The sequence below is a fragment of the Protomyctophum parallelum genome (genome assembly GCF_964188405.1).
Source record: "Protomyctophum parallelum genome assembly, chromosome: 9".
Classification (NCBI taxonomy): domain Eukaryota; kingdom Metazoa; phylum Chordata; class Actinopteri; order Myctophiformes; family Myctophidae; genus Protomyctophum; species Protomyctophum parallelum.
The window spans coordinates 5,764,606-5,836,694 of NC_139706.1; the positions used below are offsets into that span (position 1 = coordinate 5,764,606).

The following is a 72,089-nucleotide window of genomic DNA, read 5'->3' on the forward strand; positions in this document are numbered from 1 at the left end:
TCTAGATCCGTTTGGTACCAGCTGGCCATTGGCTGGCTCCGTTTTGGACCAGCTGGCCATTGGCTGCCCAGACAACGAGGCGGGACTTCCCCCCTTCTTCTCCGTTGGTTTTTATTTTGACTCGAATGGGAGGGGAATCCCGATCATAGACTGTAACGGTAGCCACGCCCCTCAGAACATACGCGATGGTTTTTTTTCTTTATGGTCATTCTTTTAATTAATGGGACCATAATTTTCCAAAAAGAATATTATGACATTAGAAATGAGACTTTAAACTAGTGACTGGAAGAAGAAAGTATTCATGACCATGTTTATTAAGGTAATACAGTCTAGGTGAAGTTGGGCCAAAATACATGGGCCTCTATGGAGCTATGGGGCTTTTTGGGTCCAGCCCAGCGCCACAACAGGCCATTATATGAACTACCGATTTCAAATGAGGCTTCACGAAATATCTGGCTGACTGCCCCCCTGGTTCAATCATACTTGCAAGATATGGGGGAGCCATACCTTTGGTTGCCTTGAATGCCAGCATCAGAGTTTTGTATTCTGTGCGGGCAGCCGCGACCGGGAGCCAGTGGAAGGAGCGGAGCAGGGGGGAGACATGTGAGAAGTAGGCCTTTATATCCATCATCAGCTGATCAAACTCAGGTGAGTGCAGGTGTTGGCCTACTGTTAGCTTAGCTCAGTGCTTTTCAACCCCTTTCACATTATTTATTTATTGGTCATTTGAGTCACGGAGCACCATTTGATGACATTTAGCCTCTCATTTAGCCTCTCAGACCCATTTGAGCCACCACCATTTGATGACATTTAGCCTCTCGACTCAAAACTAGAGAATGTTGTTGTTGTTGGATAAGAGTTTGTTTGTCCACACTTACTTCCATGCTGTATTGATTTTGGTACCATTAGGAGAGATAACAGGCACACGTTGATCAAAATGACAATTATTTTACATCTAATTGTACAAGATTTATAGTAAATTAATTAGCCTAATGCAGGTATTTAACTTTTTTACTCTTGACGGGTCCATTTGTGCAAGTGCTGTTATTAAAATTCTTACTTTAAAAATACTAAAATAGCTCAAATACAACAATTCATGGTCATGAGTTCATAAAACATAATTCGCAATAATTTCATGATAAAATAATTAATGTGGTTAATAATTGATTTCATATGAGGTTAAAAAATTTAAAAACATGATGTGATAACTTTCTGAGGCAGAACCATAGACTGTAAAAAATATGGACAAAGCGTTCTCCGGGTCTAACATGAACGTAAAATGAAGCCTGTCAGTCCTTGACATTGGCTGGCCCAGACAACGAGGCGGGACTTCCCCCCCTTCTTCTCCGTTGGTTTTTATTTTGACTCGAGTGGGAGGGGAATCCCGATGGTAACAAGAAGACTCACCCCGGTGCGTGCCCGTTTTTCCTCCCGGAATTTTCCCCAGTGAGAGGGATAACTTTGTAATATGCTATTGGCTGTTTGTATTCTTTTTGGAAAAATATAAAAAGATACTCCTGTGGAAAGGCTATATTATATTACTTATATTGACCCTATATAAACAATTTAGTATTATTTAGTATATAAGGTTTTGCCCCCTCAAATGGTACCTCGTCAGATAATCCCCACATATCCTACAACAACTTCTGTGAACAGACTTCACTGTAGTAGCTTTTCATAAATTATATTTGTACTTAGGCTGTTTGTCTGCTGTCATGAAAGTTTATAGTTAGAGAAATTCAAAATCCAGCCGTCTGCTGTCCAGCCTCTCCCACCCCTCACTGGGGAAAATTCTGGGAGGAAAACAGAAACGGGGTGAGTCTTCTTGTATTCATCCCGATCATAGACTGTAACGGTAGCCACGCCCCTCAGAACATACGTGACTTTATGGTAATTTTTTTAATAAAGAAAGTATTCATGATGTTTATTAAGGTAATACAGTCTAGGTGAAGTTGGGCCCAAATACATGGACCTCTATGGGGCTATGGGTTTTTCTGGGTCCAATGACAGCGCCACAACAGGCCATTATATGAACTAAAATAGCAGACCTACAAGTTCATAGCGCGGCACTCTGTGCCGCACTATGAGCTTGTAGATCAGCTATTTTTCAATAGCTAAAGTATAACATAATGCTTAAAACACAAAGGGGTTCCCACCCAAAATGTAACTGGCCGTGGTGCTGCCTCCTGCATTATACAAATTCAAAACGGGTGGTACGCAGGGCCGTTCAGTGACTTAAATGAGCACTTCCAACACACAAAAAATAATCACCTGCACATAATTTCTTGACAGAAAGTAGCTCATAATAAATAACATGTCTACGGTGTTTTAATCAAGTACATTTTGAAATCTGGACATATTGGAAGCATTGATACTTTTGCTTGAACGGATAGTTCACAATTTGTATGAAATACTTGCCATTAATATAGTGGTTGCAACTGTATTAATTGATTGCCTGAGTCCTGTGGTGGGAGTTCTGCTCTGGTTTTGATGAATATTAATTCTCAGGGCTTCTGGGTAATCCAGTCCCAATGCAATGCCTATATTATATGGAGTGTCATGGCAGCCTCCGTGTCGCTCTGTCCTCACTTCTTGTCACGAGGTGTGACGGACTGATGCCCGTATATGGTGACAGAGCCACAGGTTTTGCAGGTTTTCATAGTATTCTGCAATCTACGGTCGCAATTATTATGCAGAATATCTCATTTCACTAGTTATCAAATGTATAAATTGTATACAAATATTTTTGAAAATGGCAGATCTATACAAACTCACAATGTGTCGCATCGCATGCTTGTAGATCAGCAATTTTCAAATGGCCGAAGTGTATATAGGGCTTAATGTGGTTGATGTGTGTTTTGTAGTAATGATCTAAAACTGTGGGTCTCAACCAGTGGTCTGGGGACCACCAGTGGTCCTTGAGGGGGTTCCAGGTGGTCCCCAGCTAAATGATGGAGAGTTGGTAACCGAATGGACCCTTATTAGATCTTTAACTCTTGAGAGCGTAAATGCCCAATAAATCAATAATGTGACTTGATATGAAGAGGGTTGAAAACCACCACTAAATGTACTGGAAATTGAAATGCATGTTTTCTTTTTTTACTGTTGTACTTATGTTTTTCCTTACATAACAACGTCCAACCGTTTGTGCAACTATCGTGCCAGAATGGTATACTCCTGCTTTAAAGGAGTCAATTCAAACACTTCAAAAGAAAATGTCATATGTAGACGAGCAAATCCGCTAACCATGCAGTCAGATGTCAGTGGGAACACTAGGGACCACCATTCTTGATGATGATGAGCGCCCCTCACTTCACACGGTGTGATTTTTGAGTTGTGGAACCACTCCTATAGACGGCTATGTGTGTGGCTGGGCCCCTGTGTCCGAGCACGAAAATAGCGTTATAGCGTTTGTTCACTACCAAGTATCACTGTTGCACAGCCAGACACACACACACACACACACAGGCCAGTGGGGAGGGCTTGTACGGTACAGTACAGTACAGTACAGTACAGTACAGTACAGTACAGTACAGTACAGTACAGTACAGTACAGTACAGTACAGTACAGTACAGTACAGTACAGTACAGTACAGTACAGTACAGCACCACTCACTTCAGATGGGTCTGATTTTTTTTTTTTAATATACTTTTTTTGTTTGTTTTTAAAGGAGAATGATGTCTGGTGCTCTTGTCTGGAACCCTCCTCAGAACAGGGGGGGGGAGAGGTACAGATTTGGCTCCCTGCCTCTTCCCGGCCTGTGGACCCGGCAGACCGGTGAGTGTTGTTCAATCATGTTATTACAGTGTTACAATGTCATTAGCGTTATAATGTTATTGCAAGGTTACTACAATGTTGTTACAATGTTAAAAACAGTTTTCGAGGGTATTTGAGTACTTCCGGTCATTCCTTAAAATGTTGAGGTATTTGCACTTTTTCCCCAATATTTTTTACTTAAACATTAGTTACTGGTTACTTTGTAGATTGATTACAAAACATACATTAACCACTTAGACCTGAGGACTATTCTACAAATGCCTTCTACATCCTGACAGTTTTCTGAAAAGCCCATGTTTCTATGTCAGTCGTTCTCAAACATTTTCATATCAAGGACCCCCAAAAAATATATGTAATTGGCCCCCGACCCCCATCTGAAAAGCTCGTAGCGCTATATATATATATATATATAATTACACACAGACCTGGGATGACGTCACCTAGCGTCGACGTCCATATATATACGGACTTGGGGGGAAAAAAGAGTTGTCATAACATTTTGTAAAAAAACTAAAAATGTATTTAGCCCCATGTTCGAATGCCCCTGCCCCCTGTCAAAAAAATCGCTAAAACGAAAGAAAGCAGCAAATTAAAATAAACATTATTTTACTTTCTCTAATAACAACCTAAAACATGAACCTTGGTTGAAAAAAACTAAAGTTGTCCTTCAAGTCAGAAATGAGAGATTGTTTTTTTTTTGTAGCTATAGCATTGCAGTGGCAATACCTTGCACTGTGAGCTTGTAGATTCGCTATTTTCAAAAACTTTGCCTTTCTGATGTAATTAACAATTTGGCTAATGTTTGATCATTTTTTGTATAGTTGGTTGCTTTAGACGCAGCAATGGTCTTATTAGTTTATTTGTATTTGTCATTTCAGAGATTTAGAAAAATAATAAATGTAGTGGAGAAGCAATTATTTTTCCACTGCCAGTGGACCTAATGAGCCCAAGTCTCACCTGTGCAATTTCCAGTCTCTGCCTCAGCCAATTGATTTCCATGGCAACCCCACACCTGCCAATTGATTACTTTCACAGTCAGTTTGCACTCTTCAGGCACAGACAGACAGATAGAGATCTCCATATAAAGTATGGGCACAAAAGGGACACAGACGGATAGTTAAAACGGGTGCTATGACACGTTGACAACGGTTATTATTAGGTTCCCAAGTTGCATCGTTCTCAAGTAGGCCGGTGGCCAACGGGCACGTACAGGTGTAGACATTTCTAACACTTTTACATATTATTATCTTTTCTTTTTTTTGGTTTTATTTATTTTTAAAGGAAAATGATGCCTGCTGCCCTTGATGTCTGGAATCCTCCTTGGGAATGCCGGGGGTAGGGTCGAGGGTCTCCCCGCCAGGACAGTGATCTTTGAACGTCGGGGGTAGGGTCGAGGGTCTCCCCGCCAGGACAGTGATCTTTGAACGTCGGGGGTAGGGTCGAGGGTCTCCCCGCCAGGACAGTGATCTTTGAACGTCGGGGGTAGGGTCGAGGGTCTCCCCGCCAGGACAGTGATCTTTGAACATCGGGGGTAGGGTCGAGGGTCTCCCCGCCAGGACAGTGATCTTTGAACGTCGGGGGTAGGGTCGAGGGTCTCCCCGCCAGGACAGTGATCTTTGAACGTCGGGGGTAGGGTCGAGGGTCTCCCCGCCAGGACAGTGATCTTTGAACATCGGGGGTAGGGTCGAGGGTCTCCCCGCCAGGACAGTGATCTTTGAACGTCGGGGGTAGGGTCGAGGGTCTCCCCGCCAGGACAGTGATCTTTGAACATCGGGGGTAGGGTCGAGACTCAAGGAAGCCTGGGTACATTGAGGTACATTAGGCCCGTCACAAGTATTCATAAATTATTTAAATTACAATACAAATACATGAGTAGTGAAAGTATCAGATCTACGAGATCAAAACGGTTTTGAGCTCCTAGATCTGCCACTTCCACTACTTTACAACATGGGAACGAGTATTATTATTATTATTATCCCAAAAGTATTGCGATTATCACAAATACTTATTATGTAGTAATTGTGATGGGCCTAAGGGTGGGTGTGTGTGTGTGTGGGGGGGGGGGGGGAGTGATGGTGTGTTTTTGTGTGTGTTGAATCTGTTTTTGATTGGCCCAACGTGTAAATTGAAATTTGGGCCCGACGAGCTCTCTACGAGCTGGACGACGCTGGATCTATGGTCAGCTATAGTGTAGTGCTCCCCGGGGTATGGGTTGAATCTGGAATAATCGGGCATAATGGGCAGGCGGGTCGTGCAGAAACTGGGTTGTGCAGGAACCGGGTCGTACCCAGCACTCCCTCGTGTGACCCCCGCCCAGTGTACTCGGCTACCCGGCCTCCCGTACCTCGGTTTTCAGTCTAGTTTTCTCTCTTCTCTAGTTTTCGGTTTCAGCTGTTCGACGTCGCATCTCTTCAAAGTACCAACTGTTGAATATCTTGTGTTTCCTTCCCAAGGTTGTGTTTCCTTCCCGCCAGGTTGGCCAAATGTTTTCCCTATCTTGTACTTTCCTTCCCGCCAGGTTGGCCAAATGTTGTAGTTTCTGTTTGATTAACCCCCTTTTGTAGTACTTTCCAGGTGGCAGACGTTGAATTTGTGTCACTCTTCTAGTGACATAAATTAACAGATATGAATTAGTGCAGCTCCGTACAGTATTACCCTACATAGCTATTAGGACGTTGTGGTGGTGTGGATGTTAATGCACGCGTGCGTGTATGCGTGACTGTGTGCGTGTGTTTCATTCAATGAAACAATTGGCGAATTTAAAAATTTCAAGACAATCTACGAATTTCATTTAATTTCCCATCATTCATTGGACTCCCATCATGGCAAGGTAACTATTACCTTTACTATATGGATTAAGGGAATCTGCTAAATGCCTAAATTGTACATTGTTGATTAAATAATATTAAATATATACACACAGCAAAGTGTGTGTATATATTTATATTTGATCAACAATTTGCAATTTAGGCATTTAACAGATGCCCGTAATCCAGAACAATTTACAGTAAGCAAGAACAACAACCTGCTAATAATGAGCATTTTTCTTTTCTTTTGTTCTTTCTTTCGCTCAAGGTTACAGAGCCTATAGGTTTATTTTATATATTTTTATGAAGGGATAGAAAGTAGGCTGACAGGAAATGGGGATAGTTTTCTCTGTTAACCCATTTAGACCTGATTCTACAAATGTCTTCTAAATCCTGATAGTTTTCTGAAAAACCTCATGTTTCTATGTCAGTCGTTCTCAAACATTTTCAAGTCAAGGACCCCCAAGATTATATGTAATTGGCCGCCGACCCCCATCTGAAAATATGTTGTTCCAGGGACACCCCCCCCCCCCCCCCAGAAGCAAAGATTTGAGTTGAAAACGTTCGCTCTGAAAGAATATATATTCAAAGTATTTAAGTATTTTCAATCTGGAAATCGTAGGAGTTGAGGCATTCAATTTTATTTGACTGTCACACAGATACATTTTGTAAATAGCCCTCGAGGCTTTCTTGTGTGGTCTTGTAGATTTCCACACTTTTTGCATAATTTCTTTTATAATATTTTACAATTTGACCAATGTTTGATTTTTCTTAAACAGTATTGTTGATTACTTTAGATGCAGTAATTGTTTTATAAGTCCTTACATTGTAACTTTAGTGTCTTCCAATGTAAAACGTGACTGACTTCCCTTAAAGGTATATTCAGGCATTTCACTCATTTTTGAGTGGTGCAACCACTCCTATAGACAGTTTTGTGTGTGCCTGAGTCTGTCTGTCCAAGCTTGTACAGTACAGTACAGTACAGTACAGTACAGTACAGTACAGTACAGTACAGTACAGTACAGTACAGTACAGTACAGTACAGTACAGTACAGTACCACTCACTTCAGACGGGTCTGATTTTGTGTCTTTTTTTGCTGTGATAATTCTCCCTACTATAGAGTGTGCTGACCATATAAGGAGTTCTTCCCTGTCCACAGTTAACCCCTGGGGTAAAAACAACCTTAGGTTTTGTTTTTGGATAGGTGGCCCAGCCTTCATCTAGGCCTTGGTGTGTGTGCTGTTGGTCTGTTGCGTGTCCCTCCACTGTAATTTGTGCATGTGCACATCTCGTTACCGGGGCGGACCGGGGGTTTATCCAAATCACCCAAATCACTGAATGCTCCTTTAATTAAAATTCGAGTCAACTAGGACCCAGGCCAGATTGAGTAGGGAACAGATGTAGCAAATCATGACAACAAACACAATATAAAATAATTTACTATAACTATAACACTATCAAATAACTTTAGTTTTCTTCTTATGAATTATTTGATCGGCCCAAAACATTGTAATTATTGTCATGATTTGTCCGGACCCCCTTGAATACGAGATGGTTCATCTCAAGGGATTGTTCCTAATACAGAATTCCAGACATCCGAGTTGTCTTTGTCCGCGGCGTAAACGTCTTTATATAAATACTTTTTGAAAAGCCTGTGGAGAAAATTAACGGAATCATTTCCTGGCCGGGCCACTCGTCGTTCTGAAATTTATAAACGAGGACCACTTTTACCAACGGACCGGATGTTGTGTTTTAAGATTTTCATTGTCGTCTGCTAAACGGGAGGGAGATTTTCGATGACGTGTCACTCTTGCACAACATCGAGGATTGCACAACAGGCGCTCCTATAGGCTGTGGAGCGATGCGATCCGTTTTCATATCAATAAACTTTGTCTTTTGGACAAAACTTCGTCTTGGGCATCGGGCGTTACTATAAAAGGACTTCGTCCTGGGCGATGGGGGTGTTAAGGACTTTTTTCTCTTTTTTTAATCATCAAATTATCTTGCCGTGGGAGGTCTGCAAGACACACAGGCAACTGTGATTTGGACCTGTAAATTCTAAAACAAAAACTAAGGCACTGGTTGTGGTACTTCTGGTTTACCAGAACGGGGTTCAACTCTCTGCGGTGCCCTGCTCAATTTGTTGTTACATGGCTATGAACTTGTAGGTCTGCTATTTTTGAAAAATCTTGAAAATGTGCCTCAAATCTTTGAATATATATTATTACAGAGTGAACATTTGAACTTAAATCTTTTGCTTCTGGGGAGGTCCCTGGAACAACATATTTTCAGATGGGGGGGGGCGGAGGCATATTACATATAATTGTTGGGGTCCTTGACATGAAATATTGAGCACCAATGATGCAGAGAAAAATAGGGTTTTTCAGGAAAATGTTAACATTTTAAATTCAGGTATAAATGTTTGCTGCATGCCTCATGCCAATCTGGTTGCCTCAAAATAGTTTTATTTTGTAATATCAAAAGGGGGGCTCAGGGTGCCAAAAAAAGAATAAGATTTGTAAAACAAAAATTACATGCTAGTTAAAACAGTTTGACTGTTTTAAACGTGTAACCCGCATTTTAATCAAATACCCTACGCTGCCGAGATTGTTGTATTACCTTTATAGCATACGCATATTTGGGCTTTTGATCCGTGAAAATCCGGCGAAAAAAAGGTCCCTCGGTTTGTTATGAACCGATCGCACCACCCGCCATCTTGGCGGGTGACGCGCTCGCAGCACAAGAGCCTCCTCCATGAAGAGTTGTCCATTCATTTGCATTGGCCTCAATTTCCCAGAAGCCCTAGCAGCCCACAGCATTGTGTTGATTTCCGGTTTCGTAATCAAAACGAAACCATCTAGTCTCTATCTCCGCGGCAAAGGCAGAGTTTCTTTTTATTTATTACAATACGGCGGATTAAACACATAAAACAAAAGGCGGGAATGTCTTGTATACGTAGCAGCGCCAGTAACCTGGATTAAACTATTCCTGGCAGCTAAACTAAATAGTTATTGTACCACCTTTATTTCAGTGTGTACCGTATAGCAAACCTGTAAGTCTGGATGCATCTATTCGGTTGAGGCTTTGGATTGATTCATTGAGTTATTTATTTACAAATCGCATGTGCAATTGATTTATAAAAGCACACAGCAGTCAAAAGGATAAACAAAGCTCAAGAGCTTATTTCGGTTGTAGTCCTTTGAATTTTAGTGTCACTGAAGTGGTGTGTTTTGATCAGCTTTCAGGAAGGAAGTATTTTAACCCATTCTGACCTGAGATCAGATTCATACAAGGTTTCCGCCGGACACACACTGGTCTGACGAAGCCATTCTGACCTGAGATCAGATTCTAGAAATGTCAGTCGCTCTTCGATTTTTCAAAAATAGCAGACCTACAAGCTCGTATCGCGCCACTCGGTGGCGCGATATGAGCTTGTAGATCTGCTATTTTTCACTAGCTAAAGCATAACATGATGCTGACACCAAAATGGGTGCCCGTTCAGAATGGGCTAGTAACCACACCACACCTGGGGGCCTATTAGAGTAATGTCAACTCCGTAGACGGCGCGTACAAAACAGAAAATGTACAAAAATCATGGCGCTCCATCTTGAATGTGTCAGTGTGTACTGTGTACCACTTGGAGCCAACTGAGGCAAACACAGAAGTGACATGGATGAATTGTATGAAGCACTGAAACTTACTCATCTTGAGTGTGGGTGTGTGGGTGAGTGACAGGTGAAGCTCACTCACCTGAGTGTGGGTGTGTGGGTGAGTCTGACTGCTGTCTGGTCTGCATGGGGCCTTGAGGCTACCAAGCAAAAGGATCTAATTTCCCTTGGGTTGGTGCACACTCAGTGACTCCATCAACTTTGGCAAGTCTGGAGAAACCTGAGCCAGCTTCTGTAAAGAGAAGAGCATAAGTAGGTCCTGAGAGGCTTATTGTCGGTATCAGCCGCTAACACCTGGGAGTCTGTCCCTGTTAAGCCCTGCACACACCGTCTGCGAACGCCGCGCGTCAAAACAGCCGCCTCCGTTATTTTCAATGAATCCGACGCTCGCTGACGCGCCGATACACCACTGTTCTATTTTCCGCGTCTCTGCGCACCCGGTGTGTGCAGGGCTTCATTTTGTATTACTGAAGAGTTTGCATTCTTGGACTTCATGCTTCTGAAAGGTTTTGCTTTTTGGACTTCTGGTTTATTGCTTTGCTACTGCTACTTGTAAGCTTGACTTTCTGTTTAATAAACCAGTTATTTTACCAGTTATTTTCCTCTGCATTTGGGTTCAGTCATTCTGCCACCATGACAGTTAAAGCCCATGTCTGATTTAGGCTCATATTACAGAATAACAATGTGCCAACGTAACAAAAGTGGTAATATAATTGTGAAAAATACAAAAACAAAACAAAATTATTGAAACAAAGAACTAGTGAATTGTTTGCTAGCGTGCTGCTTGTTTATGTTATGGATATACACTGTAGCCCTACAACTTTTATCATGAGTAATTCAACAAAACAACTTATAACACGCACAAATAAATTGCATTAAACAGTGTTGCCGGGCGGGTCTTTCATGCGCAACAGCTCCGTCATTTAGATATATGCTCATTTAAAGCTTCCATCTGTCATGTTCACTTGAAATCTCTCCATCCATTACAAAGTGTCTGAGCTCGTACACACACACACACACACACACACACACACACACACACACACACACACACACACACACACACACACACACACACACACACACACACACACACATTATGCATATATTCATCATCCTTTTCATATCAAAGTCTACATTTTCCTTCATTCATTCCCTCTTTCTTTGGCATTTTCTTCTCTCCCCATGCTCAATGCTCCCACTCACTCATACAACCTCAGTTCACAGGGGTCTCTAATTTACATGCAAGTGAACGTGTGGAAATTACATTAGTCAGGATAACAGCTATAAGAAGAAGATAAAGGAGTGGGAAGAGACGGATAGCCAGGCAGAAGAAGCTTGAAGGCATGTCTCTGGTTACCGTACGCTGTTGCTTATCCCTTGGAGATCTGAGAGTTCCTCCTCTCACTTTGGCCCACTTTGGGAGAGGAGAGGAGAGGAGAGAAGAAACTATGGGAATTAACAATATGGCACGGAGGATTACTGTTGAATTTAAAGCTCTATCTGTGTCGTTCGTATCAAAGGGAGCCTTTATTTTGATTAATGCGAAAAAGAAAAAAAAAACACTTATCTTGTGTGGGTTTTCTCCCAATTCAGGGTGAAATCAATAGTGAATGATTGAGTGAGCATGTCATGAGTGGGCCAAAAGTACATTTTTGAGTTGTTGCATTATACTGTACTGCAATTAATTATGCAAAAGAATGTCATTACAAAGACTATTTTCCTCATCTTTGTGGTTCAGTGAAGAAGCAGATTGCATTTCACCAGTTCATTAATAAATGAGTATGTGAACAATGGTATTAAGATTCTGCATTGTCTTGAAGCCACAGTGTGTGTGTGTGTGTGTGTGTGTGTGTGTGTGTGTGTGTGTGTGTGTGTGTGTGTGTGTGTCCAACATAATTAAAAACGAATTAACATTAAATTAACAATGAAAGAGGAAGACTGTTGTGGGCCTGAACAAAGCGGAACAAAGGCCATCATGAGATGGATTGAATTTAATTACAGAGGGAGAAAGGCCAAACGAGCAGGTGTCATTTGTGTACTTTATTTGTAATTGTAATACAAATAAATTCAGTCTTTTACTTTGTGTTGTCAGACAATGGCTTTGTAACTCAATATCCTGAAGGGACAGACCTATCTGAGAAGAGGACATCGATAATTCAAAGTAGCCGTCATATAAGAAATCAAAATGGTATGTCATCCAATAGTTCATTCTGTAATTAAAGGAGCTGTGGATAGATTTGTATATGTTTATACATGAGAACGCCACAGGGCTTATTGATTGGGCTCTTATTCACTTCTCAATTCATGGAAATTAAATGACAGTATAGGCAATAAATCAAATATACATGTACATGTGACATGATGGGACAGCCAGAACTATGCTTGGTTGCTTCATTTTGTTTTAAAATACTGTGGCCTTGTGTGTCGAATTTGAAGTCGGTGGGACAAACCGTTCTCGAGACACATGCATTACACACACACGCAGACAGAGATGTGGCGCATTCATTCATAGTAGGATGTTGGTTATGGAGAAACTAGTTAACAACCTGCATGAACAGGCATGTCTGTCTCACATCAGTGCGAATGATTAGAGAACCTCCTACTAAGCCATGATGACAGCTCTGAACTTCACGCTAACCCAAGTGGCGATCAGTCAAACAGGAATGTCACCAGGACACATCCGAGCCATTGAACCAATATATAGAGGACAAGAAACATCACTCATTGGGAGTAAGCTAAGCGCGCGTGCGTGTGTGCGTGATGTCGCTGTATGGGAATGTGTGTGTGTCTGTGTTTGTGTGTATAGTATGTCTAATGCATAATCCAGGGAACAATAAACCTGTCGCTGGTATTGATTGAGCAGCATATTATGTTGGACACTGCTGGGACATTAGGGCTCCATCTCCCGCCTGGTGCAACCCAGCTCAAACGCTGGGTTGTCGTCTTCCGACCAACACAGGTGCCCTTCTTACTTCACACCAGACAGTGGCCTTGTGGTTAGAGCGTCTTTCCTGAAACTGGGAGGTCGGGGTTCGATCCCCGGCCAGGTCATACCAAAGACTGTAAATCGATCGGAGGGGGGAGGTCAGCTATTCAATTGTAGTTATTGTAGGTCAGCTATTCAATTGTATTTTGCAAGATCAAATAGTAGGATGACAGGGACTATGAATAATTGGCATGAAGACAAAATTGGGAGAAAATGTAATGAAAAAAGAAAAACATTCCAGCCCCCCACCCGCCCAAACACACAGCCCAGCCCCTGTCACCTCAGCAGTATGAGCGCTGTCAGTTAAGCATTAGCTGAGCTGGAGGTGATTAAAAGTCAAAAGACTTCATTAATGAGGCGGAACCACACAGCTCTATATACTCTGCCCTGTCACTCTGCACTCTAATTAACGATTAGCTGCCTGTCCCTGGCCTGAACTTGTCTGTTTGGCTTCACCATAGCCTGTGCATGTGTGTGTGCGGTTTTGATGGAGCTAGTAATGCTGTAGGTGTTGCAAGGGGGTGGGGAGGCATACAGAGCAGTGAATAGAAGGGTTGAGAGGAAACGAGAAAGGAAAGAGGAGATCCGCACACCGTTTTAAAAGCTCCCAAAACTATTTATTGACAACGGAGCGGAAAACAATACGTTTTGGCCTCATGAGCCTTCGTCAGGTATGAGTGTACCCGACGAAGGCTCCTCTTTCCTTTCTTAGTTATTCTTTAGGATTCTGCACCCGTTGACATTTGTGGATGTGCGTGCACCTCTTGACCATTACATGAGAGGAAACGAGGACAGTAAAAGAATCAGTCAAATCCTCTAGTGTTCATTTAAATTCAGAGTAAAGGACCATTTTCAACTGTTTGCACAAAGTGACAGACAAGGCAGGAGAAACAATACTTCAGTGGGAGACTTCAGAGTTCACAGCTACGACATCAAATTTAATCTAATCTAATACAAAAAAAACAATGCACCTCACTACCATCAACTGTGTGCGTGTGCGTGCGTGCATGTGCATGTGTGTGTCAGTCCTTCCAGAGCCAGAGGAAGGTGTGGGGTGACCATTACACGCACACGCACACACACACACACACACACACACACACACACACACACACACACACACACACACACACACACACACACACACACACACACACACACACACACACACACACACACACACACACACACACACACAGTTTCCATCCATCCAGACAGTCATTTTCAGCCCTGCTCAAGGGCTTTGTTGAGTGGGCTCCAGAGCCAAACGGCAGCACCCTGCTGGAGCCTCAGCCAAATTAGAGAGTAGACTGGCAGGAGAAGACGCCAGGCCTGCCAGCAGCCTCCAGCTAACGCTGTCCCCAAAGAACCGCCAGCTCCACAGGGGAAGATGGAATGGTCACAAAGAGGAAAAATCTAATCCAGTGTGACTGGTCTTTGTGATGTCCTCAGCCTCCGCGGGGCGTATTTGGGACAGCTTTACACTGTTGGATCTGCTATTGGATTAAATGGTTGACGTAGAAAACGAGTGTATACACAGTTTGCCACTGCTCACTAAAGGCTTCAGAAAACAGCAATAAGTAAGAAATTAACATTGGATGACATCAGGCTCTTAAGCACACAGAGTCACACCATAAGACAGCTTTTGAAAGTCATTCCCTCAAGTCTATCCTGAGGCTGTTTTATATCTCCATTTCCTCACTTAGTCTTGTTTTTTGCTCCACACTTGTGACAAAAGCATTAGGAATGCGCCATACCTGCATAGGGGACTCTTCGGGCATCTTTGGGCCACAATTGGATCCAGGAGGTTCTCTGTGATCACCCCATGGCCCAAAGGAGAAGCAGGGAGACGTGTGTCAGTGAAATGGTTGTGCTGTGTGGTACAGTTTCAGTTCATTTTCAAGGAACAGCAATGTCCCTACGTCCCAACCTATGTGACTATGTCACGATGTTTAGAGTAGCAGTAGGGGCAAAAGGGCGCTGTTGTGCTAGAAACAGAGAGAGAGATAGTGTTGCACTGTTACCTGCTAATTACAGATAGAGAGAGAGAGAGAGAGAGAGAGGGAGGCAGGCAGGGGGAGAGGGGGAGAGAGAGGGGGAGGGAGAGAGAGAGAGAGAGAGAGAGAGAGGTGTCTGCTAAATGCTAATTTCCCCACACAGTAACTCTGTCATTTCTCGACCGTTTCGGACACGGGGCACCCTGGGCGCGTTCCTGTGGGTCTGGAAGTTCCGGGGACTCACCGGGGGCCCCCACATGGAGTTGCAACACTCAGTTCACACAGGTTTGGGCATGCACGCACGCCCAAATGTATGCACTTGCACTGACGCAGACACATGAGTGCCTGCTGCGTGCACACACAGTTTAATTTTCGCGTTGGCAGTGGTCCTGCATTCTCTTTTTCGGCGATACCCACTCATTTTGCTAATCTCCTCTCTACCCCTCTCTCTCTCTCTCTCCTTTTCAACTCAAATGTTCCCTGCAGGTTTCAAAGCACTGTGCCAGGCTTGATCAATGACCACCATTGAGCAGCCATCAGAGGCCTGTTTTGTTGAGTTGAGCCAAAACAAAGTCCATGAGCTGTGGGCCTGATTAAAGGGCATAATTGAGTAAAAGCCCCTTGGGCTGCACTGTTGGTCCACCGTGTTTCAATCAAAAGCGGTATTAACAGTAGCCCCTTTCTCTTCAAATCCAACACTTAAGAGGTTTTGCTGACTCGGTCAGAGGCTAAACTCATTAGTGTGTGTGGTGTATGTACAATTGCTCCAAAAAGATAATAGTGGTCTTATGGGGAATGAGGTTCATGGGTAATAATTAATTTCACCTACTGACAGCAAACTAAGAATAAGGAACACAGGCTCTTTTTGTGCCAGGCTGTCTGAATGATTCCCTATCGAAGCAATCACAGCCAAAGATGACATCCTTTTACTTACTCTTACTCATCCCATGGCCTAGGGGGGCATAGGGGTGTCATGGTGGATGCTTGGGCAGTCCGGGATCTCCAGCGCTCTCGGTCTTCAGCTGTGCGCAGCAGGGTCTGTAAGCTGCAGCCAGTCCATTCCATGATGTTGTCCATCCCAGGACTTTCTCTGCCTGTCTCTTCTCCGCTTCCCCTCCACTGTCCCCTGTAGGATGGTCTTTGACAGCGAGGTATGCCTTGTGACATGACCATACCAGACCGCTTTACGGTTGAGAGTAGGGGCTCCTGTTCTCCAGCATGGGTGGTGATTATCTGTCTAACATAGCCGTTTGTCCGGTGTTCTTTATATGATATGTGTAGCATCCTTCTGTAGCACTTGTTCTCGAAGGACTGTATTCTGCGCTCAGTGTCTGCTGTGAGTGTCCAGCTCTCGCAACCATAGAGTAGGGTGGAGAGTAAGATGACATCCATTAGTCAGTAAATAGTGAGCCCTTGACAAATATAAAGAAGCTACAAATTCAACTGACAAGAACTGGTTACTGAGCATTCTGCTCCATAATGTCACCACAAGGGCTACATTTACTAAGCCTTTTGCACCTTATTTCAGATGCATTCTGTAGAAACATGCATGCAATCTAATAGGCACACCAGCCAAGAATGTGTTAGCTTATCAGTAGGTATCACAAAGTGCACTTTGCACTTCAGTATGCATAGAAGAGATCGAGGACCATGCAAATATTGGAAGGGGATTGGAAGTGTGGATTATACATTCGATTTGATTTAGGTAGTAACACTTCATTTTGCAAGAGTCAGTTGTGCATGGTTGGTATTTCTCCACATACAAGGCTATATTAACACACCATTGCCACTAATTAATACATTTCACACAAGTCATAATGCTATACTCACATTAGCATTGGGTTGCTAGCTGATATTGTCAACAACACTGGAGCACGCCATCTTGAATTACGCAAGCATACATGACATGCCCACTCTGTTTCTTTCATTCGCCTTTATCTCCAATTCCTTGTCCCAGATGGCATTTCTTGTCAAAACAAGCATATAGCCGACGCTGTGATGGTCGTGATGAGGCTTTCTCGCCGCCGATCGCGGGACCGTGAGTGGATGTGACAACACACACAGTAATAGTAACATTTTAAACATCCGGTCGCGGGTTTTGGCTCTTCAAAATAAGAGTTGAACAGGGGAAATCCTGGCGTGAAGTACATTGATTTGTTCATTAATCCTGGCGGCCAAAGGGTTAACCCATTCTGAGACCTGAGATCAGATTCTAAAAAATGTCAGTCGTTCTTAGATTTTTCAAAAAATAGCAGACCTACAAGCTCGTATCGCGCCACTCGGTGGCGCGATATGAGCTTGTAGATCTGCTATTTTTAAATAGCTAAAGCATAACATGATGCTGACACCAAAATGGGTGCCCGGTCAGTATGGGTTAAGACTAATATGAGGTTTTGGGACTTACGGGCTGGTTAAGACTGAAGTTTAGTAGGTTAGTATAGCCTCGGTACCAGGCTTTCATTTTTGTCGGTGCAAAAATTGAAAGCCTGGAGGAACGCATTGGCCGCTCTGGTCTAAAAGTGGGAGTCGACCCTTCCGGGTGGGCGTTGCTCCAAATGATGTGACGTAGCGCTGCACTAGGGGGGGAGAGGAGGGGCCGGGGGTGACGGACAGATCGATGAGATCCAATCAGGGCGTGCGCAAATCTCAGCCGCGACCCGCCCCTCTAGACCGGAAACCTAACACGTTAGCTCAGGCTAGGGTTAGTAATAGTCGGACAACGCGACCGACCAACGCTGCGGCGGACGCCTCCGCCTTTCCTAATCAAAGTCAGTCAGCTCCAGGTGAGGCTACTGGCTCGATTTTCAGACGAAACCGCTAGGTGTGCACCCATGCAGACACTGATAATACACTAACATGCTTGCATTCGCATGCACATACAATGCGTATATAGGCTACACACACAGACACACACACACACACACAGAGGAGAGACAAAGTCACAGGGCAAGCAATTCCCCAGACAGATGTCTTTCCCTGAGGTAAGAAATGCTCTTTTTTGTGACTGAAGGACAAAGACAACAAAGTCAAGCTTTTCAGTCTCCACAAATCACAGATGACCACGCACGCACGCACGTACACACACACGTGCAAACACACACACACACACACACACACACACACACACACACACACACACACACACACACACACACACACACAGATACCGGACATGATCATATCTGTTGTCCTCTACTTACCCCACTCTCCTTCCTGTATCTGAAGATCTCATTTTACTGACCCTCATTAGCATTCACAGTTTCACACCTCGACGTCTTTATCTTGTAACGTTCTTTCATATTTCTTTCTTCTGATAAGTATAAGCGATGATTGATGTAGAAGCAGAGGTATAAGAAGTATTATATATATAACACTTATTTATTTATTTTCCTGAGAGGCCTCTTAACTCAAGAGCACCTGGGGGAGAGAGGTTATAGGTCTGCAGAGAGAGAGAGAGAGACAGAGACAGCACGTGCGTGCGTGTGTGTGTGTTTGTGTGCGTGTGCGCGCATGCACGCGTGTGTGTATTTATTTAAAGCCACTATAATATGTATTTTAAAACTGTTTGTAATATTTAATATCATATTGTCCCACAAACGTATTTCTAATGGTTTGAGCTTCAATCACCATTCTGATACAACCAGTCCATGTTGTTTCTTTTTTGCTTCTGAAGATGTTTTAGCTGCAGTAACACAGTGTCCTGAGGTGGTGGGGGTGCTGATATGCAACGTATTTAATATTTGAGTCATTATAAACTAATGCTAGATAAACCCAGGCTTGTTTCCATTACATGCCAGCTTGGAAACAATCAACAATGTGTAATTGCAAATTTGGAACTGAAGAGAGGGAGGAATTATACAAAGTAGGGTGATACTGGTGATGACATCACGCATATGACCAAATCAGTTGAGTTGCTCCTGAGAGCAATTTCCATAAAAGCCCTAAATGATGAGAAAGCCTGATTGTTCAAACTTGCGTATTTGTGGGGATAGAAAACACATATTCGAGCCCCAAAAACACCCAACATTTTGAAAAAGTTGAATGTTATGTTATAGGTCCTTAAACACCTGTAAGCCTCAGACAAAGCCAACTCGGATCGTGACAAATCATGACAACAAACAATTCTTTGGGCCGAACAAATAATTAGAAAGAAGAAAAGATTGGCAGGGTACAACACCTTTTTTCTTTTTTTATATTATAAATATTCCCTATTAGTGTCTGATTCCCAATCAGACACTATGTCCTTTTTTGGGAAACACTGTCAAACACAACAACATAGAAACATGTGCTTCTCTGAGGAAGAGAAGCACATGTCTGGCAAGCAACCCAGCAAAACCTAATAGTAGCCTTCTTTTCTTCTTACTTTGGTGTGGTAAAGTGCGACATCTTGTGGCTAAATGTTATCTTTACCTCCCCTAGTGCCCCATTCCACTGTACTTCATCTCTACTTTGCGTGCGTGCGTGCGTGCGTGCGTGCGTGCGTGCGTGCGTGCGTGCATGTGCATGCGTGTGTGTATGTGTCAATGGCTGGCTGACCCCTATGTCTCTGAACTGGCCCTTGGTCCCTCCCGGCCCCTGCAGGATGGATGGATGTTGAGGAGAGGGTTAACCATGTGGAGGAGGCCTTGCCACTGGGGTTCACCCCATTCTGTCAGGCTGAAGGAGTGACTGGAGGGCAGAAGGGGAGGACAGGGGTTTGGCTTTGAGAAGGAAGCGACGGAGAGATTATAGAACCGTATGTACACACACACAGCTGCTACTTGTGGGCTGCACTGCACACACATGGTGATTGTTCACACACCACGCTAGCGCACGCACGCAGGCACGCAGGCAGGCACACACACACACACACACACACACACACACACACACACACACACACACACACACACACACACACACACACACCTAGATTACATTCCCCCCCCCCCAAGCCTGAGATTTGAGCCCTCTCGTCCTGTCGAGATTGGAGCTTTCCTCTGTAGGGCCACTCTCGTCTGTCAAGGTGACATTCGTAAACAACGATTGCAGAGAGACGCCTGGGGGGAGGCGGTGAGAAACGGAGAGATAGAGAAAGTGAAAGCATTTTAGAAGTACCTTGAAAAAGGAAGTTTGAAATTACATTATAATTAAATTGCTATGCTAGCACAGCGAGTGCTCTCGTTGCATCTATTCTCCAACAACTACACGCTGACGGTTATGAGGGATGGAACGTCATTCTTTCTTTCTTAATCTTTGTTTTTTTTTCCCCATCTGAATTTGCTGTACTTTTCGCACTATAGATTTGTTTTCTGTCTGCAGCACAGTACCATAACTGCAGCTAAGTGTTCTCGTGTCCTCCAAAGAAGGAAAATAAATAATAAATATAAATGGACAAACAATTTCTCATCTAATGCACAAAGAGCACCAACATTACCAAGATGAAAGTATCAAAATGAGCAATGTGGGAGAAGAGAAAAACCTATTTGGTAGAGGGGAAAAGTCAAAATGTGATAATGCATCATTGTCCCGAAGCAGCCATCGTCCTCTCTCCTAAGGCCTTTGACTCCGTGCCCTCTGGTATACCTTTAAATCTTTTAGAAATGTCCATTGTTTCCCTTCGTCTAGAACTTCATCTACATGTTCAGTGTGTTTGTCTGCATGGCAAATCCATGCAGGCATAACAGTTTTATGGTTTCACACACGATACATATATAGTGATCTAGTAGTATTACTGCTCAATTCAAACATAACATGACGTTCACTTATGGTAAGTGGTGAAATTGTTTCAGATAAACACTCCTAATTTCCCTTATAGCTCTGCGTGCAAGACAATATTCGATATGGAGTCTCTTTAAAATAATGAAACCCCCCATCTTATCTGTCATCAACCTTAATTTAACAGCTCCCATTTATTCATTCTAACAGTCATTCTCATGCAAAATAGGTGTTTCGACATGCATGTACACAGTAGTTGCTTTTTCATACAAAACATTGTTTCCATGGTATTGAGTGACTCTCAGTAATGATGTTTGACAACAGCTAGTGCTCTGCGTGGGACTGCCCTGCAGCATTCATCTCATTCCCAGCCTTCTCATAACAAGCAGTCCTCTGAGGATTCCACTGTGCCTGGAGTTATGAGACACAGCATGCCGGCTGACACGGATTCAAGACAGGAAGGGAAAACTGTGTGAGTTTAATAAGTGCGTCTGAAAAGTTATCATTTGAACTATTATGCAATATTACAGGAATTCACAGGTTACGATGCGTTGTGTATAATACAAGAATATCACTATGTGTGTGTGTTTGTGTGTGTGTGTGTGTGTGTGTGTGTGTGTGTGTGTAAACATTTATACTGTGTAGCTTTCTGTATATACCACGGTATAGGCTACCATGTTTAAACTTCACTGTGTAAGCATGCATGTGTCCGTGGAGTGCACGGTGCCAGAAGCAGAAATCTGTCCGTCAGGGAGTCCCTCTCAAAGTCAGGCGGGTCACCTCAGCTGTCAGACCCTGAGGTCATCCAGTGAAGAAATCTGATTTGTGGATATAGAGACATGACAGCTGAGCCCATGGAGTTGAGAGCCTCCGGGGCTAATTTCACCAGACAGGTTGCTGGCCTTGATTGGACGAAGACATGGAGCCAGCAGTGTCTTACCTCAAACATCTGACCTCACCCATGGACCTTTTGGGTACCAGAGGATATTCTTGGACAATTAGAGTTGAGTCAGAGCGAGGACATCTTGTCTGGGCTCATTGTGCCTTTGGGTTAAAGGTGCCGTACTGTAGGTGATGTGTTTTGGTTAAAACAAAAAGTTAGGTATTAAAATGTTGAAGCTATAATCATTGTTATAATCATTGCTATAGTATATAGAGTGTTCATTCACTGGGGTGTCCCCGTCTCTTCTGCGCCTTAGTAAAGAGAAAATATATGTTCAGTTGGTTCATCAATCTTATCCAATCAGTGTTCCAATTCAAAATTGTCTGCCCATTTTCTTGTTCTAATCCTAATGTCTTAAAAAAAAAAACTAAACTCCAGCCTGGCAACACCTTCAGCAGAAGATTCACTTCCTCCCCACATTTTGTTTTTATCACACCAGTCCAATCTATTTAGAACAGAGCCCATTCAGCTGATGGGATTGGCTAGTATGGCTACACGGTTGCTAGAATGGGGAACAAAGATGTGGATCAATTTAAAATGTGCATGCTGGAAATTAATGTGTTATCTGTTAATGACAGATTAAGGCAGCCGGTTACCGTAAGACGCATGTCGTATCTAGGAATCAATAATTCTAGGCAATAACCCATGTTCTTGTGCCTATTCTGTCTGTCTTAATTATCTGCAGTCACTCTGTCTCTGAGGCCTGTCTTTGATATTTAAAGTCAAGGTGTCGTTGGCCTGTTCACATGCCTTTTGTTTAAGTCCAGATCCTGGGTCACACCTAAGGAAGTTAGCATGCTATTGTCTCAACAAAAGGTCACTTGATTATGTATGCATCTGCGATTCCTAGGTATGTAAAATCAACCAACACCCAGAGACCTCTGTTTGATGTCAGACTGCATATAATCATCGGTAAATACAATGTTAGGGATTCTTGTTTGGCAGGCTGACCGCACGGTCAGTCTGTTGTTATGCTCCCGTGGGCAGGACAAGGGCCTACGGGGAAGCTCTGCTGTTTTTGGTCTTGGTCTGCAATAAATACAACGCTACACTTCAGCTCATCTCTGCCTGCGTGTTTTTCCATCCGATCGTCTGAGGCTTTGATGCCGAATACTCTTCGTCCTTTTTGTCTCAATTTTAGTCCAGTTTAGTTAGTGTACTGAAGTAGAGAATATACTTCACGCATGCGTGGCTAAAACTCACCCATGGTTCCAGAGTCGACATGCGTTGCCGGTTAAAACTCACCTGTGGCTTCCCTGTGAGGTTAGGGTTATAGGTCTAAGGTTTGGGCTAGGGTGGGCTAACACAACAGCATTGATCCTAAGTTGTTTAGTTTACGGAGAAAAAAAAGCACGTACATCGTACAGCACCTGAGTGTGTGCTCAGAAGTGTCAATTCTGACCTGAGATCAGATTCTAAAAATGTCTTCTACATCCTGACAGTTTTCCATTCTGACCTGAGATCAGATTCTAAAGATGTCTTCTATGTCAGTCGCTCTTCGATTTTTCAAAAATAGCAGACTTACAAGCTCGTAGCGCGCCACGAGCTTGTAGATCTGCTATTTTTAAATAGCTAAAGCATAACGTAATGCTAACACCAAAACGGGTTCCCGCCTAAAATGGGTTAACACAATGCATTCCCCTGCAGTTTCCTTCAAACTGACATGGACCTGTGCGTGCTGTGTCTCTCCTAGGCACCATTTGAGTGTTGAGCATCTGGCATTTTAGTCTAGTTTGTTGACGAAATTGTCAATACGTTTAGTCTTAGTTTTAGTCATCATAGATAGTTTTCATGTAGTTTCCATTTAGTTTTCCTCAGTGAAAAAAGGTAGTGGACAAACATTTTTCCTTTTAGTATTAGTTGACGGAATAAACACTGTGGGCATAGATTAATTTTTGAGTGGTGCAACCACTCCCTTACAGCTATGTGTGTGGGTGGCTGGCTGGCTGGGTGGGTGTCACACTCTGCCCTATAGTGTGGGTAGCGTTTGCCAGACCATCAAAATTGAAGAACAGTATTTACACAGCAACTGGGCAGGTTGGCCCTAGATCCTCACACCCCTGCAGTCCTGCGTTGACTGACTGGCAGTGGGAGGTCTCCCTACTTATATAGGCTAAGCCCCTCCCACGGACCATACCAACCCTAAATTGATTCCACAATTACCCCAGTTACTCCTCAATGTCCAGAGACATCACATTTCATATACACATTTAAAGTGTTACATAATATTCTATAACTTATCCACATAATATTCTATAAATTATCCACATTATGATTAAAGAGTTCTCTAAACAAACCCTCCCACTGTTGGCATGTTCCCCATACCCCACAGCTGGTAGTTGCTCCCTTCAATGGAGTCAACAATACACCATGTACTGCAGCTACAATGGTCGAACATCAAATTATTTTTATTAGCATGAGATTCACAGTTAATTCACAGATTTCTTTACAGGGAGATAACTGCAGCGATAAACAATGCATGACTGACTTAAAAATAAATCACAACATGGATGATCCCGAATAGTTAATATACCATTATGCATTTAAAGTGTATTAAATCTGTATATTTTACTAAAGGTTGGACACATTAACATTAATCCAGCAATCCAGCAATTTCAGCATAAATAGTTTCAGATCAGATGAGGAACACAAAGGGATCTTTTTTTTCTTATTTTTTTAAAATATTATATCTACCATTGATATCAAAGGCCTCTTTGTGAACATTTCTCATTAACCTTTGAAGATCAGAAGGAGGACATTCTTGTTTATGCTGGTGATGATGATCATCAACAGTATGTAATACAGTATAGTTAATCACATTTGTTTTGTTCATGTCCTCTGGTCAAAGTCATTTCATGGAGAAGGCACATTTAGTCTTTATTTGTGAATTCAAAATATGTCTTCCAGTTGGTATAATAAACATTTAATACAGTGTTTAAAAATGTAAAAACCTTTTTACCCTAGTAGCAATCTGAGAACCCATTGTCAAAAAATAAAGGAAAAACAGCACCCTCTTTTTGCTTGAGTCAACAGTCTGTCTCGCGGAGTCGAGACTACCCTAGTAGTAACCACTAACCACCTGTGTTAACCTCTAAACCCTGTTTAACCCTATAGCAAACCTATTAGACCCTAGCAAAAGCCTATAAGACCGTAGCAACCACAACCACCCGTTTTAATCATGGTTAATCACTGAAATGTTTGCGACAATATTCAATTACTGGGACTTCCATCCGTTTCTTATTAATCAAATCACTCTGATGTAATGTGGCTGTACTTGCGGTTGATAGAAACCAGTAGTCGGGACAACGCTCCACACGTCCCAAACTCTTCTCCCTTCTGGCTCCAAAACTGTGGAATGCACTTCCCATTGCAGTCAGAACTGCAGCATCACTCCCAATCTTCCACCGTAGTCTGAAAACCCACCTTTTCAGACTCCATCATGGCCCATAGCACTTACCCTACCCCCTTAGATAGCATTTCTCTAGACTTAGATAGCATTTGATACAGACTTATAGCATGTTATGTAGACAGCACTATAATTGCATTGTATGTAGTCATAGCACGTCATAGTACATATGTATAGCATAGTATAGTATATGTATAGTTTATATGTATACTTTCATTATATAGATATTCCACTGTTACGTTATTAGCTTACGCATGTTTCATGATAAATGCTTTTTTGTGATGTATTCCCATGCTTTTTTGTTCTTGCTTAATGTAAATAGCTCTGGATTAAGAGCGTCTGCTAAATGCCTAAATTGTTTTATCGGTGAGTGGAATTAGTCCGGCAGTCGAGGTGGACGGGTGGGAAATTTGATATATAGTCTTTTTTATTGGCCTAAAATATTGTCTATATTATTATATACATACTATATTATTGAATCCACTTGCTGACCGGCTGTTAGTATTGGGCAATTTGTTTTATAGGGGTTTCTTGTGACCCTACCATTAACATCCTATGGCAGGCAAAAATGTCAAACTTTCCTTTTGCTTTAAGTAGCATGTCAAACTAGGGGGTTTTCATGATTCTGAATCCATTCCAAGCATTAGTTTTGAACAAAAAAACACTCCTTGGGCTAAAACCCTTAGGCCAATAAAAAAATACTATACCAAATTTCCCGCTTTAAACAAAAGAAGCCTGTCGGCTGCCAGACTAAATGCAAAGAGGAGTGCTGTCCGTACTACAGTTCAGTGTGCTCTACATTCTCTTGACTCTGGTGAATCTTCTCAGGAACAGTTTGAGTCAGGAAGGTGTAGCGGTCCTTCTTCAGGTGCTGAGCAGACATCTGTTCCAGCCCAATGGACAGGTAGTGTTCATCAGCACCGTACTGCTGCCAATGTACCAGGCCGGCTCCATTAGGTGACCTACAGTACATACACAGTTGGTTGTTCTTAATTAGGATGATAATGATTTGTTTATATAGTGAGGGGGGGATGGGGGGGTCTAACCACAAAAACGTGGGGTTATGGTTAGGGTTTGGGGTCGGACTACAGAGAGGTTGTTCCAGTGACTCAATGTACATACAAAACTGTGTTTTGGCACAGTTATTATTATTATTATGAATTACCTGGCTGTGATTCCTCCTCCTCCCCATTTTTCTCAAAACGTAAAAGTTTAACCACATTATCAGCAGCGCCTCGAACAGGTCAAAACTCACTGACCATCTGATCTGTAAGTTAGCCTATGCTATATAAAATGTACAACACCTGGGAGGTTTTCAGGAGAGGATGTTTTAACATGTAGTTAGTGTTAAACCCATGCAACTTGGAGAGTAAAGAAAACCTGCAGCGCCTTACCTGGTGTTGACAGTTGTGCTTTCATTAGCGCATTTAGCGGCGTCGATCTCCTCCTTTCCCCATAAATCCCAAAATGGTGTAATAATATAATTCCCAAAGTGGACATTGAGCGAGTTCCAGGGGGTACAACTACATGATAGTTTGTGGTGTCATGTGGACGCTCTCAGTTTTTAAAATTAACATTGATTATCAATTGGAGTCCCACAGCTAGAAATGGCATTAAAATAGGGTCCGTCCGAGCTGTATAAATCTTCTCTTATGGGGGTCCTTCTCTTCTCTTCAAATGGGGGGGTCCGCGGGCTAATACGTGTCCATTTGGGGGTCCTTGACATGAAAAGGATAAAGTAAATCCATTCATCTACTGATATAGCCAATACACGTCTTATCAAAAGTGGTGCGTGACACCAAAAGTGGTGACCTATTGAATCCTGTTCCTGTATTATTAGAATCAGTCAATTAGTTACAGATGGCGGTGTAACAACTCCCAAACTTCCGAAAACACAGAACGGGCCAAACCATTTTGGGATTTAAACAGGGGTGGATCAAATATATGCTTCAAAATATATCGCGTTTATGATGCAGGATTTCAAAAGTATTACTCCTAAGATAACTTTGGAGCCAGGGGGGATACCCTCCCAGCCAGGGGGGACCCCCTAACTCATCTGGGGGACACAAATGTGACGCTGGCAGGGGATTCGTCCCCTGCGTCCCTGTGGTTATTGCGCCCCCTGACTACAGGTCCTACATGCTCCTTCCTACGTCAGAAAAGCTGTGTGTGTGTGTGTGTGTGTGTGTACATATATATTGTGTATATATATATATATACACACACACACACACACACGCACACGCACACGCACACGCGCACACACACACACACACACACACACACTTTCTGGAAAAGGTGTTCTGATGTCAGAACTTGGTGCATGTATTGCGGTTTACACTTTTATGATCTAATTATAACATACTGGCCCTTGAGCGTATTATTTAAATTGACAGTCAGTTTCAGCAGTGAGATTTATCAAAGGACAGACCAAATGTACTCTAGGATCAGCTGTATAGGATTTCTTGATAATATCACATGGACTTTGGCTTAAACTCATTCCTGGTCTAAAATACGGCCACTGTGTATATGAGTGTAATCCTACCCCGTCCGAGCAAAGTTGCCCCAGTAGCTCATCATAGTTTTGCTGAGCTGTTCCTCTTCTTCTGTACATGATACTGTAGAGTGATTAAGAAAATGGTTTAGTGAAGCTTCTGATGTACACTTTCAAAAGGGTATTGATTCTTGGAAAGCCAGAGCCAAATTTATATTTATTATGTTCTATTAATTATTTCAATTTGAATACTGCACCCACAGCCAATTTTATATTTATTATGTTCCATGAATTAAATATTTTTGAATATTGCACTTACTCCCAAATTCGGCATATTCGGCATAGGAAGTGATAAAGCAGTTTCCCAATACAGTGATGATTTCATCACCATGGTCTGATCCAACAAAGCTTGGCCTTCTCTCCTGCAGGAATTTGGGTGGATGCTGGTACTCATACAGATATACAGGAGCACCTGCATCTGGTTGTAGACAAAATGAGGTATGCGAGTTTCAACGCCAATATTCAAGGGAAAACAGGTTAATACCATTCTTAAGATTACAACATTTTTTTACTTACCTCTGTGGGAATTTGCCGTCTTAATGGCTGGAATGGAAAACAGCATGTCTCCAAGCAGCTCTGTGAATCCATCTCTAATTTTCAGTCGATCTCCAGAGGTTCCAAGATATTCATCTGCCACAAGCTCTTTCACTGAGCTTTTCAGCTTGAGAAAGAGATAAATTATTATGTCTATAATCATAGAAAACATGACAAAACTCAGGCCATGCAACACAGTGTTTGTCTTACATCGGGAAAGAACATGGCTAGAATAGGCATGACATGTTCACGGTCCATTCCCTCTGTCCAGTTTGGGGGAGCAATGAACTAGATGAGCAAGATTGTTTTGTTTTTTTTTGTAGAAAAAAAGAAAGAAAATAAAAACAGAATCAATACAATATATTTCAGAAAGACCTGAAGATGAAGTAAGTGAACTCAAAATAATCCATTGAATGTTCTAATACAATGATATCAAAGATAATGTCACATGTACTTACCATAGGCAGTAGCCAGCCCCCTTCATGATTATTAATGCCTGTTATGAAAGGTATTTTAAGAAGTTCATGGTTTTGGTACAGTTCATCCACAGGTTTTGTCATGAAATTTCCATCAACGGTGAGGGGGTACCGGTGATACATGTTTTCCTTGAGAGAAAAGCATACCAAGGTGTAAGAGATTTAACCCATTTAGACCCGAGGACGATTCTATGAATGCCTTCTAAATCATGACAGTTTTCTGAAAAACCCATGTTTCTGTTTTTAAACAATTTGAGCCCCCCATGTAAATTGCATGGGGGCTTTCGTTCTCTAACATTTTCATGTCAAGGACCCCCAAATATCATCATTTTACCCTAATGGACAGGGGGTACACAAGCACATGGCCGTTTATCCGCTTGCCTTCTCCTACCAAACCACTCAGTTAGCACACATCTTTCCATGCACAAAATATCCTGCACGCCACCCCAATCCAGCTGCACTACATCGCTTCCCCACAACTGCCATATTTACTGCACACATATTACTTTTGTCAGACACAGTGTTATTGCGCAACATTTCACTGTGATGCAAATTACATCACAGATTCCCCATTCCCCACCCTGTCCCCTTTTCACTGCACACACACACACACACACACACACACATGCGCGCACACACACACATACACAGGGCGCAGCAGTACGGTACAGCACAGTATGCTACAGTACGGTACAGTACAGTACAGCCCTGTACACTAGGGCACAGTACTGTACAGTATGGTAAGGCACAGCACAGTATACTGTACAGTTCGCTACAGTACAGTATGGCACAGTAACGCAACGTGGTATATACAAACATTGCCACTTGCCATGCTTGCTTTTATACAGGGAAAAAACAAGCAAAACAAAAAATATGGCCACTCAGTCAGGTTGCCAAGTTTACACTTTCCAAGCAACTGGGTATAATAAAAAAAACAGTATCGCCCTCCCGCTATTGCCTTCTTCCCATTTGCGATGCGTGGCGCTAGGATAATTGGCCGCCGACCACTATCTGAACATATGTTGTTCCAGTGACCCGCCAGAAGCAAAGATTTCCGTTCAAAACATTCACTCTGAAAGAATATATATTCAAAGATTTGCGCCACATCTTCACGACTTTTCAATAGTAGATCTACAAGCTCGTAGCGTGAGCTTGTCGATCTGCTATAACACAAAAATGGGTTCCCGTACTGAATGGGTTAAGTCAAGATGTGGAAGCTCTGCAAGTGGAAACCTCAGGGAAGTGGTACTGAAATGAAAGTAATTGTCAAACATTCAGAACAACCAATACATTTCACTGAAATCGAATCACATATTCTATATGATCAACTTGTTATGTCAGCAGATGATATCTAATACATGTCTAACCTTTTCGAAAGTCAGCATAGCATCAATGTCCATGGATCTCAGGCAGTCAGCAATCATTTTTGTGCTTGTGATGTCACATCCTGATACATTGGCTACAACCTGGCAATAACAATCGGAGAAATGTACGATTTTAAAGAACATATAAAACTCTTGTTGGCATCATGTACTACATGTATTTACCGGTACACATTTTTAACCCAAACATTTAATCTCAGGGTCCATTTGGGAATGACATGGGCATGGCTCCAATGTGGATATTGGACTATATGTGCCCATGCAGTCTACTACTACAACTAATTTGGGCAAGATTTCATCCTAATCAGAGCCTCATTGACTTCCAATTTAAAACTTGGCCAGTGAATATTGCAAAGACATATCTGAGGGAAAAAAATATGTTTTTTCTGTGGCCTACTAACTTTTATGCATGCCATCAAAAAGTAAACTGCTAAATAACCTGTGCTATAGGCAAAGGATTATCCGTGAATAATGCATCCATTGCAGCAGTGCCACTCTCAGCAATTCCACGGTGAAACAGGCGATCAGACAATGGAGACAGAGCCTAATAATTAAAGAAACACAAAACATAGAATAAACGAAAAATGGCCTCTATAAATTCATTCTGTGTCTGTCATTGAGTTTAAGAGAATAGTTTTTCTGTGGGTTATATCGTACCAGGAGGGACACGCTCACTCCACCAGCAGACTCCCCAAATATGGTGACGGAACCTGGATCTCCTCCAAAGTTGTGGATGTGATCCTGGACCCATCGCAGGGCTGCCACCTGGTCCAGTAAACCAAAGTTTCCTGACATCTGTTCATCTCCGGTACTGAAAAGAGTAGATGATCAGGAATCGCTAAAACAAGTCACAAAGGCACAGTTCCTCTTCCTCAGATGTGCAGGACATCATCATAATTCATCTTCCTCACCTGAGAAATCCCAGTCCTCCTAAGCGATATTGGATCAGAACCACTACTACGTCCTGGTAAGCAGCCAGGGCAGAACCATCGTACATTGAGGCTGAGCCAATTGATAGCCCTCCACCATGGATCCAGACCATGACCTAGGGAGTAGAACAATGACTATCTTTATCATTTTAATTTGACTAATCACACTCACCAATTCCATCGAGGAAAAACAAGGATCTTACTGGGAGTTTGACATCTTGAGTATCTACTGCTGGAGTGTAAATGTTGAGGTACAGACAGTCTTCTGAGATGTCAGGCATATCTGCTTCATTCATGATTACGAATAGCATCTTTATCAGATCCAGAAGAATCTGTTTATTTTGGACACAGCTGTGAAAACAAACCAAAAGAGTATTCCAGTTAATATTTTGAACAGAACTCAATCCAATAAATACCTACTGAACTGCATGAATGACTTACATGAATGGTTGCTGGGTGGCATCTCTCACTCCTTCCCATCCCTCTGCAGGCTGGGGTGGGGCCAGTCTCAGAGGTCCTACAGGAGGCTTTGCAAACGGAACTCCCAGGTAGACATGGACCCCCGTATCCTTCCCCTTTACACTCAAATGCTCTCCTCTCAGACTTCCCAGTTTTGTGTGGACTACAGGCCCCGTCTTTGGTCTGTTGAGAAAAGTATCGTACAGTGAGTTTCACCCAGACAAAACCTAATTAAAAAAAAGGTACATTTATATAGGAATAAGTACAGGATCATACAGGTCACTGTTCTCCATCTTTTCTCTATGTTGTCTGATCTTCTCAGGAAGGGTTTCAGTCATGAAAGTGTAACGGTCCTTCCTTGGGTGCTGACCAGGTTCCTGCTCCATCCCAATTGAGAGGTAGTCTCTCTCTGCTCCATACTGTGGCCAGTGTACCAGGCCAGCTCCATTAGGTGATCTATAATTGCACACAAACAAAACAAAACGATGAGGACAGCATGAAGTACATTAAGTCATTGCATTACTGAAAATGAAAACCCTATTTCACAGTTTGATTTCTTTATTGTATTACCAAAACATCCTCAGTTAAGTTATCCTAGTTTCCAAACATCAAACATTCTTATAGTTACTGGATAGAAACAATAAAAAAAATCTGCACATTGAAGAATCTTACCTTGTACGAGCAAAGTTGCCCCAGTATTTCATCATAATTCTACTTAGCTGTTCATCTTCCTCTGTACATGAGTCTGAGAGAGAAAGAATTATAGAGATGGTGTTAACAAAAATCACATTATAGACTACAGTACATGATGAGCTGCAAATCCTAGTCTTGTTTTACCTTGCACTATGACTTGATCTTCTGTGAAACAGAATCCCAAAATAAAAAAGATATCATCCCCATGATCAGAGCCAACATAGCTGGGTCTCTTCTTCTTGAGCATGCTGGGTGTCTCCTCAAACTCATAGAAGTACACTGGGACTCCTGCATCTGTTTGGAGGATGAAAGAAAGTAATGAATTCATGTCACGCAACATACTGTACCTGGTCTTTGATTTCTTCTAATGGTTTACACAAATTTGTTTCACAGCTTATTGGGATCTGGGATCACGGAAGAAAATTTGATGACGGGGCTGTTCCTTTTTTTCAAGATACTTGGTAGATGATTGGATGGGACCGTCTGTCTATCACCGTGTGGGCGTGCAAACACAACCAATCATATTGACGTGTCTATATAGCTTCACGTCCGGTTTCGCACATATCCCGCCCTTAGCTCACGCTGATTGGTCCGGTACGGAACAGATTTTTGTCAGCTCAACTGCCTGAGAGATCCCAGATGAATGCTGTGTTGGAGAACATGGTTACCCAATACCGCCCTCATCTGGCAGAGTCAGGTTATTTCAGAATATCAGGTATCAAGTATAATAGCCAACAATCAGGATAGGCCTACATAGTCTGCATTTATCCAAAGTGCTTTATGCACTTTTGTTTGTGCATTCACACACAACCATACACGGTACACCACCCTCATAAGCTTGCTGTCTTGCTCAAGGACATGTATTTGCATTTCCTGCTCTATCCATGTTTGGGATACATATTTTCTGGGCAGCATGTTGTCAATGCAGGGTCTCACCATATTGTTAAACCCCACTCTGTTCCCTGTGGAAATGGTCATGTCCTCTGCAACTATTTCAATGAGTAGAGCAAGGGTTCTCAAACTTTTATATGCCACAACAACCCCATTTTATGGGGGAATTTCAAGGTGGAGTAGTTTCAAGGTGGAAATAAAGGAAATCTTAAAATAAAATCATTTTTCTTGGCCTTATATCTGAATATTTAGTAATAGTTAAAGCAGTTCAAAATAAGTTTAGCACAAATCTATATATGTATTTATATATTTGTATTTATATTCCCTGGAACAACATATTTTGAGATGGGGGTCGGCGGCCAAAATGAATACATATATTTTTGGGGGTCCTTGAACATGAAAATGTTCGACTGACATAGAAAGAGGTTTTTCAGAATACTGTCAGTATTTAGAAGGCATTGGTAGAATCGTCCTCAGGTCTAAATGGGTTAAACAACATAACATAGAGCTTAAAGCAATTTCACTTAAACCCATACAGGGCACCACAAATGTTGCAAATGACACTGTTGCAGAAACAAGACCCCTTTTCCCTTTATCAAATTGTATATAAGTAATCTTGTATGAGTAAAGTTACCATGACCGGCAAATAGTTTTGATATTCCACACTTTTTGCTGGCAATTGCATGGCTTCTAACATTAATGGGAGGGGACCATTTCTTATTTAAAAAAGAGCAAGGTCTTAAGAGGGGCCTCTATATTCCCTAAAGCACGTTCACTTCTGCCCCTAGGGTGGAATATGTCGATGAAATGCAATTTCCACCCAAGCATGCTATTGCTTGCAGCCTAACTGCTACAACCCACTTACATAACACTGGCTGGGCAACCCAGCCCTTTCTGGTTCTAAAATGTGAAGTGAGTACATTTTCTTATCTCACTGAAAATGGCCTGAAAATAATAGCTAAACTATGACAAGAGCTCTGGAAGTCTATTAAAGGATGCAAAGGGTTACCATTCATCTTTGAGTTTTAGTGAATAAAACATTATCTTTACCAATCAGTATGGTAGAACATACAATATAACTAATACACTTTTGGTGGTTGTAGTTGGTCTACATTCCTTCTATTGAGACATTGATATGTGGGGAGCATCGCAGTCCCGGCCCCTACCAGGGCCCAGGAAATTATTCCCCGTTCATTTTCCTCATAGACTTTTCAAAAAGTATTTATTTAAAGACCTTTTAAGCCTCGTACAAAGCCAACTCGAGTTGTGACAAATCATAACAACAAACAAAGATTTTCGGGTCGAACAAATATTTAGAAAGAAGAAGAAAACGGCAGGTTACAACACATTTTTTGTTGTTTTTCTTCTTTGTAATTATTTGTTTAGTCCAAAATATTGTGTTTGTTGTCATGATTTGTCGCAACTCGAGTTGGGTTTGTACGACGCTTATAAGGTCTTTAAATAAATAAGTTTTGAAATGTCTATGGGAAAAATGCATTGGGAATTATTTCCTGGGCCTGGCGTCACCATGAAAGGGGGAGGGACCCTCTATAGGACCACTGGTTGACAATGTGGTTTATCCTATCCTATCCTATCCTATCCTATCCTATCCTATGTTTATCCTATGCCCAAACAGGCTTTCTGTATTAGCTCAGCAGCAGATGCCTGCATTGGGGACCCGGGTTCAAATCCAGTTAAGACATGAAAGTTTACAGATTGCAGCTTTAAGTTCTGTTGATAAACAGAACCTGAACACACCTAGCTATAATCTTACCTCTGTGGAAGTTTGCAACCTTCATGGCAGGAATGGCAAACACCACATCTCCAAACACCTCAGTAAGAGCATCTCTAACTTTCACATGATCCGGTGACGTTCCCATGTATTCATCAGCCAACAGCTCTGTCATCCACTGGTCTTCAGGCTAGATCATAGATAGAACATTCAATAAGGCCTTGACATATAAAACACTGGAAGTGGTGAATTGAGCTCCGTGTGGACAATGCTGCTCACTGTCTCAAAAGGTACTGTAGCCACAACTTTCAGTGAGTGAACTACAGTTTCCCCTTTACAGTTTCCTCCCTCAGATTTAACCTAATTGAAATCATCTAAGCATAATTGCTTTTGCTTAGCAGAAATGGAAATCAAATAAATAAAAGTAAATTTTATTTTCGTGAACGGAAATGCCAGCTTCCTTACGGGAAGTTTAGTTCGGGAGGTACTTTCTATAGAGCATTTAGTCTCGCGTAGCGAGACAACTATATCAGTCGGGTAACGCGAAACCCGCGGGGGGCCACAGGCTCAAGGAATAGAGTTTAAAGGACAACTTTAGTTTTTTTCAACCAAGGTTCATGTTTTAGGTTGTTATTAGAGAAAGTAAAAGATGAGTGTTCATTTTATTTAATTTGCTGCTTTCTTTCGTTTTAGGGATTTTAGCTCTTTTTGACAGGGGGGCGGGGGCATTCGAGCATGGGGCTAAATATGTATTTTTTTACAACATTTTATGGTGATTTATTTTTGTATTATTTACTATAGTCCTAATAAACCCCAAGAAATTACATCTGGCCACAAAAGATCACAGGATCTACTGAATGTGAAGGTAGCCTACTGGGGGAAGGCTTATACTGTGTGTATAGGCTCAATATGTCAGTTTGTCACATTCAGTAGATCCTGTGATCTTTTGTGGCCAGATGTAATTTCTTGGCGTTTATTAGGACTATAGTAAATAATAAAAAAATTAATCGCCATAATATTTTGAAAAAAAATACATATTTAGCCCCATGCTCGAATGCCCCTGCCCCCCTGTCAAAAACTGCTAAAATCCCTAAAACTAAAGAAAGCAGCAAATGAAAGAAAATTAACACTCACCTTTTAGTTTCTCTAATAACAACCTAAAACATGAACCTTGGTTGAAAAAAACTAAAGTTGTCCTTTAACCTGTGATGTCATGCCATACTTTTTATTTGTGTTTTCTCTATTAATTTGGTCATTAAGGTCCACAGAATGAGAGGCCTGCTCTGCCGGAAACACTGCGAAAAAAGGTTATGGACATTTTTGTATATCACACCATAGACATTTTCCAAATTTCATTATGCTTTAAGTACCATGTGACATGTCAAACTAGGGGGTTTTCATGATTCTGAATCCATTCCAAGAATTAGTTTTACACGAAAAACACTCCATGGGTTGGCCTAAATAAATGTGCCCAAATGTGCTGACCTCATCACATTTGTGATGACGGCTAAGACCGTTTTTAGCCCAAGGATTGTTGGAATGCTTGGAATGGATCATGCATATAGAATCCTCTATATGCTTGGTGTGGTATACAAAAATGGCCATGTGGCAGAGCCAACCCTAATGACCTACTATAGAGCATGCAGAGATTGTGGATTAGTTCAAAACAATAGGTTAAATCAAATATAGGGCAGGAACATTCTTAACAACAACGTTTGATACCAGACGTTGTTGATACCAGTTATCTTACATTGGGGTATGTATACATGGACATAATGGGCAAAGCTTCTTGTCGGTCCATTCCATCCACCCAGAGTGTAAGAGGACCCATGAACTGTCATAACAAAACACAGAATTAGATACATATAGCACATGACTTTATGGAATTACACACGATAATTGGAACAATAATGAGTGGAAAAAAATACCCACAGTTGTGGTTTCCACAATATACAGTATAGATAATAAATGTATGAACATGCTTTCAGATAACATGGGTAATGTAATAGTATGTGTGTCCAAATTTGATTGGATGATTGTATTGGATTATGATTATGTCAACTTACATGTAAAAAGAACCACCCTGCTTCATCACTATTGTACCCAATCATAAGAGGCACATTGTGCATCTCATGATTTTGTAAAGCCTCCATTCCAGGTTTGAGAAGGAACTGTCCATCAGCAGTCATTTTACTTTGTAGTAGTACTTCATACTAGAGACCAAAATAAAGACAATAGACACAGCTAGAAGGATATCAAATAAATTACTTAGGACTTTTGCTATCTCCTTCCCAAGCATCCCATCATGTCAAGATACAATGAATAATCCGTTTCCTGGTTTCATGACAATAAAACATGCTTTTTATATTCATTGTATGACTTTAAAAGGCCTACTATGTTGACATGCATCAGCAAGATCCAAACATGCTCACCTCTTTCTGATACTTCACTATGTCATCTATGGTCAGCTTCATCACACATTCAGCAATCTTCTCAGTGGTAGAACTATCACAGCCGGAATAGTTTGCTATAGCCTACAAAGAAAGATAATGGGTCTTACTCTGGCCTTGTTATGCACATCATGCACATGTATACATGTCCTTTCATCTAGCCATTTGTAATTGCAAAACTAACCTGGGCTACAGGCAGAGGGTTGGAGGAATAGAGAGGTTCACATGCTACAGAGCCACTCTGCGCTATTGCACCATGAAACAAGCCAGCAGACAATGGAGAAAGAAGCTGCCAATAAAAGAGAGGAAAACATATTTAAGAAAGGTCAAGATATTAACACCTTAATTGAAGGGTGCCGTGTCCGGCTCATTATTCCGACAGCGTGTTAGTCCGATTAGCGCCTTACTAACCCTGTCCCTACTCCCTATAACCGCACGCAAAGCCACGTAATCTGACTAATGAGATGTCAGAGTTATGAGCACCCCCCCCTAATTTTCCCATTCATGTCAATGGGGAAATGTAATGCACAAATAAATGAATATCAATTAAATTAAACTATACAACATTTCTCAAAATATGAGCGTACCATTCCCGATGAAGCCGGTCGATTTGACATTATGGCTTATGTTTGTGCTGTGTGTGCGTCATGTGTGCGTGGACTTGGACTATTTATTAATATGTGCAATCGTATACCTTTTTGCATCATTATTTTCCCATTCATAAAGTATAGTCTGAAATGCATAGCTCTTGAAAGTATGGAAATATTTCCTAGACCTAAACCGTCTATCTAATGACTTGCAAAGTTGCGAAGATTCATATTGTAAATAATTCAACAGATATAATTTGTTCATGTGTTCTTACTAATGCAGATACGCTGATTCCACCAGCAGACTCCCCAAATATGGTGACGGAACCTGGATCTCCTCCAAAGTTGTGGATGTGCTCTTGGACCCATCGCAGGGCTTCCACCTGGTCCAGTAATCCAAAGTTTCCTGGTACATGCTTGTCTCCTGTGCTTTAGGAGCATAGACGTTTGCAGAGGTATGGTAAGGTAAATGTTATAACCCATTCTGACCTGAGATCAGATTCATATGACGTTTCCACTGGACACACACTGGTCTGATTAACCCATTCTGACCTGAGATCAGATTCTAAAAATGTCAGTCGTTCTTCGATTATTCAAAAATAGCAGACCTACAAGCTCGTATCGCGCCACTCGGTGGCGCGATATGAGCTTGTAGGTCTGCTATTTTTCAATAGCTAAAGCATAACATGATGCTGACACCAAAATGGGTGCCCGTTCAGAATGGGATAAAGTGCCTTTCATAACAAATGTTACAATTGGGTGCTGTACGATAAATAAAATGAAAAAAGCAAGAGCATCACATAGATCAACCATAAAATAAATCAACAATACAATGCGTTACAGCACAGCAGAGCAGAGCAGTATATTATAAAATACATACATGCACAGTACATATAATAGATATAGACAATATTACGTTTTTTCCAGATTTCGAGGGGGGGGGAAAGGGTTTGGACCACTTTTTTCATGTGTGGTTCAAAGTTAATTTGATGATCAAATAAAACTGCAAAGTTCTTTGAAACTTTAGTGAACAGAACATAAATAGGCTACATACAGTTTGACACAGCAGTACATGGTTCAGGGGAGGACCCAGTCTTACCTAAGGAAGCCCAGTATCCCAATGCGATATTGTATCAGAACAACAACCACATCCTGGTAGGCAGCCAGAGCAGAACCATCATATTCTGATATAGCCCCCATATAAAATCCTCCTCCATGGATCCACACCATGACCTTTGTGACAGAATACATTTCATGTAATCTCTTAAGACTGTTGGCTGACACATTTTTCAAATGCTTCCCCCAAACACCCTGACTATAGTCATGAAGAAAACATACTCAAACCAGTTGTATATCCTTAAAGCATATACTGTACTACTGTAAACACAACTGGTTTTACATACGTTTTCTTCATCTGAGTCGTAATTTCAATACTTACGGGCAGTTTATGACTCTCAGATGGTTTGGAAGGAGTGTAAATGTTGAGATAAAGGCAATCCTCAGATATGTCTGGGAATTTGCCTTCAATGGATAGATCGGCCGCGATCATAGCAGACAAACTGGCATCTTGAACACACCTGTTAACATGCATTTAGGTTGCTTGAAATTAAGAGTGAGGTCTTATTTAGCATGGATTATCTTTCTTTCTATACAGGAAGCTTATAAACTGTGTGTAATTTACACTTATTTTGCCTCTTACATGAATGGTTGTTGCGTAGCATCCCTCACACCTTCCCATCTCTGTGCAGGCTGGGGTGGGGTCAGTCTCAGAGGTCCAACAGGTGGCTTGGCAAAGGGCACTCCCAGGTAGGCATGGACTGTATCTTTCCCCTTTACGCCCACATACTTGCCTCTCACACTCCCCAGTTGTGTGTGGACGACTGGTCCTATTAGATGCAGATGCATGTGCAAAAATGGACAGACAGGAAGCTGCACAATCATTTTTTACCCATTCTGACCTGAGATCAGATTCATACGAGGTTTCCACTGGACACACACTGGTCTGATTAACCCATTCTGACCTGAGATCAGATTCTAGAAATGTCAGTCGCTCTTCGATTTTTCAAAAATAGCAGACCTACAAGCTCGTATCGCGCCACTCGGTGGCGCGATATGAGCTTGTAGATCTGCTATTTTTAAATAGCTAAAGCATAACATGATGCTGACACCAAAATGGGTGCCCGGTCAGAATGGGTTAAAAGATTATTCTGTTATGTAGCCCGCCCCTACTTGTATTTTCCATCTCATTATTTTTGCCAATTGTTGGAGCTATTCGCTGTTTTGTATTATTTCACATTTATTTATTTGTTATTTATTTTGGTACAAATTACTTTTCAGTATTACTTTAATTTTGTGTTTAAACTTTCAGCTACATGCTTTATTTTGAAGGTATTGGGTGTACAGCTGAATTTATTTAACTGTCATCACTCATCAGACAGGCACAGATAGGCACCGGGAAGGTGCACACAGGTTTTTACCAGGGTGACAGGGTCAAAGCAAAGTGCCGTATTTGTCTGTAAAAGGAAAATAGATAAAAAATACCACCAACCTGCAAGAACTGCTTGGAGTGGACATTAGACTCATTTATCCCTGCGTAAGATTCACTAGCTACCTGTTGCCTCAGTGACCTTTTGAATTGTATTGTTTTGAGGACAGCTACGCCATTAAATTACATTAAAGTTGGTACCAGTAGGCTACTGAGTTAAAGGCAGACTGATGGACATGCATGTGGAAGACCAGCAACACATACACATACACAAACTTCACGTTTCTAGGTTTTGCTTTTTGTATGTCCCTGTTTGCTTGCCAATGTTGCTTAAAGGGACACTTCACCCTTTTTGCAAAAGAATATATGTTAATGACGTTTAGAAGCTTTAGATCACTTTCCTGGGGGTATTTGTGTGTGTAATATGTGGTTTTAGTTATTTTAGATTGTAGCAGTGAGCCTGTTGTCTCTGATGTCATGGACACTGGTCTCACTACCTTCCTGGACTACAATACTCCCATAATTCTTTGGTGCACTGCTCCTCCTTGCGGATAGGGGGAGAGCTGTCTTACTGAGACAACATGTAGTCCAGGAAGGAAGTGAGCCCAGTGTCCATGACATCAGAGACAACAGGCTCACTGCTACAATCTAAAATATCTAAAACCACATATTACACACAAAAAGACCCCCAGGAAAGTGTTCTAAAGCTTCTAAACGTCATTAACATATATTTTTTTGCAAAAAGGGTGAAGTGTCCCTTTAACCATGACCACCAGCTAACCTATAATATTTTGGAGGGCATGTGCGAAGCGTTTGTCAAAACACAAACTGAACACCAGCCAGGTGACAGCTATAGGTCCACCCTAGCTTTGTTTTTTGTCCACAATCAAACAAGTGAAAGGTCTACCTAGTTTTACAGTGACTTAATTAATAGCATGGACCAGCTGAGGCAGACCCAGTGGGATCAATGGAAATCAATTGTCGGAATGGCGGTGTGTCGGAATGGCACTCTGTTCCCGACCCAATTTACCCAGATTTGGCACGGCTTGAAACTTGAAAGCGATACTTTTACGAATGTCTCTAATTGGCCAATGAGCTGAGGGGGGGCTGTTGCATAATTAATCAATGTGATAGCTGCCCTAGTTAATGCTCTCACCTCGCCTACGCCTAGCATGAGGTAAAAGGTTGCAGGTGTTGTTGAATGACGAGCCCACGGCGAAAACCAGAATCCCTGCAGAATATTAACAATAATGATAGCCTACTATAGAGGCAACAGATTAAATGTAGTGTAAGTGATTTTCTTCGGTTAAAAATAAGTGTTAAAAAGCTCTATATTGTGATAGTACTCATTGCTATAGACCCGGAGTCTCCATGTCTCTCCCACTTTTTATTAAACAGAAAATGCATTTTCAGGTCAGGATACCAGCAGTCAGGATACAGATTAAACAAGTGGAATTGTAGGTGATGATGATGACACAAAGAAATGAGCAGACAAAATTGGAACTGGAACAGTACCGGTCCCTAAGAGGGCGAGAAGCGCTGCGGTGAAACAATATGGCACAGTTGAGAAGCAGGAGTTAAACTAATCTGGTGTCAGTGAGGTCAGATGTAGATCTGGCCGGCTCCATATATGCAGATCTAGTATGTCAAACCATGTATGGCTATCCAGGGTTTGACGAGGTCAGTGTCGTGATCTTCATATGGAGATCCAGGTGATGATAGTCGTACATTTCTCTGATTGTTATTGACAGCTTTTAGCCAATGTATCAGGATGTGACATCACAAGCACAACAATGATTGCTGACTGCCTGAGATCCATGGACATTGATGCTATGCTGACATTCAAAAGGGTATTAGATATCATCTTCTGACATAACAAGTTGATCATATAGGATATTTGATTCTATTTCAGTGAAATTTATTTGTTGTTCTGAATGTTTGACAATTAGATCCATGTGTTGTACCAACTCAATTTGCAAGCAAGTGTGACTTGCGTCGCAGCAACCACACTGGTTATCAAGAGACTGTCAAAATATGGCCATATACTGACATTCAGAATAAGATATGTAACGCACATCCTCCACATCCTACATTCCTGGTGCTGAGACAAACTGTTAAAACGGACAACGTAGAAAAAAGACTATAATGCTCAGTTGAGAAGCATGAGTTAAACTATTAATCTGGTGTCAGTGAGGTTAGTCTGGTTTATTAACCAGGCTAATGATTACCATCAGATTATCACAATCAGAATATTGTGATTTAACCTTTGAACAAAAAACCTTTTGTTTTAAGCAAAAGAATATCACTTAGGGCCTACCCTATACCTTTAATAATGTGAAGGCTCAAATTTCCATGGTCGCAAAGAAAACCACAGCCAAAAATATGAACTATCGTAAACTTACCTTCCGCAGTGGCACATATAAACCATGTGCACGTTGCTAGGAGTGTGGCTGCCTTTGCAAGAGACTTCATGTTTAGGCTACTGAGCTGCGAGCCTGCAGGGGCAACCCAGGTGAGCGAAGTGGAGCGCTCAGATAATTTAAAAGACGATGAACTAAACTCACTTGCCCTGTGGCATATATTGAGCACAACCGCACGGACCACTTCTCTTCTTTCTACGACCGCAGTCAAATACTGAGCATACAGCGTAGGCTATTGAGCAATATGGGTTGGGCCTATACGACCTCCCCCTTCGCTGTCCAGAACTTAACTAGGCCTACTGCTGTCAGTGAAATACAATTTGTATTGTATTAACTGTTTTACCCATTTACGAACGTTTATATAAAAATAATTTAAGTCACAGTTCCTAATTCCCAGGGATGTCTTTAGTAAAGACGGTGTGATGAAATGATATAGGCTGAAACTTTTAGAAGAATTGGATTCACAGTATACTATATATATATATATATATATATATATATATATATATATATATATATATATATATATATATATATATATATATTCACAAACAATAAAGCAGGTTCAAACTTCAAATCACAAACAGTCTGTGGTTTTAAATAGCTGTTTGTCTCCAGTTAAGATTTTGTTATTTCAAAGCTCAAACTGGACACATTAAAGTAAATGAATGAGCAAATGCAGGATTAGTTGTTTTAACTGGATGAAACTGGATCCAGAAAAAGGGTTAAGAGGTCATGGCCTGTAAAGTCTTCCCAGGTAATTGTTAACAGGATGAGTTCGATCAGAGAAAGATAAGTGGACGCAGGGGGATGGAATGGTTGATAGAAAGCCCTGCTCAATGTTCTTGAGTGAATTCAAGGAAATTTAAAACAGTAAAAACAAAACATCTACTGACTATAATGATATTGATATTGATATTGATATGTCACTGGTCAAATTAACAGCTCATTGTTGGACAGCAGGTAAGACAGGAATATCCAACGTTTCGGCAGTTAAGCCTTCATCAGGGAATCCTTAACCGCCGAAACGTTGGATATTCCTGTCTTACCTGCTGTCCTAATAAATATTGGTACTCTGGCTATTGGTGTGTGCGGCCATCTTCTTGTTTACTCAAGATCTCCTCTACAGTTTTCTCCCGTGTGTCGGCACCGCCACAAGGACTTTGGTGTGCGTAGGAGAGACAGCGAAATCCATTCACGACGGACGACGTAGGTTGCGACCTATAATTTTCCGTCGCGACGTATATTCGAGTACGTCCTGGCGTAAATATCAATTCGTCCCGGCAGAACGGGACTCGTCGCGGCTATATCTACCCGTTTGCGACATAATAGGTTGACTATTATTTTCCGTCGCGGCAGAACGGGACTCGTCGCGGCTATATCTACCCGTTTGCGACGTAATAGGTAATTCGTTGCAGCGTAAAGAATCCGTTGTGGCGTGAGCTGGACTCGTCGCGGCTATATCTACCCGTTTGCGACGTGCGCCTCGCCGGTCCGATTCCGTGGAGCTCTCCGCCGTCTCCAGGCGAGCCTGAGTGGTTCTCTGGGGTTCCAGCAGGCCTTTTTCCGCGCGCATCGTGCCCGGGGAACGGCCCACGCGCCCGGGCCTGGCACCACCGCGTGCACCTTGCCGGTCCGGTTCCGTGGAGCCCTTCGCCGTCCCCAGGCGACCCTGCGTTCCAGAGCTGTCACCTCTTTTGCCCACCGAAAATAGCAGATCTACCAGCTCCTACCGGCCTTCCTACATACGGGATGGCCCGACCCGCGTCTGTGGACCCCTGGGGATCACGGTAGTCCACGGGGGTCCGTCTGTGTGTGTGTGTGTGTGTGTGTGTGTGTGTGTGTGTGTGTGTGTGTGTGTGTGTGTGTGTGTGTGTGTGTGTGTGTGTGTGTGTGTGTGTGTGAGCGTCTGAGCGCTTGTGCTCCTATCCGTGTGCCTCCCCCCCCCCACCCCATGTGGACCCTTGGAGGGGGGGGGGGTCCCCCCTTTGCACTTGCTGCGTATATAGCCTCATACTGAAAAAAATACTATTTTACGCACAGCGCAAGGCAATGTGATTACGATCGTCCTTGATTGATTGATTGAAATATTTATTAACAGTTTGTAGAATTTACAGTACATTTTAAGCACAAACTCAATACAAAGACTGTTAACTGTGAGTGGACGACCCAATTAAGCATTACACTTGTTTACAACAGGGTCCACATTGTTCAATTCATCAAAACATTTAGAGACATACAAATAGACACTTCTATGTAGCTAAAGAACAGAACAGGAATTCATCATTTAGGAAGCAAAAAGGGAAAAGAAACATATACAGTGAGGGGAAATGGGGTGGGGGGGGGGGATTCAGATTTTACAGAGGCCAGTTTCGAATTGCAGCCATCCGTAGGTGCCCTTTGAGAGCGGTTTTGAAGGAGTCAAGGGATTCACATGTCTTAATGACTGTTGGTAGGGCGTTCCACATTTTGGTGGTGGCATAGGGGGGGGGGGGGGGGGGGGCTGGCTGGCCAACACAATAGATAACCTACAAGGACATATGAATTTAATTTATATACACGGCTATATTCAAAGCTCACCGCGCTCGTATAGCGCATTGACTGTCTGTATGTCTGTCTGTCTGTCTGTCTGTCTGTCGGCCGGCATCTGATCTACAAGCTCAGAGCGCGGTTCTGCGCAGCCCCGTGCGCCTTGTGGATCAGAGCGCACGGGGGTTAATGATAATACTATATTATATAGGCCTAATAGGTATATGACAGACAGACAGCCAGCCAGTCTGTCTGTCAGTTAGCCAGTCAGCTATATATAGCTCTCTCTATCGCTCTCTCTCTCTATCGCTCTCTCTCTCTCTCTCTCTCTCTCTCTCTCTCTATCGCTCTCTCTCTCTATCGCTCTCTCTCTCTATCGCTCTCTATCGCTCTCTCTCTATCGCTCTATCTCTATCGCTCTCTCTCTCTATCGCTCTCTCTCTCTATCGCTCTCTCTATCGCTCTCTATCGCTCTCTCTCTCTATCGCTCTCTCTCTCTATCGCTCTCACTCTATCGCTCTCTCTCTATCGCTCTCTCTCTCTATCGCTCTCTCTCTCTATCGCTCTCTCTCTCTATCGCTCTCTCTCTCTATCGCTCTCTCTCTCTATCGCTCTCTCTCTATCGCTCTCTCTCTCTATCGCTCTCTCTCTCTATCGCTCTCTCTCTCTATCGCTCTCGCTCTATCGCTCTCTCTCTCTATCGCTCTCTCTCTCTATCGCTCTCTCTCTCTATCGCTCTCTCTCTATCGCTCTCTCTCTCTATCGCTCTCTATCGCTCTCTCTCTCTATCGCTCTCTATCGCTCTCTATCGCTCTCTCTCTCTCTATCGCTCTCTATCGCTCTCTCTCTCTCTATCGCTCTCTCTCTCTATCGCTCTCTATCGCTCTCTCTCTCTCTATCGCTCTCTCTCTCTATCGCTCTCTCTCTCTATCGCTCTCTCTCTATCGCTCTCTCTCTCTATCGCTCTCTCTCTCTATCGCTCTCTCTCTCTATCGCTCTCTCTCTCTATCTCTCTCTCTCTCTATCGCTCTCTCTCTATCGCTCTCTCTCTCTATCGCTCTCTCTCTCTATCGCTCTCTCTCTCTATCGCTCTCTCTCTCTATCGCTCTCTCTCTATCGCTCTCTCTCTCCATCGCTCTCTATCGCTCTCTCTCTCTATCGCTCTCTATCGCTCTCTCTCTATCGCTCTCTCTCTCTCTATCGCTCTCTATCGCTCTCTCTCTCTATCGCTCTCTATCGCTCCCTCTCTCTCTATCGCTCTCTCTCTCTCTCTATCGCTCTCTCTCTCTATCGCTCTCTCTCTCTATCGCTCTCTATCGCTCTCTCTCTCTATCGCTCTCTATCGCTCTCTCTCTATCGCTCTCTATCGCTCTCTCTCTCTATCGCTCTCTATCGCTCCCTCTCTCTCTATCGCTCTCTCTCTCTCTCTATCGCTCTCTCTCTATCGCTCTCTCTCTCTATCGCTCTCTATCGCTCTCTCTCTATCGCTCTCTATCGCTCTCTCTCTCTATCGCTCTCTCTCTATCGCTCTCTATCGCTCTCTCTCTCTATCGCTCTCTCTCTCTATCGCTCTCTATCGCTCTCTCTCTCTCGCTCTCTCTCTATCGCTCTCTCTCTCTATCGCTCTCTCTCTCTATCGCTCTCTCTCTCTATCGCTCTCTCTATCGCTCTCTCTATCGCTCTCTATCGCTCTCTCTCTCTATCGCTCTCTCTCTCTATCGCTCTCTCTCTATCGCTCTCTCTCTATCGCTCTCTCTCTCTATCGCTCTCTCTCTCTATCGCTCTCTCTCTCTATCGCGCTCTCTCTCTATCGCTCTCTCTCTCTATCGCTCTCTCTCTCTATCGCTCTCTCTATATCGCTCTCTCTCTATCGCTCTCTCTCTCTATCGCTCTCTCTCTCTATCGCTCTCTCTCTCTATCGCTCTCTCTCTATCGCTCTCTCTCTCTATCGCTCTCTCTCTCTATCGCTCTCTCTCTCTATCGCTCTCTCTCTATCGCTCTCTCTCTCTATCGCTCTCTATCGCTCTCTCTCTCTATCGCTCTCTATCGCTCTCTCTCTCTATCGCTCTCTATCGCTCTCTCTCTCTATCGCTCTCTATCGCTCTCTCTCTCCCTCTCTATCGCTCTCTCTCTCTATCGCTCTCTCTCTCTATCGCTCTCTCTCTCTATCTCTCTCTCTCTATCGCTCTCTCTCTATCGCTCTCTCTCTCTATCGCTCTCTCTCTCTATCGCTCTCTCTCTCTATCGCTCTCTCTCTCTATCGCTCTCTCTCTATCGCTCTCTCTCTCTATCGCTCTCTATCGCTCTCTCTCTCTATCGCTCTCTATCGCTCTCTCTCTATCGCTCTCTATCGCTCTCTCTCTCTCTATCGCTCTCTATCGCTCTCTCTCTCTCTATCGCTCTCTATCGCTCCCTCTCTCTCTATCGCTCTCTCTCTCTCTATCGCTCTCTCTCTCTCTATCGCTCTCTATCGCTCTCTCTCTCTATCGCTCTCTCTCTCTATCGCTCTCTATCGCTCTCTATCGCTCTCTCTCTCTATCGCTCTCTCTCTATCGCTCTCTATCGCTCTCTCTCTCTATCGCTCTCTATCGCTCTCTCTCTCTATCGCTCTCTATCGCTCTCTATCGCTCTCTCTCTCTCTATCGCTCTCTATCGCTCTCTATCGCTCTCTCTCTATCGCTCTCTATCGCTCTCTCTCTCTATCGCTCTCTCTCTCTATCGCTCTCTCTCTCTATCGCTCTCTCTCTATCGCTCTCTCTCTCTATCGCCCTCTATCGCTCTCTCTCTCTATCGCTCTCTATCGCTCTCTCTCTCTCTCTCTCTCTCTCTCTCTCTCTCTCTCTATCGCTCTCTATCGCTCTCTCTCTATCGCTCTCTATCGCTCTCTCTCTCTATCGCTCTCTCTCTCTATCGCTCTCTCTCTATCGCTCTCTCTCTCTATCGCTCTCGCTCTCTATCGCTCTCTCTCTCTCTCTATCGCTCTCTATCGCTCTCTCTCTCTCTCTATCGCTCTCTCTCTCTATCGCTCTCTATCGCTCTCTCTCTCTCTCTCTATCGCTCTCTATCGCTCTCTCTCTATCGCTCTCTCTCTATCGCTCTCTCTCTCTATCGCTCTCTCTCTCTATCGCTCTCTATCGCTCTCTCTCTCTATCGCTCTCTATCGCTCTCTCTCTATCGCTCTCTATCGCTCTCTCTCTCTATCGCTCTCTATCGCTCCCTCTCTCTCTATCGCTCTCTCTCTCTCTCTATCGCTCTCTCTCTATCGCTCTCTCTCTCTATCGCTCTCTATCGCTCTCTCTCTATCGCTCTCTATCGCTCTCTCTCTCTATCGCTCTCTCTCTATCGCTCTCTATCGCTCTCTCTCTCTATCGCTCTCTCTCTCTATCGCTCTCTATCGCTCTCTCTCTCTCGCTCTCTCTCTATCGCTCTCTCTCTCTATCGCTCTCTCTCTATCGCTCTCTCTCTCTATCGCTCTCTCTCTCTATCGCTCTCTCTCTCTATCGCGCTCTCTCTCTATCGCTCTCTCTCTCTATCGCTCTCTCTCTCTATCGCTCTCTCTATATCGCTCTCTCTCTATCGCTCTCTCTCTCTATCGCTCTCTCTCTCTATCGCTCTCTCTCTCTATCGCTCTCTCTCTATCGCTCTCTCTCTCTATCGCTCTCTCTCTCTATCGCTCTCTCTCTATCGCTCTCTCTCTATCGCTCTCTCTCTCTATCGCTCTCTATCGCTCTCTCTCTCTATCGCTCTCTATCGCTCTCTCTCTCTATCGCTCTCTATCGCTCTCTCTCTCTATCGCTCTCTATCGCTCTCTCTCTCTCTCTCTATCGCTCTCTCTCTCTATCGCTCTCTCTCTCTATCGCTCTCTCTCTCTATCTCTCTCTCTCTATCGCTCTCTCTCTATCGCTCTCTCTCTCTATCGCTCTCTCTCTCTATCGCTCTCTCTCTCTATCACTCTCTCTCTCTATCGCTCTCTCTCTATCGCTCTCTCTCTCTATCGCTCTCTATCGCTCTCTCTCTCTATCGCTCTCTATCGCTCTCTCTCTATCGCTCTCTATCGCTCTCTCTCTCTCTATCGCTCTCTATCGCTCTCTCTCTCTCTATCGCTCTCTATCGCTCCCTCTCTCTCTATCGCTCTCTCTCTCTCTATCGCTCTCTCTCTCTCTATCGCTCTCTATCGCTCTCTCTCTCTATCGCTCTCTCTCTCTATCGCTCTCTATCGCTCTCTATCGCTCTCTCTCTCTATCGCTCTCTCTCTATCGCTCTCTATCGCTCTCTCTCTCTATCGCTCTCTATCGCTCTCTCTCTCTATCGCTCTCTATCGCTCTCTATCGCTCTCTCTCTCTCTATCGCTCTCTATCGCTCTCTATCGCTCTCTATCGCTCTCTCTCTCTATCGCTCTCTCTCTCTATCGCTCTCTCTCTATCGCTCTCTCTCTCTATCGCCCTCTATCGCTCTCTCTCTCTATCGCTCTCTATCGCTCTCTCTCTCTCTCTCTCTCTCTCTCTATCGCTCTCTATCGCTCTCTCTCTATCGCTCTCTATCGCTCTCTCTCTCTATCGCTCTCTCTCTCTATCGCTCTCTCTCTATCGCTCTCTCTCTCTATCGCTCTCGCTCTCTATCGCTCTCTCTCTCTCTCTATCGCTCTCTATCGCTCTCTCTCTCTCTCTATCGCTCTCTCTCTCTATCGCTCTCTATCGCTCTCTCTCTCTCTCTCTATCGCTCTCTATCGCTCTCTCTCTATCGCTCTCTCTCTATCGCTCTCTCTCTCTATCGCTCTCTCTCTCTATCTCTCTCTCTCTCTATCGCTCTCTATCGCTCTCTCTCTCTATCGCTCTCTCTCTCTATCGCTCTCTCTCTATCGCTCTCTCTCTATCGCTCTCTCTCTATCGCTCTCTCTCTCTCTATCGCTCTCTCTCTCTATCGCTCTCTCTCTCTATCGCTCTCTCTCTCAATCGCTCTCTCTCTCTATCGCTCTCTCTCTCTATCGCTCTCTCTCTATCGCTCTCTCTCTATCGCTCTCTCTCTCTATCGCTCTCTCTCTCTATCGCTCTCTCTCTCTATCACTCTCTCTCTATCGCTCTCTCTCTCTATCGCTCTCTCTCTCTATCGCTCTCTCTCTCTATCGCTCTCTCTCTATCGCTCTCTCTCTCTATCGCTCTCTATCGCTCTCTCTCTCTATCGCTCTCTATCGCTCTCTCTCTATCGCTCTCTATCGCTCTCTCTCTCTCTATCGCTCTCTATCGCTCTCTCTCTCTCTCTATCGCTCTCTCTCTCTATCGCTCTCTATCGCTCTCTCTCTCTCTATCGCTCTCTCTCTCTCTATCGCTCTCTCTCTCTATCGCTCTCTATCGCTCTCTCTCTCTATCGCTCTCTCTCTCTATCGCTCTCTCTCTCTATCGCTCTCTCTCTCTATCGCTCTCTCTCTCTATCGCTCTCTCTCTCTATCGCTCTCTATCGCTCTCTATCGCTCTCTCTCTCTATCGCTCTCTCTCTATCGCTCTCTATCGCTCTCTATCGCTCTCTATCGCTCTCTCTCTCTATCGCTCTCTCTCTATCGCTCTCTATCGCTCTCTCTCTCTATCGCTCTCTATCGCTCTCTCTCTCTATCGCTCTCTATCTCTCTCTCTCTCTCTCTCTCTATCGCTCTCTATCGCTCTCTCTCTATCGCTCTCTATCGCTCTCTCTCTCTATCTCTCTCTCTCTATCGCTCTCTCTCTCTATCGCTCTCTCTCTATCGCTCTCTCTCTCTATCGCTCTCTCTCTCTATCTCTCTCTATCGCTCTCTCTATCGCTCTCTATCGCTCTCTCTCTCTATCGCTCTCTCTCTCTATCGCTCTCTCTCTATCGCTCTCTCTCTATCGCTCTCTCTCTATCGCTCTCTCTCTCTCTATCGCTCTCTCTCTCTATCGCTCTCTCTCTCTATCGCTCTCTCTCTCAATCGCTCTCTCTCTCTATCGCTCTCTCTCTCTATCGCTCTCTCTCTATCGCTCTCTCTCTATCGCTCTCTCTCTCTATCGCTCTCTCTCTCTATCGCTCTCTCTCTATCGCTCTCTCTCTCTATCGCTCTCTATCGCTCTCTCTCTCTATCGCTCTCTATCGCTCTCTCTCTATCGCTCTCTATCGCTCTCTCTCTCTCTATCGCTCTCTATCGCTCTCTCTCTCTCTCTCTCTATCGCTCTCTCTCTCTATCGCTCTCTATCGCTCTCTCTCTCTCTATCGCTCTCTCTCTCTCTATCGCTCTCTCTCTCTATCGCTCTCTATCGCTCTCTCTCTCTATCGCTCTCTCTCTCTATCGCTCTCTCTCTCTATCGCTCTCTATCGCTCTCTCTCTCTATCGCTCTCTCTCTATCGCTCTCTATCGCTCTCTCTCTCTATCGCTCTCTATCGCTCTCTCTCTCTATCGCTCTCTATCTCTCTCTCTCTCTCTCTATCGCTCTCTATCGCTCTCTCTCTATCGCTCTCTATCGCTCTCTCTCTCTATCTCTCTCTCTCTATCGCTCTCTCTCTCTATCGCTCTCTCTCTATCGCTCTCTCTCTCTATCGCTCTCTATCGCTCTCTCTCTCTATCGCTCTCTATCGCTCTCTCTCTCTCTCTCTCTCTCTCTCTCTCTCTCTCTCTCTCTATCGCTCTCTATCACTCTCTCTCTATCGCTCTCTATCGCTCTCTCTCTCTATCGCTCTCTCTCTCTATCGCTCTCTCTCTATCGCTCTCTCTCTCTATCGCTCTCTCTCTCTATCGCTCTCTTTCTCTATCGCTCTCTCTCTCTATCGCTCTCTATCGCTCTCTCTCTCTATCGCTCTCTCTCTCTATCGCTCTCTCTCTCTATCGCTCTCTCTCTCTCTACTTATAGCACGCCGTTTTTCATCATTTTTGAGGATTTGGAAAAAATGAAAAAATGAAAAAAATGATGGGTTATAGCCCATCGTTTTTTGAATTTTGAAAAAAAAATTATCCTCGTTTTTCATCATTTTGGACGTTGGGCTATAGCCCATATCGTACGGCATACTATAGCACGCCGTTTTTCATCATTTTTGAGGATTTGAAAAAAATGAAAAAATGAAAAAAACGATGGGTTATAGCCCATTGTTTGTTTTTCTTTTGAAAAAAAAAAATATCCTCGTTTTTCATCATTTTGGACCATGGGCTATAGCCCATATCGTACGGCATACTATAGCACGCCGTTTTTCTTCATTTTTTAGGATTTGAAAAAAATGAAAAAGTTAAAAAAACGATGGGTTATAGCCCATCGTTTTTTTTTATTTTTGAAAAGAAAAATCCTCGTTTTTCATCATTTTGGACCATGGGCTATAGCCCATATCGTACGGCATACTATAGCACGCCGTTTTTCATCATTTTTGAGGATTTGGAAAAAATGAAAAAATGAAAAAAACGATGGGTTATAGCCCATTGTTTTTTTTTTATTCTTGTAAAAAGAATATCCTCGTTTTTTATCATTTTGGACCATGGGCTATAGCCCATATCGTACGGCATACTATAGCACGCCGTTTTTCATCATTTTTGAGGATTTGAAAAAAATGAAAAAATGAAAAAAACGATGGGTTATAGCCCATCGTTTTTTTAATTTTTGAAAAAAGAATATCCTCGTTTTTCAACATTTTGGACCATGGGCTATAGCCCATATCGTACGGCATACTATAGCACGCCGTTTTTCATCATTTTTGAGGATTTGAAAAAAATGAAAAAATGAAAAAAATGATGGGTTATAGCCCATTGTTTTTTTTTATTCTTGAAAAAAAACAAATCCTCGTTTTTCATCATTTTGGACCATGGGCTATAGCCCATATCGTACGGCATACTATAGCACGCCGTTTTTCATCATTTTTGAGGATTTGGAAAAAATGAAAAAATAAAAAAAACGATGGGTTATAGCCCATTGTTTTTTTTTTATTCTTGTAAAAAGAATATCCTCGTTTTTCATCATTTTGGACCATGGGCTATAGCCCATATCATACGGCATACTATAGCACGCCGTTTTTCATCATTTTTGAGGATTTGAAAAGAATGAAAAAATGAAAAAAACGATGGGTTATAGCCCATCATTTTTTTTAATTTTTGAAAAAAAAATATCCTCGTTTTTCATCATTTTGGACCATGGGCTATAGCCCATATCGTACGGCATACTATAGCACGCCATTTTTCATAATTTTTGAGGATTTGGAAAAAATGAAAAAATGAAAAAAACGATGGGTTATAGCCCATCGTTTTTTGAATTTTGAATTTTTTTTTAATCCTCGTTTTTCATCATTTTGGACCATGGGCTATAGCCCATATCGTACGGCATACTATAGCACGCCGTTTTTCATCATTTTTGAGGATTTGAAAAAAATGAAAAAATGAAAAAAACGATGGGTTATAGCCCATTGTTTGTTTGTTTTTTGAAAAAACAAATATCCTCGTTTTTCATCATTTTGGACCATGGGCTATAGCCCATATCATACGGCATACTATAGCACGCAGTTTTTCATCATTTTTGAGGATTTGAAAAAAATGAAAAAAAGTAAAAAATGATGGGTTATAGCCCATCGTTTTTTGAATTTTTTATTTTATTTTTAATCCTCGTTTTTCATCATTTTGGACCATGGGCTATAGCCCATATCGTACGGCATCATCATTTTTGAGGATTTGAAAAAAATAAAAGAAACGATGGGTTATAGCCCATCGTTTTTTGATTATTTTTAATCCTCGTTTTTCATCATTTTTGAGGATTTGAAAAAAAAAAAACGATGGGTATCCTCGTTTTTCATCATTTTGGATCATATCGTACGGCATACTATAGCACGCCGTTTTTCATCATTTTTGCCATTGAGCCCCATTGTAAATTTGAAAGCACTATATTTCTAAAACTATGAAACATTTCAAAGATTCCTTTTCAGGCAAACATGTCCACCGTAAGATGAACCTAAATAGGCTAGAATGGGGTTGCTATAGGTGTAAGTATGTAGGACTAGTAGCATGCCAAAGTTTGTGCTATTGCCATAGGGAATGCATTGGGAGTTTGAGTGAAATAACTCATAAACTAAAAAACATAAAAATAAAAAAAAGTTCCAGCATGTGTCTCCACAGTAAGCTGAATAATAAAAAGTGTGAATGGAGTTTCTAGGTGAAAGTGACTTTTGACGTGCCTATAGAGCTGCCATTGAGCCCCATGTTAAATGTCTCAAATTTGAAAGCACTATATTTCTAAAACTATGAAACATTTCAAAGATTCCTTTTCAGGCAAACATGTCCACCGTAAGATGAACCTAAGTAGGCTAGAATGGGGTTGCTATAGGTGTAAGTATGTAGGACTAGTAGCATGCCAAAGTTTGTGCTATTGCCATAGGGAATGCATTGGGAGTTTAAGTGAAATAACTCATAAACTACAAAACATAAAAATAAAAAAAAGTTCCAGCATGTGTCTCCACAGTAAGCTGAATAATAAAAAGTGTGAATGGAGTTTCTAGGTGAAAGTGACTTTTGACGTGCCTATAGAGCTGCCATTGAGCCCTATGTTAAATGTCTCAAATTTGAAAGCACTATATTTCTAAAACTATGAAACATTTCAAAGATTCCTTTTCAGGCAAACATGTCCACCGTAAGATGAACCTAAGTAGGCTAGAATGGGGTTGCTAGGTGTAAGTATGTAGGACTAGTAGCATGCTAAAGTTTGTGCTATTTCCATAGAGAATGCATTGTGTTGCGGAGGATGAGAGGAATGCTCTCATCCTCCGCAACACCCATTCTCATACACCGCTATACACCGCAAGGATATGGGCTATAGCCCACATCGTACGGCATACTATAGCACGCCGTTTTTCATCATTTTTGAGGATTTGAAAAAAAAAAAAAAAAAAAACATGGGTTATAGCCCATCGTTTTTCGAAATTTTGATATATTTTTTAACCTCGTTTTTCATCATTTTTGAACATGGGCTATAGCCCATACCGTACGGCATACTATAGCACGCCGTTTTTCATCATTTTTGAGGTTTTGAAAAAAAAAAAAAAAAAAAAACATGGGTTATAGCCCATCGTTTTTTGAAATTTTGATTTTTTTTTTTAAACCTAGTTTTTCATCATTTTTGAACATGGGCTATAGCCCATACCGTACGACATACTATAGCACGCCGTTTTTCATCATTTTTGAGGTTTTGAAAAAAATGAAAAAAAAACATGGGTTATAGCCCATCGTTTTTCGAAATTTTGATATATTTTTTTAACCTAGTTTTTCATCATTTTTGAACATGGGCTATAGCCCATACCGTACGGCATACTATAGCACGCCGTTTTTCATCATTTTTGAGGTTTTGAAAAAAAAGAAAAAAAAACATGGGTTATAGCCCATCGTTTTTTGAAATTTTGATTTTTTTTTTAAACCTCGTTTTTCATCATTTTTGAACATGGGCTATAGCCCATACCGTACGACATACTATAGCACGCCGTTTTTCATCATTTTTGAGGTTTTGAAAAAAATGAAAAAAAAACATGGGTTATAGCCCATCGTTTTTCGAAATTTTGATATATTTTTTTAACCTAGTTTTTCATCATTTTTGAACATGGGCTATAGCCCATACCGTACGGCATACTATAGCACGCCGTTTTTCATCATTTTTGAGGTTTTGAAAAAAAAGAAAAAAAAACATGGGTTATAGCCCATCGTTTTTTGAAATTTTGATTTTTTTTTTAAACCTCGTTTTTCATCATTTTTGAACATGGGCTATAGCCCATACTGTACGACATACTATAGCACGCCGTTTTTCATCATTTTTGAGGTTTTGAAAAAAAAAAAAAAAAAAAAAAAAACATGGGTTATAGCCCATCGTTTTTGGAAATTTTGATTTTTTTTTTAAACCTCGTTTTTCATCATTTTTGAACATGGGCTATAGCCCATACCGTACGGCATACTATAGCACGCCGTTTTTCATCATTTTTGAGGTTTTGAAAAACAAAAAACAACATGGGTTATAGCCCATCGTTTTTTGAAATTTTGATATATTTTTAAACCTCGTTTTTCATCATTTTTGAACATGGGCTATAGCCCATACTGTACGACATACTATAGCACGCCGTTTTTCATCATTTTTGAGGTTTTGAAAAAAAAAAAAAAAAAAAAAAACATGGGTTATAGCCCATCGTTTTTGGAAATTTTGATTTTTTTTTTTAAACCTCGTTTTTCATCATTTTTGAACATGGGCTATAGCCCATACCGTACGGCATACTATAGCACGCCGTTTTTCATCATTTTTGAGGTTTTGAAAAAAAAAAAAAAAAAAAACATGGGTTATAGCCCATCGTTTTTTGAAATTTTGAAAAAATAAATTATAAGTATGTAGGACTAGTATCATGCCAAAGTTTGTGCTATTGCCATAGAGAATGCATTGGGCGTTTAAGTTAAATAACTCATAAACTACAAAACATAAAAATAAAAAAAAGTTCCAGCATGTGTCTCCACAGTAAGCTGAATAATAAAAAGTGTGAATGGAGTTTCTAGGTGAAAGTGACTTTTGACGTGCCTATAGAGCTGCCATTGAGCCCCATGTTAAATGTCTCAAATTTGAAAGCACTATATTTCTAAAACTATGAAACATTTCAAAGATTCCTTTTCAGGCAAACATGTCCACCATAAGATGAACCTAAGTAGGCTAGAATGGGGTTGCTAGGTCTAAGTATGTAGGACTAGTAGCATGCCAAAGTTTGTGCTATTGCCATAGAGAATGCATTGTGTTGCGGAGGATGAGAGGAATGCTCTCATCCTCCGCAACACCCATTCTCATACACCGCTATACACCGCAAGGATATGGGCTATAGCCCACATCGCACGGCATACTATAGCACGCAGTTTTTCATCATTTTTGAGGATTTGAAAAAAATGAAAAAACAAAACAAAAACATGGGTTATAGCACATCGTTTTTCGAAATTTTGATATTTTTTTTAACCTAGTTTTTCATCATTTTTGAACATGGGCTATAGCCCATACCGTACGGCATACTATAGCACGCCGTTTTTCATCATTTTTGAGGTTTTGAAAAAAAAACAAAAAAAAAACATGGGTTATAGCCCATCGTTTTTTGAAATTTTGATTTTTTTTTTAAACCTCGTTTTTCATCATTTTTGAACATGGGCTATATAGCCCATACCGTACGGCATACTATAGCACGCCATTTTTCATCATTTTTGAGGTTTTGAAAAAAATGTAAAAAAAAAAAACATGGGTTATAGCCCATCGTTTTTCGAAATTTTGATAATTTTTTTAACCTCGTTTTTCATCATTTTTTAACATGGGCTATAGCCCATACCGTACGGCATACTATAGCACGCCGTTTTTCATCATTTTTTAGGTTTTGAAAAAAAAACAAAAAAAAAACATGGGTTATAGCCCATCGTTTTTTGAAATTTTGATATTTTTTTTAACCTCGTTTTTCATCATTTTGAACATGGGCTATAGCCCATACCGTACGGCATACTATAGCACGCCGTTTTTCATCATTTTTGAGGATTTGAAAAAAATGAAAAAACAAAACAAAAACATGGGTTATAGCACATCGTTTTTCGAAATTTTGATATTTTTTTTAACCTCGTTTTTCATCATTTTGGACCATGGGCTATAGCCCATATCGTACGGCATACTATAGCACGCCGTTTTTCATCATTTTTGAGGATTTGAAAAAAATGAAAAAATGAAAAAAACGATGGGTTATAGCCCATTGTTTGTTTGTTTTTTGAAAAAACAAATATCCTCGTTTTTCATCATTTTGGACCATGGGCTATAGCCCATATCATACGGCATACTATAGCACGCAGTTTTTCATCATTTTTGAGGATTTGAAAAAAATGAAAAAAAGTAAAAAATGATGGGTTATAGCCCATCGTTTTTTGAATTTTTTATTTTATTTTTAATCCTCGTTTTTCATCATTTTGGACCATGGGCTATAGCCCATATCGTACGGCATCATCATTTTTGAGGATTTGAAAAAAATAAAAGAAACGATGGGTTATAGCCCATCGTTTTTTGATTATTTTTAATCCTCGTTTTTCATCATTTTTGAGGATTTGAAAAAAAAAAAACGATGGGTATCCTCGTTTTTCATCATTTTGGATCATATCGTACGGCATACTATAGCACGCCGTTTTTCATCATTTTTGCCATTGAGCCCCATTGTAAATTTGAAAGCACTATATTTCTAAAACTATGAAACATTTCAAAGATTCCTTTTCAGGCAAACATGTCCACCGTAAGATGAACCTAAATAGGCTAGAATGGGGTTGCTATAGGTGTAAGTATGTAGGACTAGTAGCATGCCAAAGTTTGTGCTATTGCCATAGGGAATGCATTGGGAGTTTGAGTGAAATAACTCATAAACTAAAAAACATAAAAATAAAAAAAAGTTCCAGCATGTGTCTCCACAGTAAGCTGAATAATAAAAAGTGTGAATGGAGTTTCTAGGTGAAAGTGACTTTTGACGTGCCTATAGAGCTGCCATTGAGCCCCATGTTAAATGTCTCAAATTTGAAAGCACTATATTTCTAAAACTATGAAACATTTCAAAGATTCCTTTTCAGGCAAACATGTCCACCGTAAGATGAACCTAAGTAGGCTAGAATGGGGTTGCTATAGGTGTAAGTATGTAGGACTAGTAGCATGCCAAAGTTTGTGCTATTGCCATAGGGAATGCATTGGGAGTTTAAGTGAAATAACTCATAAACTACAAAACATAAAAATAAAAAAAAGTTCCAGCATGTGTCTCCACAGTAAGCTGAATAATAAAAAGTGTGAATGGAGTTTCTAGGTGAAAGTGACTTTTGACGTGCCTATAGAGCTGCCATTGAGCCCTATGTTAAATGTCTCAAATTTGAAAGCACTATATTTCTAAAACTATGAAACATTTCAAAGATTCCTTTTCAGGCAAACATGTCCACCGTAAGATGAACCTAAGTAGGCTAGAATGGGGTTGCTAGGTGTAAGTATGTAGGACTAGTAGCATGCTAAAGTTTGTGCTATTTCCATAGAGAATGCATTGTGTTGCGGAGGATGAGAGGAATGCTCTCATCCTCCGCAACACCCATTCTCATACACCGCTATACACCGCAAGGATATGGGCTATAGCCCACATCGTACGGCATACTATAGCACGCCGTTTTTCATCATTTTTGAGGATTTGAAAAAAAAAAAAAAAAAAAACATGGGTTATAGCCCATCGTTTTTCGAAATTTTGATATATTTTTTAACCTCGTTTTTCATCATTTTTGAACATGGGCTATAGCCCATACCGTACGGCATACTATAGCACGCCGTTTTTCATCATTTTTGAGGTTTTGAAAAAAAAACAAAAAAAAAAACATGGGTTATAGCCCATCGTTTTTTGAAATTTTGATTTTTTTTTTTAAACCTAGTTTTTCATCATTTTTGAACATGGGCTATAGCCCATACCGTACGACATACTATAGCACGCCGTTTTTCATCATTTTTGAGGTTTTGAAAAAAATGAAAAAAAAACATGGGTTATAGCCCATCGTTTTTCGAAATTTTGATATATTTTTTTAACCTAGTTTTTCATCATTTTTGAACATGGGCTATAGCCCATACCGTACGGCATACTATAGCACGCCGTTTTTCATCATTTTTGAGGTTTTGAAAAAAAAGAAAAAAAAACATGGGTTATAGCCCATCGTTTTTTGAAATTTTGATTTTTTTTTTAAACCTCGTTTTTCATCATTTTTGAACATGGGCTATAGCCCATACCGTACGACATACTATAGCACGCCGTTTTTCATCATTTTTGAGGTTTTGAAAAAAATGAAAAAAAAACATGGGTTATAGCCCATCGTTTTTCGAAATTTTGATATATTTTTTTAACCTAGTTTTTCATCATTTTTGAACATGGGCTATAGCCCATACCGTACGGCATACTATAGCACGCCGTTTTTCATCATTTTTGAGGTTTTGAAAAAAAAGAAAAAAAAACATGGGTTATAGCCCATCGTTTTTTGAAATTTTGATTTTTTTTTTAAACCTCGTTTTTCATCATTTTTGAACATGGGCTATAGCCCATACTGTACGACATACTATAGCACGCCGTTTTTCATCATTTTTGAGGTTTTGAAAAAAAAAAAAAAAAAAAAAAAAACATGGGTTATAGCCCATCGTTTTTGGAAATTTTGATTTTTTTTTTAAACCTCGTTTTTCATCATTTTTGAACATGGGCTATAGCCCATACCGTACGGCATACTATAGCACGCCGTTTTTCATCATTTTTGAGGTTTTGAAAAACAAAAAACAACATGGGTTATAGCCCATCGTTTTTTGAAATTTTGATATATTTTTAAACCTCGTTTTTCATCATTTTTGAACATGGGCTATAGCCCATACTGTACGACATACTATAGCACGCCGTTTTTCATCATTTTTGAGGTTTTGAAAAAAAAAAAAAAAAAAAAAAACATGGGTTATAGCCCATCGTTTTTGGAAATTTTGATTTTTTTTTTTAAACCTCGTTTTTCATCATTTTTGAACATGGGCTATAGCCCATACCGTACGGCATACTATAGCACGCCGTTTTTCATCATTTTTGAGGTTTTGAAAAAAAAAAAAAAAAAAAACATGGGTTATAGCCCATCGTTTTTTGAAATTTTGAAAAAATAAATTATAAGTATGTAGGACTAGTATCATGCCAAAGTTTGTGCTATTGCCATAGAGAATGCATTGGGCGTTTAAGTTAAATAACTCATAAACTACAAAACATAAAAATAAAAAAAAGTTCCAGCATGTGTCTCCACAGTAAGCTGAATAATAAAAAGTGTGAATGGAGTTTCTAGGTGAAAGTGACTTTTGACGTGCCTATAGAGCTGCCATTGAGCCCCATGTTAAATGTCTCAAATTTGAAAGCACTATATTTCTAAAACTATGAAACATTTCAAAGATTCCTTTTCAGGCAAACATGTCCACCATAAGATGAACCTAAGTAGGCTAGAATGGGGTTGCTAGGTCTAAGTATGTAGGACTAGTAGCATGCCAAAGTTTGTGCTATTGCCATAGAGAATGCATTGTGTTGCGGAGGATGAGAGGAATGCTCTCATCCTCCGCAACACCCATTCTCATACACCGCTATACACCGCAAGGATATGGGCTATAGCCCACATCGCACGGCATACTATAGCACGCAGTTTTTCATCATTTTTGAGGATTTGAAAAAAATGAAAAAACAAAACAAAAACATGGGTTATAGCACATCGTTTTTCGAAATTTTGATATTTTTTTTAACCTAGTTTTTCATCATTTTTGAACATGGGCTATAGCCCATACCGTACGGCATACTATAGCACGCCGTTTTTCATCATTTTTGAGGTTTTGAAAAAAAAAAAAAAAAAAAACATGGGTTATAGCCCATCGTTTTTTGAAATTTAGATTTTTTTTTTAAACCTCGTTTTTCATCATTTTTGAACATGGGCTATATAGCCCATACCGTACGGCATACTATAGCACGCCATTTTTCATCATTTTTGAGGTTTTGAAAAAAATGTAAAAAAAAAAAACATGGGTTATAGCCCATCGTTTTTCGAAATTTTGATAATTTTTTTAACCTCGTTTTTCATCATTTTTTAACATGGGCTATAGCCCATACCGTACGGCATACTATAGCACGCCGTTTTTCATCATTTTTTAGGTTTTGAAAAAAAAACAAAAAAAAAACATGGGTTATAGCCCATCGTTTTTTGAAATTTTGATATTTTTTTTAACCTCGTTTTTCATCATTTTGAACATGGGCTATAGCCCATACCGTACGGCATACTATAGCACGCCGTTTTTCATCATTTTTGAGGATTTGAAAAAAATGAAAAAACAAAACAAAAACATGGGTTATAGCACATCGTTTTTCGAAATTTTGATATTTTTTTTAACCTAGTTTTTCATCATTTTTGAACATGGGCTATAGCCCATACCGTACGGCATACTATAGCACGCCGTTTTTCATCATTTTTGAGGTTTTGAAAAAAAAACAAAAAAAAAAACATGGGTTATAGCCCATCGTTTTTTGAAATTTTGATTTTTTTTTTTAAACCTCGTTTTTCATCATTTTTGAACATGGGCTATATAGCCCATACCGTACGGCATACTATAGCACGCCATTTTTCATCATTTTTGAGGTTTTGAAAAAAATGTAAAAAAAAAAACATGGGTTATAGCCCATCGTTTTTCGAAATTTTGATAATTTTTTTAACCTCGTTTTTCATCATTTTTTAACATGGGCTATAGCCCATACCGTACGGCATACTATAGCACGCCATTTTTCATCATTTTTGAGGTTTTGAAAAAAATGTAAAAAAAAAAAACATGGGTTATAGCCCATCGTTTTTCGAAATTTTGATAATTTTTTTAACCTCGTTTTTCATCATTTGTTAACATGGGCTATAGCCCATACCGTACGGCATACTATAGCACGCCGTTTTTCATCATTTTTTAGGTTTTGAAAAAAAAACAAAAAAAAAACATGGGTTATAGCCCATCGTTTTTTGAAATTTTGATACTTTTTTTAACCTCGTTTTTCATCATTTTGAACATGGGCTATAGCCCATACCGTACGGCATACTATAGCACGCCGTTTTTCATCATTTTTTAGGTTTTGAAAAAAAAACAAAAAAAAAACATGGGTTATAGCCCATCGTTTTTTGAAATTTTGATATTTTTTTTAACCTCGTTTTTCATCATTTTGAACATGGGCTATAGCCCATACCGTATGGCATACTATGGCACGCCGTTTTTCATCATTTTTGAGGTTTAAAAAAAAAAAAAAAAAAAAAAAAAAAACATGGGTTATAGCCCATCGTTTTTTGAAATTTTGAAAAAGAAATTACCTCGTTTTTCATCATTTTTGAACATGGGCTATAGCCCATACCGTACGGCATACTATGGCACGCCGTTTTTCATCATTTTTGAGGTTTTGAAAAAAATGTAAAAAAAAAAAAACATGGGTTATAGCCCATCGTTTTTAGATTTTTTCTTTTTTTTTTAACCTCGTTTTTCATCATTTTTGAACATGGGCTATAGCCCATACCGTCTGGCATACTATAGCACGCCGTTTTTCATCATTTTTTAGGTAAAAAAAACAAAAAAAAAACATGGGTTATAGCCCATCGTTTTTTGAAATTTTGAAAAAGAAATTACCTCGTTTTTCATCATTTTGGAACATGGGCTATAGCCGATACCGTACGGCATACTATGGCACGCCGTTTTTCATCATTTTTGAGGTTTTGAAAAAAAATGAAAAAAAGAAAAAACATGGGTTATAGCCCATCGTTTTTTGAAATTTTGAAAAAAAGAAATCCTAGTTTTTCATCATTTTTGAACATGGGCTATAGCCCATACCGTACGACATACTATGGCACGCCGTTTTTCATAATTTTTGAGGTTTTGAAAAAAATGTAAAAAAAAAAAAACATGGGTTATAGCCCATCGTTTTTTGAAATTTTGATATATTTTTTTAACCTCGTTTTTCATCATTTTTGAACATGGGCTATAGCCCATACTGTACGACATACTATAGCACCCCGTTTTTCATCATTTTTGAGGTTTTGAAAAAAATGAAAAAGGGGAAAGTGATTTTTGACGTGCCAATGTCTGCCATTGAGCCCCATTGTAAATTTGAGGCTAGAATGGGGTTGCTAGGTGTAAGTATGTAGGACTAGTATCATGCCAAAGTTTGTGCTATTGCCATAGAGAATGCATTGGGCGTTAAAGTTAAATAACTCATAAACTACAAAACATAAAAATAAAAAAAAGTTCCAGCATGTGTCTCGACAGTAAGCTGAATAATAAAAAGTGTGAATGGAGTTTCTAGGTGAAAGTGACTTTTGACGTGCCTATAGAGCTGCCATTGAGCCCCATGTTAAATGTCTCAAATTTGAAAGCACTATATTTCTAAAACTATGAAACATTTCAAATATTCCTTTTCAGGCAAACATGTCCACCGTAAGATGAACCTAAGTAGGCTAGAATGGGGTTGCTAGGTGTAAGTATGTAGGACTAGTATCATGCCAAAGTTTGTGCTATTGCCATAGAGAATGCATTGGGCGTTTAAGTTAAATAACTCATAAACTACAAAACATAAAAATAAAAAAAAGTTCCAGCATGTGTCTCCACAGTAAGCTGAATAATAAAAAGTGTGAATGGAGTTTCTAGGTGAAAGTGACTTTTGACGTGCCTATAGAGCTGCCATTGAGCCCCATGTTAAATGTCTCAAATTTGAAAGCACTATATTTCTAAAACTATGAAACATTTCAAAGATTCCTTTTCAGGCAAACATGTCCACCATAAGATGAACCTAAGTAGGCTAGAATGGGGTTGCTAGGTGTAAGTATGTAGGACTAGTAGCATGCCAAAGTTTGTGCTATTGCCATAGAGAATGCATTGTGTTGCGGAGGATGAGAGGAATGCTCTCATCCTCCGCAACACCCATTCTCATACACCGCTATACACCGCAAGGATATGGGCTATAGCCCACATCGTACGGCATACTATAGCACGCCGTTTTTCATCATTTTTGAGGATTTGAAAAAAATGAAAAAAAAAAAAAAACATGGGTTATAGCCCATCGTTTTTCGAAATTTTTATATATTTTTTTAACCTCGTTTTTCATCATTTTTGAACATGGGCTATAGCCCATACCGTACGGCATACTATAGCACGCCGTTTTTCATCATTTTTGAGGTTTTGAAAAAAAAAAAAAAAAAAAAACATGGGTTATAGCCCATCGTTTTTTGAAATTTTGAAAAAGTAAATTAACCTCGTTTTTCATCATTTTTGAACATGGGCTATAGCCCATACTGTACGGCATACTATAGCACGCCGTTTTTCATCATTTTTGAGGTTTTGAAAAAAAGGGGAAAGTGATTTTTGACGTGCCAATGTCTGCCATTGAGCCCCATTATAAATTTGAAAGCACTATATTTCTAAAACTATGAAACATTTCAAATATTCCTTTTCAGGCAAACATGTCCACCGTAAGATGAACCTAAGTAGGCTAGAATGGGGTTGCTAGGTGTAAGGATGTAGGACTAGTATCATGCCAAAGTTTGTGCTATTGCCATAGAGAATGCATTGGGCGTTTAAGTTAAATAACTCATAAACTACAAAACATAAAAATAAAAAAAAGTTCCAGCATGTGTCTCCACAGTAAGCTGAATAATAAAAAGTGTGAATGGAGTTTCTAGGTGAAAGTGACTTTTGACGTGCCTATAGAGCTGCCATTGAGCCCCATGTTAAATGTCTCAAATTTGAAAGCACTATATTTCTAAAACTATGAAACATTTCAAAGATTCCTTTTCAGGCAAACATGTCCACCATAAGATGAACCTAAGTAGGCTAGAATGGGGTTGCTAGGTGTAAGTATGTAGGACTAGTATCATGCCAATGTTTGTGCTATTGCCATAGAGAATGCATTGGGCGTTTAAGTTAAATAACTCATAAACTACAAAACATAAAAATAAAATAAAGTTCCAGCATGTGTCTCCACAGTAAGCTGAATAATAAAAAGTGTGAATGGAGTTTCTAGGTGAAAGTGACTTTTGACGTGCCTATAGAGCTTCCATTGAGCCCCATGTTAAATGTCTCAAATTTGAAAGCACTATATTTCTAAAACTATGAAACATTTCAAAGATTCCTTTTCAGGCAAACATGTCCACCATAAGATGAACCTAAGTAGGCTAGAATGGGGTTGCTAGGTGTAAGTATGTAGGACTAGTATCATGCCAAAGTTTGTGCTATTGCCATAGAGAATGCATTGGGCGTTTAAGTTAAATAACTCATAAACTACAAAACATAAAAATAAAAAAAAGTTCCAGCATGTGTCTCCACAGTAAGCTGAATAATAAAAAGTGTGAATGGAGTTTCTAGGTGAAAGTGACTTTTGACGTGCCTATAGAGCTGCCATTGAGCCCCATGTTAAATGTCTCAAATTTGAAAGCACTATATTTCTAAAACTATGAAACATTTCAAAGATTCCTTTTCAGGCAAACATGTCCACCATAAGATGAACCTAAGTAGGCTAGAATGGGGTTGCTAGGTGTAAGTATGTAGGACTAGTAGCATGCCAAAGTTTGTGCTATTGCCATAGAGAATGCATTGTGTTGAGGAGGATGAGAGGAATGCTCTCATTCTCCGCAACACCCTTTCTCATACACCGCTATACACCGCAAGGATATGGGCTATAGCCCACATCGTACGGCATACTATAGCACGCCGTTTTTCATCATTTTTGAGGATAAAAAAAAAAAAATAAAAAAAAAAAACATGGGTTATAGCCCATCGTTTTTCGAAATTTTGATTTTTTTTTTTAACCTCGTTTTTCATCATTTTTGAACATGGGCTATAGCCCATACCGTACAGCATACTATGGCACGCCGTTTTTCATCATTTTTGAGGTTTTGAAAAAATAAATAAAACATGGGTTATAGCCCATCGTTTTTTGAAATTTTGAAAAAAAGAATGACCTCGTTTTTCATCATTTTTGAACATGGGCTATAGCCCATACCGTACGGCGTACTATAGCACGCCGTTTTTCATCATTTTTTAGGTTAAAAAAAAAAACAAAAAAACATGGGTTATAGCCCATCGTTTTTTGAAATTTTGATATGTTTTTTAACCTCGTTTTTCATCATTTTTGAACATGGGCTATAGCCCATACTGTACGACATACTATAGCACGCCGTTTTTCATCATTTTTGAGGTTTTGAAAAAAAAAAAAAAAAAAAGAACATGGGTTATAGCCCATCGTTTTTTGAAATTTTGATTTTTTTTTTTTAAACCTCGTTTTTCATCATTTTTTAACATGGGCTATAGCCCATACCGTACGGCATACTATAGCACGCCGTTTTTCATCATTTTTGAGGTTTTGAAAAAAATGAAAAAGGGGAAAGTGATTTTTGACGTGCCAATGTCTGCCATTGAGCCCCATTATAAATTTGAAAGCACTATATTTCTAAAACTATGAAACATTTCAAATATTCCTTTTCAGGCAAACATGTCCACCGTAAGATGAACCTAAGTAGGCTAGAATGGGGTTGCTAGGTGTAAGTATGTAGGACTAGTATCATGTCAAAGTTTGTGCTATTGCCATAGAGAATGCATTGGGCGTTTAAGTTAAATAACTCATAAACTACAAAACATAAAAATAAAAAAAAGTTCCAGCATGTGTCTCCACAGTAAGCTGAATAATAAAAAGTGTGAATGGAGTTTCTAGGTGAAAGTGACTTTTGACGTGCCTATAGAGCTGCCATTGAGCCCCATGTTAAATGTCTCAAATTTGAAAGCACTATATTTCTAAAACCATGAAACATTTCAAAGATTCCTTTTCAGGCAAACATGTCCACCATAAGATGAACCTAAGTAGGCTAGAATGGGGTTGCTAGGTGTAAGTATGTAGGACTAGTATCATGCCAAAGTTTGTGCTATTGCCATAGAGAATGCATTGGGCGTTTAAGTTAAATAACTCATAAACTACAAAACATAAAAATAAAAAAAAGTTCCAGCATGTGTCTCCACAGTAAGCTGAATAATAAAAAGTGTGAATGGAGTTTCTAGGTGAAAGTGACTTTTGACGTGCCTATAGAGCTGCCATTGAGCCCCATGTTAAATGTCTCAAATTTGAAAGCACTATATTTCTAAAACTATGAAACATTTCAAATATTCCTTTTCAGGCAAACATGTCCACCATAAGATGAACCTAAGTAGGCTAGAATGGGGTTGCTAGGTGTAAGTATGTAGGACTAGTATCATGCCAAAGTTTGTGCTATTGCCATAGAGAATGCATTGGGCGTTTAAGTTAAATAACTCATAAACTACAAAACATAAAAATAAAAAAAAGTTCCAGCATGTGTCTCCACAGTAAGCTGAATAATAAAAAGTGTGAATGGAGTTTCTAGGTGAAAGTGACTTTTGATGTGCCTATAGAGCTGCCATTGAGCCCCATGTTAAATGTCTCAAATTTGAAAGCACTATATTTCTAAAACCATGAAACATTTCAAAGATTCCTTTTCAGGCAAACATGTCCACCATAAGATGAACCTAAGTAGGCTAGAATGGGGTTGCTAGGTGTAAGTATGTAGGACTAGTATCATGCCAAAGTTTGTGCTATTGCCATAGAGAATGCATTGGGCGTTTAAGTTAAATAACTCATAAACTACAAAACATAAAAATAAAAAAAAGTTCCAGCATGTGTCTCCACAGTAAGCTGAATAATAAAAAGTGTGAATGGAGTTTCTAGGTGAAAGTGACTTTTGACGTGCCTATAGAGCTGCCATTGAGCCCCATGTTAAATGTCTCAAATTTGAAAGCACTATATTTCTAAAACCATGAAACATTTCAAAGATTCCTTTTCAGGCAAACATGTCCACCATAAGATGAACCTAAGTAGGCTAGAATGGGGTTGCTAGGTGTAAGTATGTAGGACTAGTATCATGCCAAAGTTTGTGCTATTGCCATAGAGAATGCATTGGGCGTTTAAGTTAAATAACTCATAAACTACAAAACATAAAAATAAAAAAAAGTTCCAGCATGTGTCTCCACAGTAAGCTGAATAATAAAAAGTGTGAATGGAGTTTCTAGGTGAAAGTGACTTTTGACGTGCCTATAGAGCTGCCATTGAGCCCCATGTTAAATGTCTCAAATTTGAAAGCACTATATTTCTAAAACCATGAAACATTTCAAAGATTCCTTTTCAGGCAAACATGTCCACCATAAGATGAACCTAAGTAGGCTAGAATGGGGTTGCTAGGTGTAAGTATGTAGGACTAGTATCATGCCAAAGTTTGTGCTATTGCCATAGAGAATGCATTGGGCGTTTAAGTTAAATAACTCATAAACTACAAAACATAAAAATAAAAAAATGTTCCAGCATGTGTCTCCACAGTAAGCTGAATAATAAAAAGTGTGAATGGAGTTTCTAGGTGAAAGTGACTTTTGACGTGCCTATAGAGCTGCCATTGAGCCCCATGTTAAATGTCTCAAATTTGAAAGCACTATATTTCTAAAACTATGAAACATTTCAAATATTCCTTTTCAGGCAAACATGTCCACCATAAGATGAACCTAAGTAGGCTAGAATGGGGTTGCTAGGTGTAAGTATGTAGGACTAGTATCATGCCAAAGTTTGTGCTATTGCCATAGAGAATGCATTGGGCGTTTAAGTTAAATAACTCATAAACTACAAAACATAAAAATAAAAAAAAGTTCCAGCATGTGTCTCCACAGTAAGCTGAATAATAAAAAGTGTGAATGGAGTTTCTAGGTGAAAGTGACTTTTGACGTGCCTATAGAGCTGCCATTGAGCCCCATGTTAAATGTCTCAAATTTGAAAGCACTATATTTCTAAAACGATGAAACATTTCAAAGATTCCTTTTCAGGCAAACATGTCCACCATAAGATGAACCTAAGTAGGCTAGAATGGGGTTGCTATAGGTGTAAGTATGTAGGACTAGTAGCATGCCAAAGTTTGTGCTATTGCCATAGAGAATGCATTGTGTTGCGGAGGATGAGAGGAATGCTCTCATCCTCCGCAACACCCATTCTCATACACCGCTATACACCGCAAGGATATGGGCTATAGCCCACATCGTACGGCATACTATAGCACGCCGTTTTTCATCATTTTTGAGGATTTGAAAAAAATGAAAAAAACAAAAAAACATGGGTTATAGCCCATCGTTTTTCGAAATTTTGATATTTTTTTTTAACCTCGTTTTTCATCATTTTTGAACATGGGCTATAGCCCATACCGTACGGCATACTATAGCACGCCGTTTTTCATCATTTTTGAGCTTTTGAAAAAAAAAAACAAAAAAAAAAAACATGGGTTATAGCCCATCGTTTTTTTAAATTTTGAAAAAATAAATTAACCTCGTTTTTCATCATTTTTGAACATGGGCTATAGCCCATACTGTACGGCATACTATAGCACACCGTTTTTCATCATTTTTGAGGTTTTGAAAAAAATGAAAAAGGGGAAAGTGATTTTTGACGTGCCAATGTCTGCCATTGAGCCCCATTATAAATTTGAAAGCACTATATTTCTAAAACTATGAAACATTTCAAATATTCCTTTTCAGGCAAACATGTCCACCGTAAGATGAACCTAAGTAGGCTAGAATGGGGTTGCTAGGTGTAAGGATGTAGGACTAGTATCATGCCAAAGTTTGTGCTATTGCCATAGAGAATGCATTGGGCGTTTAAGTTAAATAACTCATAAACTACAAAACATAAAAATAAAAAAAAGTTCCAGCATGTGTCTCCACAGTAAGCTGAATAATAAAAAGTGTGAATGGAGTTTCTAGGTGAAAGTGACTTTTGACGTGCCTATAGAGCTGCCATTGAGCCCCATGTTAATTGTCTCAAATTTGAAAGCACTATATTTCTAAAACTATGAAACATTTCAAAGATTCCTTTTCAGGCAAACATGTCCACCATAAGATGAACCTAAGTAGGCTAGAATGGGGTTGCTAGGTGTAAGTATGTAGGACTAGTATCATGCCAAAGTTTGTGCTATTGCCATAGAGAATGCATTGGGCGTTTAAGTTAAATAACTCATAAACTACAAAACATAAAAATAAAAAAAAGTTCCAGCATGTGTCTCCACAGTAAGCTGAATAATAAAAAGTGTGAATGGAGTTTCTAGGTGAAAGTGACTTTTGACGTGCCTATAGAGCTGCCATTGAGCCCCATGTTAAATGTCTCAAATTTGAAAGCACTATATTTCTAAAACCATGAAACATTTCAAAGATTCCTTTTCAGGCAAACATGTCCACCATAAGATGAACCTAAGTAGGCTAGAATGGGGTTGCTAGGTGTAAGTATGTAGGACTAGTATCATGCCAAAGTTTGTGCTATTGCCATAGAGAATGCATTGGGCGTTTAAGTTAAATAACTCATAAACTACAAAACATAAAAATAAAAAAAAGTTCCAGCATGTGTCTCCACAGTAAGCTGAATAATAAAAAGTGTGAATGGAGTTTCTAGGTGAAAGTGACTTTTGACGTGCCTATAGATCTGCCATTGAGCCCCCTGTTAAATGTCTCAAATTTGAAAGCACTATATTTCTAAAACTATGAAACATTTCAAATATTCCTTTTCAGGCAAACATGTCCACCATAAGATGAACCTAAGTAGGCTAGAATGGGGTTGCTAGGTGTAAGTATGTAGGACTAGTATCATGCCAAAGTTTGTGCTATTGCCATAGAGAATGCATTGGGCGTTTAAGTTAAATAACTCATAAACTACAAAACATAAAAATAAAAAAAAGTTCCAGCATGTGTCTCCACAGTAAGCTGAATAATAAAAAGTGTGAATGGAGTTTCTAGGTGAAAGTGACTTTTGATGTGCCTATAGAGCTGCCATTGAGCCCCATGTTAAATGTCTCAAATTTGAAAGCACTATATTTCTAAAACCATGAAACATTTCAAAGATTCCTTTTCAGGCAAACATGTCCACCATAAGATGAACCTAAGTAGGCTAGAATGGGGTTGCTAGGTGTAAGTATGTAGGACTAGTATCATGCCAAAGTTTGTGCTATTGCCATAGAGAATGCATTGGGCGTTTAAGTTAAATAACTCATAAACTACAAAACATAAAAATAAAAAAAAGTTCCAGCATGTGTCTCCACAGTAAGCTGAATAATAAAAAGTGTGAATGGAGTTT

At 40.7% G+C, this 72,089-nt stretch overlaps 1 protein-coding gene across 1 annotated transcript; it reads right to left on the reverse strand.

Moving 5' to 3' along the window:
• Positions 1–16,211: 16,211 nt before the first annotated feature.
• On the reverse strand, positions 16,212–39,878 carry LOC310863974 (uncharacterized protein; the record flags this gene model as incomplete). The annotated part of the gene is made up of 21 exons (XM_083772507.1): positions 16,212–16,397; positions 26,086–26,248; positions 27,832–27,904; positions 28,100–28,258; positions 28,357–28,501; positions 30,672–30,776; positions 30,890–31,043; positions 31,144–31,277; positions 31,365–31,512; positions 31,603–31,803; positions 31,897–32,076; positions 32,293–32,365; positions 32,458–32,607; positions 34,979–35,126; positions 36,687–36,770; positions 37,369–37,470; positions 37,571–37,675; positions 38,249–38,402; positions 39,073–39,206; positions 39,412–39,550; positions 39,673–39,878. The coding sequence occupies 21 exons, from the start codon at positions 39,876–39,878 to the stop codon at positions 16,212–16,214; spliced, it is 2,943 nt and encodes a 980-aa protein (XP_083628633.1).
• Positions 39,879–72,089: the final 32,211 nt, after the last annotated feature.